Source organism: Podarcis melisellensis, assembly GCF_964234715.1.
Source record: "Podarcis melisellensis genome assembly, chromosome: 14".
Lineage (NCBI taxonomy): Eukaryota > Metazoa > Chordata > Lepidosauria > Squamata > Lacertidae > Podarcis > Podarcis melisellensis.
The window spans coordinates 31,140,429-31,212,517 of record NC_138546.1 but is presented as its reverse complement, the minus strand read 5'-3'; the positions used below and the strand labels follow the sequence as shown (position 1 = coordinate 31,212,517).

Below are 72,089 nucleotides of genomic sequence, written 5' to 3'. Positions count from 1 at the left end.
GGGGGCACTCAAGGTACTGGCACCCCCCCCCCCCGTGTTAAATGTGTGGCACTTAATGTAACAACTTCATGGTGAGTACTGACACCTTTCCTTTTCTTTCTTTCTTTCTTTCTTTCTTTCTTTCTTTCTTTCTTTCTTTCTTTCTTTCTTTCTTTCTTTCTTTCTTTCCTGGGTAAAGTGTTCCTAAAGAAGTATGTATTCTTGAAAATAACCTTAGAAATGCATGCTATTAGGGAGCATTGCTTTGCAAAAACTATTGCATACAAAGATATTTACTTTGGAGAAATTCATACTAAAATGCTGGATTTCCACGAGATTTTTTTTTTTTTTTAAAAAGAAAGGTTGCAATGTGGAGAGCTGAAGTTAAGGATGGAAAAATGAGTCACTAAGAGAAACTGAAATGGACTTGAGCCCCTCCCCCACCTGAAAAACTATTCTGGGGTCTCTAGTGGGCACCATCAAGGCTGTCAAAGGCAGGTTATTTCGTAAAGGCAAGGCTGAAAGAGGACAACCTGAGCTTTGAAATGTACAGCGCGGCAGCTGGTCCCAATCAGAGATAGAGAATACATGGCATGCAGATCAACATGCAAACGCTCAACTCTTTTGGCCTCCCTCTCCCCCAGCGTGGGCTATCTCTCAAAGAGCTGTGGCCTTAGGTGGGAAGCAAGTCAACAGGGCGGATTTTGGTTCCAGGAAGCACCAGGATTCTGCTTCAGGGAGCTCAGGAGATGTTTTCCAGCCATAAGATGATGGGTTGATGACAATTAAAGCCATTAAAAAAAAGAAAGAAAAGAGGGTGGGTGGGGGAAGCTTTGATTTTATGCAACAGCAGATGTCTCTTAAGCAGTAACCACAGTGTCAGAGAGACTAATTGTATTTCAGTCACTTGTGGGGCTCTCCGATTAAAATTCAGTGAGACAATTCCTTGGCTCATAAAATGCAGCAGTCATCAGAAAGGGGGAGAAATAAAGAATGTAATCAATGGAGTTAAGAGGGTCCTTTCCCTCTTCTCCTTACTTCTCTCCTAGTTTGAACTTTAGCTGTAGAGTACGATAGCATATTAAGGCACATTTAACTTGCGTGATTTCAACCTTGCACAGTTGAAGCCCGGACGGTTGCAATAGCGCAAACTAAATGCACATTAGATTCTCCCAGCATGGGAAAAGCTTTTCTCTGGTTTGCATACTGAGCAAGGCCTCCCCAGGACACCAACCCTGGAAGCCAGGGGATGGTCCTGCAAGATCTCATGGGAACTATAGAAAGCACTACATTATATGCCATTGTTGTTGTTGTTGTTGTTGCTTAGTCGTTTTAGTCGTGTCCAACTCTTCGTGACCTCATGGACCAGAGCACGCCAGACACTCCTGTCTTCCACTGTCTCCCGCAGTTTGGTCAAACTCATGCTGGTAGCTTTGAGAACACTGTCCAACCATCTTGTCCTCTGTCGTCCCCTTCTCCTTGTGCCCTTCATCTTTCCCATCATCAGGGGCTTTTCCAGGGAGTCTTCTCTTCTCATGAGGTGGCCAAAGTATTGGAGCCTCAGCTTCACAATCTGTCCTTCCAGTGAGCATTCAGGGCTGATTTCCTTAAGAATGGATAGGTTTGATCTTTTTGCAGTCCATGGGACTCCCAAGAGTCTCCTCCAGCACCATAATTCAAAAGCATCAATTCTTCGACGATCAGTCTTCTTTATGGTCCAGCTCACACACCCATACATCACTACTGGGAAAACCAGTATATGGCATTACTAGTCATTATTGCAAAGGTTATTGTTACTGACTTAGGATTTGGGTAAAAATCACAGCTGCAACAAAACTATGGCAGCCAAACTACCCATCTGTCAAAACTTTCAGCTTCTTTAGAATGTACCTCTTGAACCGGGTTGCCAACCAAACTGGGAAAATATTTCCTGTTGCACTGCCCTTGATTTTGTTCTTTAATGAAAAACCCACATGCCTAAATGTCACTTAGCATTGTACCCTGAGAGTCTTCCAGGAGGCTAGACAACCAAATGTTGAGGATGCTTTAGATCTCTTGATTTCCTAGTTTGAGCAGGGAGCTGGACTAGAAGGGCCTTCAAAGTCCCTCTCCAACCATGATTCAATGACCCCATTGCAACATACAGTTGCAAGGGATTATTGAGTGTTCTGGATGTTCCTTCAGTTCAGATATGCGTGACCAACACTCCATGTGAGCCCAGTGTTTGCCTCACCTCCAGAATCCTAAGCAGATACAGCAGAGGTCAACTTAGAAAGAATTTCTGGAACGGGTTCCTTAGGAAGGGACGTTAAGAAACTGCCTTATGTCAAGACAGACCATATGGTCCAGCCAGCTCAGTATTGTCTACACCAGGCATAGGCAATCTCGGCCCTCCAGATGTTTTGGGACTTCAACACCCATCATCCCTAGGTAACAGGACCAGTGGTCAGAGATGATGGGAACTGTAGTCTCAAAACGTCTGGAGGACCAAGTTTGCCTGTGCCTGGTCTACACTGATTGGCTCCTCTCTTGTTGATGAACCTGGAACAGTTATGCCCATGGCTACAAAGACCCAGACTCAGAGCGATCTCTTTGGGCTATAAAGTTTTCTTTCTCCTCCCCACTTTCTCTCTTAGCTCACCTACGTTCCTCCTCGCTCCCCCCACCATCTCCACTCCACTTTCCTGTCCGGCTTTCGGCTTTCATAACCTAATCAGGCATTTTACTGGGTGAAACATCTCTATTAAGTCTCTCATTTCTCAGCCGTGCGATACAAAAACAGGGCGATAATTGAGGCTGCATAATTGATGTGCACAATGACAGAATATAGAAAAGGGCCCCATTAGCCAGGTCACCTCATTAGCATACATTACATTCAACAAGATTGCTCTCTTCACCTCCTATTTATTAATGGGTTAATCCAGCCCCATCAGCCCCTCGTACATCGTTGCTCAGCTCCTTTCCTGCTAAGACGCAGAGGCTTGGTTTCCTTTTAATGCCAGGGAGACGTCTCTTCTGCCATGGGCGACAACCGCCCTCAGCAATAAGTGAGGCCGTGGCTGTGCTGGTCAGGTTTCAAGGCCTTTTTGAAAGTGGCTGTTGCCACGAGGCGTCAGGTGTGAGGACGACACACACCTGGACTCGGTAGCCTCAGTCAATAGACAGAGGCCCAATCCTGCGTCGGAAGCCTTTGTCCCTTTCTCTCCCACCTGCCAACTGGGACTGGATTGCTCAGTAGGCAGACTAAGCACATGGTTAGGGCACCAAGAAAGCAGGCGCACACACGCACAAACAGATATAATTTTTTTGGAAATAATTTTGAAATACATACCCTCCAACATTTCCCCAATGAAAACAGGGATGTGCTAAGGAAAAGCAGACATTCTGGGATCAAATCAGAAACTGGGGCAGCTTCTGTAAATCCGGTACTGTCCCTGGAAAACAGGGACACTTGGAGGGTTTGTATGTGTATATATATCTCTCTATCATCTATTTATCTATCTAGCTATTTATTTATCATCCATCTAGCCATCCATTGCATAGAAGTAGAGGGAATTCTGCTAATGTAGATCAAAGTAACACAAGGAAATCAGATCCTATGACATGTTGCAATAAATTCATGTTTTAATATTGATATATCCTTCTGAGTTGCGGGTACTTGATTCCTTTCTGTATTTCTTTCATCATAAAAATAGTATACGTTGTGTAGTTTTTTTATTAAAAAATTATATATGAGGCAAGATGAAATGTAACTAATAACATGTTAATTTATGTTTTGTTTTATTTTAGTTTGCATTACAAATGGGAGGGGCACCATAATTTCTCTAGTGCTTAGGGTTTCTAAAGGTCTTGATCCAGCCCTGATGTTGCCAGCAATGCGGCAGGTGGTTCCCGAAAGGGTTGTTCCCATTTGTTTTCTTTTTCAAACCCTCTGGATCCTGTGCCTCTGAGCATGTCTAGAGTTTCTTTGCCTCTCTGCGAAGTACAGTAGTTTTTCAAGACTTATTTGTGTGTGTGTGTGTGTGTGTGTGTGTGTGTGTGTGTGTCCCCTTTAAGGACCTGACGGCAGAATATCTTTTGGAAGCCACTTTATACAGAGTAAAACCATTTAGCTCAGTTTCGACTACATATTGCTTTGCTGAACAGTGGACCAGAGGATGTGGATGTTGAAGATAACCTGGGATAAAAATGTAAATGTTATGTACTGAAGTTCTCACCCTGGGCCAGCAGGGGGATACTGTAGATAGTTCAGGTCCACATATGCAAATAAGGGATAGAAAGTGACGTTCAGTGATTGGATAGTTACAGAAAATGGTTACTGTTGCATTCTAGTGGAGCTCTATATAAGCAGGCAGGCTGAGCCCTTCAGTTCAGTTCTGTTCTGGCTTGTGAATAAACAAGAGCTGTTTGAAGAATCGCTGTGTTGTCTGATATGTTCACCCACAACTTAACAGTAAATGTGTTGTTTTGTACAGTTTTGCATCTGATCCTGCCCACATGCAAATGGCATGTGGCCCCCCAGAAGCTTGCCCAGCAGGGAATGTGGCCCTCTGGATGGAAATCATTCCTCTTCCTTGATTTAGTGCAATTTAGTGCTAAATGTGCAATCTTGCCCTCACGTCACTTTCCATGCAAGGTTGCAAGAGAAGAAAATTTCCCTCTGCAATTAAAACAATTAAAGCAACGTGACCAGATGCCCGTGATTGTAATTGTGGCTGTGATAACATATCCTGCAACATTTCACAGCTGAAAATAATAGGGATTCTCTTGGGTACTTGTCACATAGTTCCTATTCTCACATGAAATATCACTGCCATGAAATATACTCTTCCACTTTCTCATTATACATTGCTGAAGGCCCTTCTCCGGTACATATGCAGAATTCGTACACTCTGCAATCGCCGGTCCAGGACGGATTGAAATAGCAAAGAGGGGTCTTGTTATTGGATTAAACATATGCGAAACAGAAAGCCATTGTGGTCAGAGTGTTGGGATAGAGCAAGGGAATCCAGAGTTCGAATCCCCGCTCAGCCGTGAAGTGCGCTGGGTGACGTTGGGCTGATCACCATCCCTTAGCTTAACCTGCCTCAGAAGGTTGTTGTGAGGATAAACTGGGGATGAAGAGAACCATTTATGCCACCTTGAGATCCTTGAGGGAAAGGGTATAATGCAAAGGTAATAAACAAACTGAAAAATGATCAGCATTTTAAAACAAGCTGCTCCAGAAGAAGCGTGCCAAATGGCCAGCTGTGCATGTTCACAGCCTGCCCCTCTCCTTCCCCCCAGAACTTGCCCCACCCTCTTTTGAAGGAGGGGAGTGGGTTTTTTTTGAAACACCTCCCCCCTTGGTTAAATCTCACTGCTTTGCTGGATTGGACCAAAGATTTCTTCTGTTTGCAACAGTGGGGAGACTAACGCTTCAGGGGAAGAGTGAACTCTTTAAGTGCAGGAGAAAATGGCTGGTGTAGAACCAAGAGTGCAAATACTGTACAGTAGGAAATTACCCATGGGAAGGGTACTAGGATAGTATAAATACAGTGGTACCTCGGGTTAAGTACTTAATTCATTCCGGAGGTCCGTTCTTAACCTGAAACTGTTCTTAACCTGAAGCTCCACTTTAGCTAATGGGGCCTCCTGCTGCCGCCACGCCGCCAGAGGACGATTTCTGTTCTCATCCTGAAGCAAAGTTCTTAACCTGAAGCTCTATTTCTGGGTTAGTGGAGTCTGTAACCTGAAGCGTATGTAACCTGAGGTACCACTATATTCCTAAATGCAAATATAAATAAATATGTTCAGGTTAAGTACAAGGAACTCATATTCATTTACATGGAGGGATGACATGCACTCCAAATATTTGAAACCAGTCTTATTCAGAGCCTAACTGGAAATAAAACGTTTTAAGTGCAATATACAATGTGACACTTGATGGCGATAGTGACCCTTATGGAAAATTAAACGTATTCTTCAAAAAAACACACCACACTTTATATGTGTGTAGATTTGTGTGTGTGTGTGTGTGTTAGAGGGGAAATTACTTGCAAAAATGTGTACGTTAGAAACACATATAAAAATGTGTTTATTAGAAGAGGGGAATGCAAATTGCTGTAGAAATGTAAGAAACTGAATTTAAAAACTGAGAGGAGCAAAGGACTGAGAGGGCCAGAACTGACAGATCCTTCTATCCCTAATTGTGAGTGTGTACGTCTGGGGTTTGTACAAGGGGTAGACACAGCCACTTTTGTTACCGTCACACCCATTGCAGCCTGTTGAGGGACAGGAGATTTTCCCATAAGAAATGCGAAATACAAACATAAGAAGAAATACAAACATAAGAAGAGCCTGCGGGATCAGGCCAATGGCCCTTCTAGTCCAGCATCCTGTTCTCACAGTGTCCTCCCAGATGCCCGCGGAAAACCTGCAAACAGGACCCGGGCATGAGAGCACTCTTCCCCGCTCTGGTTTCCAGCAACTGGCATTCAGAAGCATTACTGCCTCCTACAGGGGAGGAAGAACATAGCTCTCAGAGTTAGTAGCCATAGGAGCCAACTCCTAGGGGCCAAAGGGTCTTCGGGGCCCCCAATAAAATATTTGAGGGGGGTGCCCCTCCTCCCAAGTTAATGGGCATTGCCATTCAAATGATGTGTGTGCACTGCATCATGTGATCAGGTATGTGGGGCAGGGCTTACCTGGGCTCTCCCAATAGAAGAAGAATTTATTATTTCGGTCACAGACCACTTCCAGCCCACATACAATATCAAGGAAGTCATAAAACACAATAGGGATATATTTGAATTTGCAATTAGGTATAACAGGGACAATACAGATATAGCAACAGTTAAATATATATATAAATTAAAACTTAATCACTAACATATAACCTAAAATTATCATTTAAGGCCTTAAACATTAGCTATCCCAATATTTTATTCAAGTTGGCATCCCCTTGCTAGTAGCCAAAAATAGCCTTCTTCTCCATTAATTTGTCCAATCCTCTTTTAAAGCCATCCAGATTGGTGACCATCACAGCTTCCTGCAGAAGCGAGTTCCATAGTTTAATTATGCACTGCATGAAGAAGGACTTTTGCTTCTCTGTCCCAGCTCTTCCAAAATTCAACTTCATCAAATGAGTATGAGGGGAAAAAATCCACACCTCTCCTCAATCAAATAGGCAACGTTTTCAAGCAATTTGTTTTTCTCATGCATTCCTGTGTGCAACAAATACTTTTTCTTATATATCTTATGTTTGCATAGAGCCCGATCTGTTGGATAGGTGGCAGGGAAGGTGGCTAGGAGACCTCTAATTTTGTATTTCATATACTGTAGGACCTTTTTTAAAAGGAAAAGAAAGTCACACTCCCGCTGTGAACAGGTGGTAGGCATAAATACCCAGCTGTGCATTACGGCTGATTTTATTGCCATTTTATAATCTTGTCCATGCTTATTTTATTTGCAGATTTCCCCCTGTATGTGGCACTGCTGTAAAAATCTAAAGGCAGAATAAATTTTAAAATCAAGAATGGGTGTTATTTCCCTCCCCACCCTCTTCATGACTGGTGGGAACTTCAAGGATCAAGGGAGTGTAGGTGGGAGGGAATCATGCCTCAAATGGCTAGCTGAAAGCAAGCTAAAATCAGGAGAAATGGAGATTAGGAGAGTGAATGTGTCGGTTATGTAACAGGGCATCCTGTAGAAGCTGCTCCAGCTGTTCTGGGGAAAGCACTTACATTATCCACTAGGTGGCGCTAGGAAGAAACACTTTATCGGTTCTGATGCTCTGTTTTTGCCCTTATTGAATGGCTCTTACTTACAGTCTGGCCTTTTAAACAATTCCATTAGCTCTTCCAAGCAACAGCTAGCAAGCGTGGGCTGTTGCTGGGATTTCAACTTCTGCCTAATACGTGTGGCTTGATTGCACTAACTTGAAACCATTTAAGAAAGAAGGAAAGAAATCGCTGCATTTGCATTCACAGCCTGAGTTGCCTTTAGATCCCATTTCCTTATGATGCATTTTATCTCTGAGAATTGTGACACACTTTGCCCTCTTCTTCTCTGGGGTGATGCAGGACCGGCCCACCCATGAGGCAAGGTGAGGCGACCGCCTCAGGCGGCAGGATCCAGAGGAGGTCGTTCCTGATGTAGATCTTCACTCCTTCCTTGGCGGTGAGAGAGGTGCCATTTTGTGCTTTGCCTCAGGTGCCAAAATGTCTTGGGCCGGCCCTGTGGTGAGGGAACAGGTTGTAAGGGTGGATTTTTTTTTTTTTTGCAAATCCACCAATGAGGTCGGCATTGTTGGTTGCATCCAACTAAGGCCACATTTACACCATACGTTTAAAGTGCTGTGATAACCCCCTTTAAAGAATTCTGGGAACTGTAGTTTGTGAAGGATGCTGAGAAGTGTTAGGTCTACAGTTCCCAGAGTTCCCTGCTCAGAAGGATTGCTTGTTAAACCATTTTGGGAATGGTAGCTCTGTGAGGGGGGCCTCCTGCCTGTGGCAATATTCCAAAGGGTGTGTTGTGAAGGACATGAAGGCATATTCCTGCATTGTGGGTGGTTGGACTACAGCAGGCCCTCAAGGGTCCCTATTTTCCTGGGAGAGTCCCAGACTTACAGAAGATGTCCCAGGTTCTGATTTGATCCCAGAATGTCCCTATTTTCCTTAGGACCCTCCCTACAGTGGTACCTCAGGTTACAGACGCTTCAGGTTACAGACTCCGCTAACCCAGAAATAGTACCTCGGGTTAAGAACTTTGCTTCAGGATGAGAGCAAAAATTGTGTGGTGGCAGCGGGAGGCCCCATTAGCTAAAGTGGTACCTCAGGTTAAGATCAGTTTCAGGTTAAGAACAGACCTCCAGATTGAATTAAGTTCTTAACCTGAGGTACCACTGTATTTTCATCAGAGAAATGTTGGAGGGTATGGAGTTATGCAACCCTCGAGCCAAGAAGATAAGTAACTACACAACCTTGTTGAGAAGGCAGGCCTGTATAGGGAAGTTTTAAAAATGTTTTATTATGTTGTTATATATGTTGGAAGCCGTCCAGAGTGGCTGGGTCAACCCAGTCAAATGGGCGGAGCACAAATAATAAAATTAATATGATTGTTATTATGGAATAAAAAGGTAAAGGTAAAGGTACCCCTGCCCATACGGGCCAGTCTTGACAGACTCTGGGGTTGTGCGCCCATCTCACTTAAGAGGCCAGGGGCCAGCGCTGTCCGGAGACACTTCCGGGTCACGTGGCCAGCGTGACATCGCTGCTCTGGCGAGCCAGAGCCGCACACGGAAACGCCGTTTACCTTCCCGCTGGTAAGCGGTCCCTATTTATCTACTTGCACCCGGAGGTGCTTTCGAACTGCTAGGTTGGCAGGCGCTGGGACCGAGCAGCGGGAGCGCACCCCGCCGCAGGGATTCGAACCGCCGACCTTTCGATCGGCAAGCCCTAGGCGCTGAGGCTTTAACCCACAGCGCCACCTGCGTCCCATTATGGAATAGGATCTCCCTATTTTCATCGGAGAAATGTTGGAGGGTATGCTAGGTGTCCCTTTTGGCCTGTCCATCTCTACAATTTGGTGATTCTGAGACTGCACAGCCAATCGCAGAGCTCTGCTACAGCAATTAAAGAAAGGTAACAAATCATCACAACAGTCATACCTTGGGTTATAGATGCGTCATGTTGCGTTTTTTTGGGTTATGGACACGCCCAAACCCGGAAGTACCAGAACCGGGTTACTTCTGGGTTTCTGCGGTTGAATTGCAACCCGCACGTGTGCAGATGCGGCGCTGTGGGTTGTGAATGCTGCAGGTTGCGAACGTGCCTTCCGCATGGATCACGTTCGCAACTCAAGCGTCCACTGTACAGTGGTACCTCTGGTTATATACGCTTCAGGTCACATATGATTCAGGTTACCGACCCCACTAATCCAGAAATAATACCTTGGGTTAAGAACTTTGCTTCAGGATGAGAAAAGAAATCATGCGGCGGTGGCACAGCAGCAGCGGGAGGCCCCATTTCAGCTAAAGTGGTGCTTCAGGTTAAGAACAGTTTCAGGTTAAGAACAGACCTCCGGAACAAATTAAGTACGTAACCAGAGGTACCACTGCATGCCTTATAACCCCACCTCTCACAAAGTGCTATAATTTCTCCTGCCACCTGAAAAAACCCCCACTATCTCTAAATAGTGGTGTTTTTTTGTGGGGGGAGGTGGGTATGGGGGGCAGTTCACAAGTCTAAATCTCTTGGCTTCCTCCTCTCGCCACTAGTGTGATATGCAGAGTGCAGCTGAAACAGCTACAAGTGCCAGTACCTTTAAACTTGCCTGCATGAAAAATATTGGTGGCGGTGGGGAACCATGCGCTCAGCTCCCTCCTCCACCCCCACCAGCATCCCGGCCTGTCACAGCAGCACTCAGTCAAGCATAACTTTCTCAATTGTACGTGTTTCTTTTTCAGAAGGTACCAGGGAGCGTTGATTGAAGAGCGCGGGCTGAACAGGCCGGATAGAAAGGGGGAGAAAGTGTGAATTAATTTAGGCAATCGAATGCATAACACCTCCAACCCTTCAGCTACAGGAACAATAGCACGGCAGAGATGTGCGGCCTGCCAGGGAATGAGAAAGGAAAAAGCATGATTGGAGGCCGGTGACTAGGCAAGGAGATTTATGTGCGGAGCTGGAGGGTGGTGGTGGTGGAGGAGGAGAGGGAGAGATATTAGATGAGGCGAGGGGATTGTGGGAACCTGGGGTGCCAACAATTTCATATCTCACCCTTCTTCTCAGCGGCCTGACATTGCTACTTGTATGGGTTGAGGGGGTCAGTCTGGATGATACCCGTGGATCCCTTCCAAACCTGCAATCCTGCGTATGTGGCATTAGAAGTATGTGAGGAAACTTGCTCAACCAGTCAAGCCACTTGCTTTGTTAAGGTAATAGTGTTGGCTGGCCTGTTAAGTACCACCATTTACGTTCCCTAAGAGGTTGCCACAGAGACAAATGGGTGGACCTTTCCTCATAACACCTGGCTAGATGCCACATCGTCCTAGAATGGAGAATAATTGGCCAAGTGGGTGGGGCTGTGTGTGTCTGTGAGAGAGAATGAAATTCGGCTGACGCTGGAAGCTGGAGACATAAAGGCATGTCTTGCTCTGTGTTGGACCCCACGTTATGGCTTTGGGGTCTCCCTGGGAACCTAAAAATAAGGTAAAGGACCCCTGACAGTTAAGTCCAGTCACAGACGACTCTGGGGTTGCGGCGCTCATCTCGCTTTACTGGCCGAGGGAGCTGGCGTTTGTCCACAGACAGTTTTTGCGGGTCATGTGGCCAGCATGACTAAGCCGCTTCTGGCGAAACCAGAGCAGCGCACTGAAATGCCATTTACCTTCCCGCCGGAGCGATACCTATTTATCTACTTGCACTTTTGGGTGTGCTTTCGAACTGCTAGGTTGGCAGGACCTGGGACAGAGCAACAGGAGCTCACCCCGTTGTGGTGATTCGAACCGCCGGCCTTCTAATCGGCAAGCCCAAGAGGCTCAGTGGTGTAGAATGGAGTATTAATGCTGCGAGTCCCTCCATCCTATGCTCAGGTTGTGTTTGTGTGCTTATGTGTAAATTCCCCTCACAGAGCTATAGTTCCCAGAATTCCCTAGGAAGATGAATTGATTGTTAAACCACTCTGGGAACTGTAGCTGTGAGAGGGGAATAGGGGTCTTCTAACAACTCCCAGCACCCTTACAGTGTCCAGGATTGTTTTCTTTTTTAATTTATTGAATTTATAGAACGCCCTATACCTGGAGGATTCTTTGGGGGAAGCCCAGACTATTTTTTTTTATCTTGTGATTTTATGTTGTGAGCCGCCCTGAGATCTATGGATGAAGGGAAGCATACTACTACTACTACTACTACTACTACTACTACTACTAATAATAATGTAGTACCACAGTGCTTTAAATGTATAGTGTGAGTGTGATCTTTGGGGATGTGAAACAGGCACCACCACCAGTAACAGCCAAGCTTTGTTACCCATGAAATGCTGACCCAAAGGAAGCAGGCGAAGGCTTCTGGTGGAGCGGCCTGGAAGTGTGTGGTTCCTTCTGCCGCCATCGCAGGACCGGCTGCCTGTGGCTGCTGCCTAAGTCTGCCCAGTGGCAGAGCCAGCCCTGATCCATCTGCATAGACCAGTGGCGTAGCGTGGGGGGGGTGCAGGGGGGGCCGGCCGCACCGGGCACAACATCTGGGGGTTAGGGTTAGGGGGTGCAAATCCACGGGTTAGGGGACACAAATTACTTGCCTTGCCCCGGGTGCTGACAACCCACGCTACGCCACTGGCATAGACCTAGTACTTCTGTCAGCACTTGAGATAAAAAAGATTAAACCAAAATAAAGGAGGGGCTTCAGTCCAGGCTTGGCATCAGGGGCAGCCTGGGCTCCTAGTATTTGCCCAGTGATGCTCTATGCCAGCACTGGCCCTCTTTACACACAGCAAGCAAGGAGCCAGTTGAGAAGGAAACTCACTCATTGCTTAAGTGAAGCCTAGCTGGTTCTCTGGATTTATGGCCTTTGATTTCTTTACAACAGCGGGCCCATCCCAATGCAACAACTACCCATTTTCTCTCAGCGGCGACCGGAATGGTACATTAGACAACGCCATTTCATCACGCATCCTAGACAAGCTTAACACCGCATTGGGAAGCTTTTTGCTCTCTCCTTGAGTTTAATGCTTATCATTTTGTTACGTTCTGGAAGCCAACATTATGGGCAGAAGGGGACTCGCTAGGCATTATTTGTCAAGCTTAATTGCGCCTCTGAAATCAGCCTTCAGCCTTTGAGATGCAGAGTGCAGGTCTTTAATTCCACCAAAGGGTATCTGTGTACCTTTTCTTTCTCCATCTCTTGCTCTGGAGCAGCCAGCCTCTTCAATATTTAGTATCTTCCTTATGGTTTTCTGAGTCCCTAGATACGGCGAAATGCTGGAAATGGAGGCTTCGTAGCTTCATTTTATTTCTGCGCTCATTTGAAGAGCATGAAGGATTCTTAGTGCTTACTACAGCCAGCTCTTCCAATGGCCAATTATGCTTTATTTTCTATTATGTTGAACTGAGCAACTTTATTACAGTCCATCTTTTTCTGGGTTTTTTGTTTTTTCAAATAACAAAAACAAACTTTTACAGTGAACGCTCGGGTTGCGAACATGATCCGTGCGGGATGCACGTTCGCAACCTGCAGCTGCGTGTCTGCGCAAGTGTGGGTTGCACTTCTGCACGATTTAGCACTTTTGCGCATGCGTGACCGCTGAAACCCGGAAGTAACCCATTCCAGTTCTTCCGGGTTTTGGCGGTCCGTAACCCGAAAAAACGCAACCTGAAGCATCTGTAACCCGAGGTATGACTGTACTCCTACAATGCCTGTCAGACTGCTGCCTATGGAACATGTTGACATCAGGATAGCTCAGTTGGTTAGAGCATGGTGCTGATAATGCCACGGTTGTGAGTTTGATCCCAGTATGGGATAGCTGTGTATTCCCATGTTGCAGTGGGGTTGGACTAGATGATCCTCAGGGTCCCTTCCAACTCTAGAATTCTATGAGAGGCAACATGGGCCCAAGTTGTGGAGGTGTTTCTTCCTGCATTTCCCCTTCTGACTGTGAGTCCTTGACCATGTCACCTGAAGAAGAGGAATCTGACCCCAGCTTCATGACACTCTTTTGCAGAGGACAGAAGTAGGCCAGACAAGTTTCTCTATGCCTGTTTCTTACTGATGCCTTTGGGGCCTTAACAGATCACGCCACATTCAAGGCACTTCTATTCTGGACACAAGTGTCGGGTGTGTTAGTGAACGAGAGCTGATGAGCGGCAGGGTGCTCATTTGTGCCTTCGCTCCAAGCCGCACGCCAACTTCAAAGTAGAGGGAGGCCATTCTCTTTGCGCCTATAAATATAATTTCCAGGGATGAAGATGGGTCATTTTCACATGTAAATCTGGCTGGCGAGTCTGCATTAGTTGAGCTGCCGTGCTTGTTGTTTAAAGGGGCAGAGCTGTTCAACGCTGCTTAAAAGAGATGAAGCTAGGAGACAGGCAAGTGGGTGAGGGCAGGAGAGCAAGCAAGAGATTTCTGCAGCGGCGTCACAAAAGCTATTTGTTCTGGTTCCCTTTGCCGATATTCCCCACTGCTTATATTTCAGAGCCAGTGTGGTGTAATGGTTAGGGTATTGGACTCTCGGAGACCAGGGTTCAAATCCGTACTCAACCGTGAAGCTCTCTGTGTGGTGTGGTGGTTAAGAGCTGTGGACTCGTAATCTGGTGAATCGGGTTTGCTTCCCGCTCCTCCACCTGCAGCTGCTGGGTGACCTTGGGCTAGTCACACTTCTCTGTAGTCTCTCAGCCCCACTCACCTCACAGAGTGTTTGTTGTGGGGGAGGAAGGGAAAGGAGAATGTTAGCCGCTTTGAGACTCCTTCGGTTAGTGATAAAGCAGGATATCAAATCCAAACTCCTCCTCCTCCTCCTCCTCCTCCTCCTCCTCCTCCTCCTCCCCCTCTTCTTCTTCTTCTTCTTCTTCTTCTTCTTCTTCTTGGTGAACTTGGGCCAGTCACTGCCTCTCGGACTAACCTACCTTGCAGGGTTGTTGTGGTGATTAAATGAGGAGGCGGAGAACCATGTGATGCCACCTCGAGCTCTTCAAAGAAAAAGATGAGATATAAATGCAGTAAACAACATGGAATAAATAACTAGGGATTCTTCTATCTGTGACCAGGTGAGAGGGGAATACTTCCTCACACTGATGAACCTTGCAGAGCTAGCCCACAGCTTGGAAGTTGACTGTTTACTGAATGCCTGCTGCTGAGCACTCTTTAGCTTTTTTTTAGGAAGGCCACAAAGCTCTATTAAACCAGGACATCTTGAAAGCTGTTCTTTGGAAACCACCTAAATTGTTGAGCTTTTTTTTTAATGAGAATGCAAAGACAAGCCACCGCATTCCACTTTTGAAATCTCGGGTGTATGGCAGCCCTATCTAAGCACCCTCAGGCAACACAGAGACACTCACCTTTCATCAGCTTGGTGCCCTCTAGATTTTTGAACCACAACTCCCATGTGCCCTAGCCTCAGGTATTCATTCATTCATTCATTCATTCATTCATTCATTCATTCATTCATTCAAACTGATGTGGAGAACTGAATTTAAGACTGGGGGTGGTGAGGAAAAACCTAAATTTGCCCATTCTTACCTGGGGATTCGATCTTGGACTTCTTATGATCTGTCAGTGACCTTCAAGTGCCACTGATCTTTTTTCTGGTGCCATCATTGTTAAGGGGAGAGAGTCCCCCTCACTTTTCCTCTGGTACATTGAGTGCTCGATCCTGTGTCACCTGAAAATATTGGTGTTCCTTTAGTTTGGGGTGTTGGTGAGCCTGTGGCCCTCTGGGTTTTGTTTGATTCAAACTCCCATCAGCCCCAGCTACAAGCAGTCAGGGAGGATGGTTGCTGCAGTTCAACAGCATCTGTAGGTCTACAGCTTCCACATCTCTGGACTAAAGCCTTCTGGTTGCTGGGAGCACGATCCAGAAAGGAGCCCTGCTGTGTCTCTGCTTGAGGAACTTTTCTGGTGTTTATTAAGCCTGATTAAAACAGGGCAGTGGAATCTGTGGTCATTTAGATACTGCTGAACTCCCAGCACTCATCAGCGCCAGCTAGAATGGCCAATGGTCAGGGATGAGTGGAGTTGGAGTCCAACAAGCTCCACAGCCCTGATTTAATTCCTAGGTGGAGCTAGCCTAACAAGTATCCATTTAACAGCGCTGACCCCAAACAGCTGCTTAATCTCCTGATATGGTTAGCCAAGACTTGTTCGTGGTGTAATGTAGGGTCTAAATATACTCTCTCGCCAAAAAGCCCTGTATTTGTATGGAAAGTAGGCACTGACAGCTTCTCAAGATGCATGCTGCAACTTTTTCTTTTTTTTAAAGAACTATTTGGTTGTAGATTGGTTTGGAGTGGCCAGAGTTTTTCTCGTAGAGACCAGAGTTTTAAATTAAACAGCAGACACCTCTTACCATCTGCAACGAAAACCTAATTGACTCCCTGAGGAATCTCCCCCTCCCAAGAATACTACCAATTTGTGATTAATTCAGCAGTGCTATCTAAAAACAAACATCATAATTAAAAAAAAATGACAGCTGATAATTCACATTCCTGAAAAATACAGAAGTTACGATTCAGGTGTGTGTGTGGGGGGTATTTCCCCCTCCAAACAGACCCCAAATGGGAATATGCCAACAACACCCACATCTCTGCGCTGCCTGGAGTTGCTAAGGTGAGTCTGAGTTGCAGATGAATGCGATTACTGTAAAATTAATTCAGTCCTCCTGCAGGATTGAGAGGCAGGACACAAGTCAATTTAAACAAGATGTTGTCAATAACAGGTGCCTGAAATCCAGGTGGACTCTTATCATGAAAGGCATCTCTTTCAGACCATGTGGAGGTTTGCATTTGAGCAAAGGGTCTTCCCTACATCCCATGTTCATAGATTTTTCTTCCCCCATCTCAAATGATGACTGATGGGTCAGATTCAAATATGCAGTGGGCTATACATGTCAACCACCAGACGGTGGAAGATGTCAAGAACATATTGGGGGGGTCAAATCAAATTGCCCACTGCAAGCTTTCCAGTTTGTGAGTATTCAGATGAATCTTTGGGGATTTCTTTCTGGAGATTTTTTTAAAGGCTCCGTAAATATTCAGCAGGAAGGAATCCCCAAGGGTGGGTGCCACATTACTAATATCATGCAGAGCAGACCTCCTGATAAAATGCTATTTGCAGGAGCCTCTCACCTGCAGAATCCAGTGAATGATTGTGTATATAAGGGATGAGATGATTTTTTAGGTAGAATTAAATGTACCTGGTTCTGCCTGTCATTGGCTCTGGCTACAACTACTGCCTGGGCCTTCTGCCTTCCACCCCACTGATCTGAATGGGCACCAGCCACTACTGTGAACAGCTGGAAACAATTCAGGTGCAGGGGATTATTGATGGAGCTGGTCTTTCTGCAGACCTGAAATAAGACCTGTTTCTCATCTCTCTCCCACTGAGACAGACTGCTTGAATGGCTGCAGCTAGGTGACAGCTGAACCTTAGCAGGTAGCGAAATGCAGTCGTCCAGGCACCTTTGTCTGGTCTCCAGGATGCTCCCAGGACCATGAGTCTTACCAGCCTTGCTCCACACACTCAAGAGCTTTCCCCTGGTTGGAATGTTTCCTTGAACTGTGATGCTGCTTCTTCCTTGACGGAATTCAGTTCCCACCTCCCCAATTCCTAGTCCCAAGTCAGGGCCAAAACCAGGCTTCAAGGGCCTTTGACATGGTACCTCCAATGCCATTTCTTGTGCCCAGCAGCACTGTCCCATTGGTTGTCTGGGGCCCCAGCAGGGAGGGCCGTGAGCAGTGGCCAGTGGCAGCATGGTCAAGCCAGGCCACAAGGGTGTGAGTTGCTGGGTCCCCCTGACAGTGCCCAACTTGGCCACCTGCTGGCGCTACATCCATAGTAAGCAATTCAGTGCATCTCTTTGGGTAGAGAGAGAGAGAGAGTCATGCCCTTTCCTCGCGAACCAGAGGAATAGCCAAGCTCCTTTGTGTTGATAGGGATGGAAGCATTTCAATTAACATTGCAGTTTGGGCACCCAGCCATGAGACGTCGGCATTTAGTGACCGCGCAGGCTCATCCATAAGCCAATTTCCTACCAAAGTGAAATGCTGCAGCTTGATGCACTGACCTCATATCCATCACAGGGGGAAAAGGGCTTTGCTCTCTGAGCAATAGGCTGGATATTCATTGAAAGGAGGACTGATATTTCTTAGCCCAGGGATGGGGAAGACCTGACCTTCCAGATGTTGCTGAATGCCAGCACCCATTATCCTTGCCCATTGGCATAAATGCTTTGCATAAACTATATATATATATTTTTTGCAAACTTAGCATAAAAGCTTAGCATAAACATAAATTATTTTTGCAAAATTTACAATAACCCTAGAAGATACGCCAACATGAGCCCCACATTACAGATTTGGAGAGGAGTCTGAAAAGAAGTGCTAACCTTTCCCAACCTGATGCCCTCCAGATATTGTTTGACTACAAATCCCATCAGCCCCATCCATCTATCCAGTATAACTTCTGACAACCCCAGCCAGCCATGGGGACCAGACTATCTGGTGGATTGCCTACATCAGAGGTGGGAAACCTGTGGCATCTCCAGGTGGACTCCAGCTCCCATCAGCCCCAGCCAGCACAGCCAATGGTCAGGGATGATGGGATTTGTAGTTCCAAATTCACCAAATTATCCGAACTTCAACTCTCCCCTCGCAAGCATTGCTGACCATTCCTCCTTCAAGCTTGCAGTCTGTTACACCCCAAAAATGTTTCCTTGGGGCTTTCCAAATGACTTTTGTAGTCTCATAGGACAAACTAATGTGTCAAGCTTTTTTCTAGGCAAGTTCCCTGTTTGTGCATGCTGATCATGCATGCTAATGAGAATTCCAAGCACAAACCAGTGGTGCGTCATGAGATCATTTCCATCACTAGTCAGCGTCTCATGGCTATCTTAAAGAGACAAGGCTATCTTAAAGCTGTGGTTTTCTGGAAGCTTCTAGGCAGTGATAGGGCACATCCTTGACTGGAACCATTGTGTGGGAGGAACTAACAAAGGGAAATCACAAGACAAATGAGATAAATCTCAGGCAGATATGAAAGCATTATCTGCTTTTGCGAATGAGTATCAACAGGAACCCAACACATTTAAGTAAGATCTCTGCCAGGAGTCTGAGAAAATGGCACCACCAGTGTTGAGATGTGAGATGGCAAAATTTGACATGGGGTGTATTCAATGGACTTTTACTCAGAGTTAGACCCATTGAAATTCATGGTCCAAATCTTAGGTCTATTCATTCCAATGGGTCTACTCTGAATAAAGGTTAATTGAAAACAACCACATGCCTAGACCCCTCCAGAAACCCTTTTTAAATTGTGCATTTATAATCATTTGTGCTCTTGATTGTATCAGGGTGGTTATGTGCAACCCTCTTTTTATGTTGTTGTTTCCTGCAGAAGTTTCGGAGTGGGCTTATTGCTTCATTTCCTGTTGGTGAATATCCTGTACCCTCCCGTTGAACTCCTGTAACTTCTTAGGCTACTAATGTTACTTGCACTATGGCTCCCTAAGCCCTTGCACTAGTGGACAGAGATTGCCAACATATGTATTGTTAACACAGAACCCCATTCTCCGAGCAATGAGAGACTCCAGACGGTACAGGCACTTCCCCTAGGGTTTGGGTTCCTTGGACCGAAGGTTAATGGAGTCTGTGGGGTCTTTAGGATATACCGTTTTATTACACATATATGCTCCCCTCACAGAGCTACGAAGCCTGAGTGTTCCCTCTGGGAATTGTGGGGGGAAGAGGGCCCTCCTAACAACTCGCAGCAACCTTGACAAACTACACCTCCCAGAATTCTCTGGGGGAAAGTCATATCGTTTTAAAGTGATATCGTGGTGTTTTTAATGTATGGTGTGAATGTGGCTTGCTGTTTCAGCTTTAGCTCTGACCCCCTCCTGAAGTCCATTGCCCACAACTGCTTGTTAATAATTTACACAGAAATCCCTGGTGCCCATTCCTATGCCGATGCCTCTTCTTTATGCAAAAGGTGGGCACAGATGTGGTTATGGGGCTGGAGCTGCATGCCTCTAGGGAAAAACAGTCAAGCAGGCCTAAGACATTTCAGCCAACGCTTCCTTCCTTTGCTACCCCTTCTCTTCCACCACCCACTAAGTATAGTTATCACTTAAATAGTTTGAACCATTTTATAGCTGGGACGGAACAAGAAAGCTGACCTGCCTCTAATCTTGTTCCTGTTCTCCAGTAGCCTCCTCTGACTGGCATTAATTTTCTATTTCCATCTTATCCACCAAGCCTCAGCCAAGAAGGGGCAGCCAGGGGTGTTTTGCTGTGGGGTTTTGTGGCTTCCGAACTGAGCCAGACAAGGTCAAAGGGCAGAAGGATGAAGGGAAGATTAATTGATTGCCCCACAATGGCCTGGCCTGTCTGAAGCAGCCAGAGGCTGTTGGGAGCAAGTTAGCCTGTTGAGGACAGAGGACATGTGCCCTGGTTGTGGGGGCTGCGCTGCCCCTTGCCCCCTCATGGCAACTGCTTCGGGGGTGAGTGGGTGGGTGAGGAAAAAGGAATCTCCGTTGCATTCATCATGAACAAAACCTGCCATGCCACTACAAACCGTTTTTTCAGTGGAGCTTGAACCGAGTTCTGTAAGATGGGGGCCAGCAAATGAATTTAGATGACCATTTGCCGGAGGCGGGGAGAAGCCACCATGGGCACAACGAAATAGTCTTCCCACAACCGAACTGTTGCATGCAGTGCCTCAAAACAAGGACAGTCTTTCTCTGTTGAGCTCAACACCCTGTTTTGCACAGCAGAGGTACGCTCAAACAAACCGCTTGATTGTGGCAAATCCAAGCGCTTTACAAGAAATATCAAAATTATTAATAAAAAACAGTTTATGTCATGTAAAAAAGAATGAAAACTAAGAGCAAAAGGATGAAAATGCACCAGCATCTACGTGTCTGGAGATGCCTAAACAAAAATGTTTTAAGCGGGCACTGAAAGCAGCACAGCAAAGGTGCCTGTCTGATGTCAACAGGCATGGAGTTCCAAAGTGTAGTTGGTGCTGCACTAAACAATTGATTTCTTACAACTGCGTAACAAGCCAGTTACATGCCAGTTCCTCAGATCGAAGCAGTTGAGTGGGCACATTTATTTTTATTTTTTAATGGCATGATTGTTAAATATCAGGCCCCAGGGGAGGAGGGTTCTTATCAAGATTGAATGGCAGGGCCGGAGCAGGGGAAGTTTGATTTCCCTAAGCGCTAGGGGAAGAAACTTCCCATAGCTGCCAAAATGGAAATCCCATTTGTTTCGTTTTCCCCAGCCATCTTCAATTGCTTTGCAGTGAAGACAGTCCTGCTCTCCTTCCGTAGCATGAGATGGGTAGCCTTGAGCAAAGTACACAGGTCACAGGAAGGTCACAGGGACAGAGAAGTAAACGACATTGGAAAGCTCTGCTTAGAACAGCCTTTAGCACTGAGACTTTTTTCAGCCAGAGGCCGCATTCTCTCCTGGACAACTTTTGGAGGGTCATATGCCAGTGGAGATTGGGAGCCAGAGGAGACAGTGAGTGGAGCAATGAATTTCAGAATGGCACGGGGAAGCTATTCTACCTTCCCTGCACAGGTAAGGCAGATTTATTTATTTCTATCCCACACTGCTAACTACCCACTATAGTGCAAAAACAGGGTCACAGGGCCCACAAACACTCATAGTAGCAATTGTATTGACTTACAAAACTGTGGTTTTAATACCTTTACACAATTGCAGTCCGGGTTTTCTCTTCCCCGCAGTCTCATTTACAAGAGTTTCGTATCTGGCTGCTGAAATCCTGTCAGTATATCACATACCCTTATCAAGAATATAAAAGGGCTTTCCTTGCCTTTTGTGTACAAAGAATTATACAATAGGGTTTTCCCAACTGAGCGTTTTGATTGCTGTGCTCTTAGGGCCACCTTTCATTTTTTTATGAGGCCATTCTAGGACAACTTGGTGATATTACTGTGCTTTGCCAAATGTACAATTAAGCAAAAGTTTACACAGCCAGGGTAAATAAATGGCTGCTTTATATCACCTCTGTAGGCATCGTGCCAAACTTGGAAGTGACCCGAAAACATCACAAAAGGGGGCAGAACGGGGAGGGGGCAGGGCAGGGTTTTTGCAGGCTTTTTCAATGGCGTTTCAAATATACGTGATTTCACTTAAACATATGGTGCCTTGAAATGTAACCCTCGCATAAATTGGTGGTTGCCTGTATATATAATTGCATTTGGCCAACAATGCACAACTGCTGTTGTCTAGGTATGTCATGTTATTACGTTTCCAGCCGCCCTGCCACAAAGATTCTGTTATGCACAAGAACTGGTTACATGCTCCAGTCTGCTATACTAAGTCAAGAACAGAATATTCTGCTAGCTGGTTCTGTTGCACATGTGTAACGTGCTTCGAAAAGAATCCACTGTTCCTGTGATCTTAATACCAAAGGAGCATTTAGTGTGCCTACCCATATGAGGTTATTCTGTCGGAAAGCAGCTGACATCCTTGAGCTGTGAATATGAAATTTCTCCTAATAACTCTCCCCATTTCAGGAACCTGCTTTGCTGAGATGTTTTATTTTTTGCCATGTAACTTGGCACAGCCTCTGAGCTAAGTGCTCTTCAAATATGGAAAATCTGCTGAAAAACAAAAAATCTTTGATTACCCACAGAACATCCCCGAAGCAATCAGGAAGGGCAAAACTATAGTTTCAATCACTGCTGGCATAGGACTCAGAACTAAGTTCAATTAAGGCTAAATTCAATAGGATTTACTTCTGGATAGATGTGGATAGCACTGTAGTGTCATTTGGGAGTTGAAATGATTGGATCCAGTTGAAGGCACATTATGAGTATCAATGACAGGCAAGGTAAAGTTGACAAAGGCTTTAAATGAAGAAATGCAGCAGGTTCTGTGGGAAAGACACTCCTTTCCTTACAAGCCAACAATTTTAATGCATTTTGATTACAGTCCAAGTCCTTAAAAGTACTCACTGTGGTGCAATGCAGATTGTTGAGCATAATCTAGTCAGGGCTCTCATGTAAGCCACACTGAAATACATGGAGTTTAGCTCCACCGTGGTGCCATTTCTGTAATGTGTGATGAAACAGAGGCCTACATTCTTTAGAACACTATCCTGTGTTTCGTTATTAAGAGCTATTATATCTGTGCTCTTCAATCAAGTTATAAAAGGGCAGTTATTTTTTAAAACCATAGTAAAATAGACAAGCTGAAAACAAGCAAATTCATAAAAGCCACAGCAAAGTAATAGACAAGTGAAAATAAAACCAAACAAAAAGTTTAGAAGTCTGGGGAAATTAAGGTCTAAATCTGGTGAAAGAAAGAAGCAAAGTGAATGTCAAATGAGCCTTTCTAAGATTTCCAGAGGGATAGCGTGTTTATTTCTGTGGCCCTAAAACACAAGTAATGTCATCTGGACCTAACCCTGCATTTCCTTTGCATTTCACTGTTTGCACACAACCCATTCCCACTGGTGTGTGTGTACACCTGCCAACTAGGATAGCCTTTTAGGGAAAACATCCTTACAAGGCAGCTTCTATAAAAATAAAACCCACATTTCACGTTGTGCTTAAGTCATATTTCAGCCATCATTAAAAACGATAAAAATGTGTTAAGCATAAAAATGACCTTAGCTGTAAAAAAGAGACTATTAACAACTGGAATGCCATTAAAACAATTATAACATTTAATGCATCTGCTGAAGTAGACTGAAGTCCTCAAATGCTTATGCCACAATAAATTTGTTAAGTCTTTAGGGTGCTGCAGGTCTTTTAGTATCTTCTTTGGGGAAAACATTCCAAAGCCACCCCTAAAAAGGCACCTGCCCATTGTAATGCACATGGAATAACCTAGAGAACAGACTCTAATGATGATCTTCAGATTGGCACATGTGGAGAAAGACTTTATGTACCCTTGTGCTGAAAGGCTTTACAAGTGGGTGGTGCTGTGGTCTAAACCGGTGCTGTGGTCTAAACCACTGTGCCTTTCGGGTTTGCCGACTGGAAGGTCGGCAGTTTGAATCTGCACAATGGGGTGATCTCCCGGTGCTCTGTCCCAGCTTCTGCCAACCTAGCAGTTCAAAAACATACCAGTTCTAGTAAATAAATAGGTACCACTGCGGTGGGAAGGTAAACAGCATTTCCATGTGCTCTGGTTTCCGTCACGGTGTTCCGTTGTGGCAGAAGCGGTTTATTCATGCTGCCCACATGACCCGGAAAGCTGTCTGCAGACAAATGCTGGCTCCCTTGGCCTGAAGCAAGATGAGCGCCGCACCCCAGTCACCTTTGACTGGACTTAACTGTCCAGGAGTCATTTACCTTTTACCTTACCTTAAAGGTCAAGAACAGCTTACCACTGCACTATGATCTACATATATAGCAACACCCTAGAGGTCCTGGGCTCTAAGGAAGTTATATTCGCCTCAACCAGAGCCAGGGCTTTTTCAACACTGGCTCCAGCCTGGTGGAACGCTCATGAGATCAGGGCCCTGCAGGATCTGATTTCTTTCCACAGGGCCTGTAAGACAGAGTTGTTCCGCCTGGCCTTTGACTTGGAGTCAATTTGATTCCCTCCCCCTCTTTCTTTTTTCCTTTCTCCTCCTGTGATGAGGCTGCATTTTAATGTTTTAATGTTGTATTTTAATCTTGTTTTTAAGTTGTATTCATTCAACTTGTTTTTATTATTAGTTGTAGCCGCCCTGAGCCCGGCCTTGGCTGGGGAGGGCAGGGTATAAATAAAATTTATTATTATTATTATTTACAATTCCCCCCCCCAACACAATCAAGACAAACAGGTGCTTTTTGTGCTTTTATTAAGAAACAGAACCCATAGGGTTCAAACTTTAATATAAAGTACAATCATTTTTCAGGGTGATTTTTTTTTTTTGCTTGGCTTTTAACCTGGTTTTACAGTAGCTGAGAAAACACAAAAAACACAAACCCCTGCATTATTGAATTCATCATTATGCAACATACATTATTAAGGAGCAAATTCTGCCTTAAGTACAGGAGGCAGAGCTTTGCTTTTTCAGTTTCAAACCAGAGCCTTATACAGCATGCTTCTAAAGACTCCCCCCGCCCCCGCTCACATACTACTTAAGGCCACAGTTACAGTTTATTTGCAAGTAACCCAGGAGTGATCCCAAGATTGAAAACAAAAGAGCAGCATTGTCATTCTTTGTACTGATGCATGCTCTTCTGCTGTATGACAAGAATGATACCAACAGCCAGCTCATATTGGTATTTCAGTCAAGTCGTTGCAAGCACCTAATAACCATTGTTTTAGTCCTCCCAAGACATGCATGCTATACAGCCATGGTATTGCTATTCAAGTAATAAATAGGAGTTAAGAGACTTAATTTAGTTCTCATCAGATGAAATCCTGCATTTTTTAAAAAAACAGGCATCCCATAAAAAAGGCATCTGGGATACCACTCAGGATTGGATTTTAAGACAAATGTATTTTTTTTTTAAGAATAAGTTGCAATGCAATTTTGGTTCAAGCTTCTTTTTCTTTCTGATACATAAACACAGCAAATGGGCAAAGTGTCACATTCTCATCTCATCTGAACAAGCATAAAACATTAGACATTTCTAGCTCCTCACTTCAGATAATTAATGAATAAATATGTCTAGAAGTCAGTTTTGCCAAACTGTTACTCTAATGTGCCCAAGCAATAGAACCCAGCAGGTTTGATACCAAGTGGTTGGGAACAGCATGGCCCAAGCTAAGCCACCCTAAAGTCCATTCCCCTTACTTCCTCTCACAACGCAAACTACTTGTTGATATTTTTGGGTTGGGTAGGATGCCAGCTGCTGTGCCTGGAAACTGTGTTGCAACGATCTCTATCTCCAGCACTGGACAACCCAACTCTCACAAGAAGGATGTAAGCGCCTGGGGACACACCAGACCCCTACAAATGATTTTTCTTTTCATTTGCAAAGTTGCCTTTCCAGAAACACTCCGTCCACTGCAAACACTGGCATTTTGCTAGTATCAGATAAGCTTGAAAAGAGGAAGAAATTCACCTGGCCGGGGGGAGGGAAAGATAGACTCTAAAGAACTAACTGGCTGCTCCATGTGAAATATAGTTTGGCTTTAGAAGTCCCGCCTCACTTTTTTGACTAGTTAGTCATTTGCTGACTTGTAGCAAATAGTCCCTATATTGCACCATGGACTCTTCCTCCCTTCATGTTGTTTAAATTTCACCTTGTTTGGCAACTTGTAAGCAACAGTGCAACAGGCAGTAATAAGCACACACATATAAACTCTCAAGAGGCATTGAAAACAAGTCAGGAGAAATCTCTGCCACCTTTGGCTGCAATCCAGCCTCCACTCTGCTTACTAATGGCTGGTGAAGCTCTTTGGAAGTAAGACTTTTATCCACTCCACAATAATGGGAGGGATCCACTCCCTTTTCTTCTTGGTGTGCTCAAATTAAGAATATAGGGTTTCACTGCCATTTCTCTCCATAATCAATCATTTTTGCTCCTTTCTCCTAATTCTCCTCTCCCCAATAGCTATGCCTGACAAGCCTCCATCAAAATGAATTCTATCAGCCTCCATGAATACAATTCTAACAAAAAATGTACTTCTGGCCTCCCCACAAACTGCTAACAGACCCCATCACTAGTAGAAATACCCACTCAGCAAGAAAACACAAATATTAGAGGAAGTCAGTAATGCAGACTTCAGGGCCCTTAACACACGTACGTGTGTGTGTGTGTTTTAAAGCTTCAATGCTAATTATTCTGTTACTGTAAATTGTTTAGAAGTGGTGACCCCAATTAAATCAGGCCGCAGCTTAATTTTCTTACACCTGTTAAAAACTATTTTTAAAGATGCAGAAGTCATCTTAGAGGCACTGCTTTTTTCCTTAAGATGGTGACTGCTTCAAAGTTATTTGTTGTTCATACAGGGTCATTAAGGTATGGTGCTTTGCAGTGTACAAGAGGTCAAGTCCCTGCCCAAGCAGCTTGCAATCCATAATTTGATAAAGGAGACAGGAAGAGAAGAAGAGAAGTGTATGTAGCGGGAAACAGGGAAATGTATATGCACTGTTGGGCATAGGCCCAAGGGGGCTATACCAAAGGCTTGATAGAAAAGGTGATCTGAAGGGAAAAAGCAGGGCGGCATCATGCAGGTGCATGCACTATCATATAAAAGCTAAGAAATTCCCCCTTTAGAACTTCCTTTTTACTCATTGCAAACATAATAAATCCAGAATTTAATGGACAATTTAGGTTTCTTGCCAGCTGCAGTATATCTGCTTAAAAAAATAATGTACATACTATACAGGATTTCCTTCAATCTATGAGGCACCCCTAATATAAGACTTTATGCTTAGCAGCAATATTCACTATTCTAAATGACCTGAGGAACAACTCAAGTTATATTGCACCATAGTAAAGACACAGCCCAATTCTGAAGAAAGCAAAGAACAATTCCCTGATAAGTGAGCCAGATTGCTGTACATAAACACGTGCACTGATAAAGGTTCTCATGTTGCTTTTAAGGAGAACTGCCATACTAAATAATGATTCTCCAAGAACCTCTCTCCCAACCCCCAAAATTCATAGAGAAATGACTATCAAACTGGAAATTTAACAGGGGCAGATCCAACTGCAGAATTACATTTTTTGGTCTTGGCCGGCTCTCATATCCAAAACAGAGGTAGATTTTTTTTTAAAAGGCTTTTAAACGCAGTAATTCATTATTGGAAATCATAGCTACTCCTTTCTTCATTCTTTATAGACACTCCTGCAGAGTGCTAAAGAATCCTACCTATAATTGCTCTAGTGGCAGTGGCTCAAGTTGCTGAATTTAAGGACTGGTGTAGTATTTGGCTGCCCTTGCCAGATTTTGTCCCATTGGTAAAGATGCAGGGGGAAAAAACAGTTCTGGAGAGTTGTAGAAAAAGTAACTGTATTTCCCTTAACAAAACAAAACAAAAACTTGAAGTGCAGCAACAAAACTCCAGCTTCATCACTGAAATAAATGTCTGCCATTCGTAATTAAAAAGAGCTGGCACCTTCATAACTCTTGCTATATATTAATATTCCCTATAAAGCAATATGCATTTTAAGACAACTACTTGATAGGTGTCCACCTGATATTTCTTTCTTTCTTTAAATTAATACATTCTTATTTTTGATGCTGAGTACAGTCAGGACCTCAGATTTTCTTGCTTGGGTACTGAAATTGTCAAGCAGAAGCCCTTGTAAACTAAAGGAGTGCTTTTTAGAAGCTTACTCTTGTTTTTATGTCCCTTCTCAGGATAATTTAGTCATGCAGATAAAACAACTATATCTCCTCAGTGCAGCCTTTTTGTTATGTGGTTTGGCTGCTCTTGAAAATATCCTCAGCATGATTTTTGCACTATATGCACCAGTTTCTAAATTTTCTCTCTTCTTAGTTATTTTTCAGTTGCTCCAGGTAAGATAGGGTCCACTTTCCTGGTAATCTGACCTCATGGTTTCTTCTTTGCCAGCTAAACAACAAGACTTTCTTCCATCTCTTGCCTCTCCTCAAAGAGGCAAGGTGTAGTCCATCTTAATGTTTCAGTTGCCTTGATACCTTAAAGCAATAATTTGCTTTAAAAAAACTTTTAGGCTGTAGAAAACAAAATCAAGATATTCCATCTGATCAAGATGCAGCTTTCTCAATCATCCTTAAGCCATTATTGAAACTGGCTGTCTGTCTTCTACCTCAGTAGGATGTGGGTCAATCTGCAGAGAAAATAAATACACTTTACTGCTTGGGATTCTGAAGTTAATATAAACTTTTTTTGGTAGATTTAGACAGAAGTTGCACTCAGGGATCTTGATTTACCTCTGAATAGAGAGGTGGGGGCTGAAACCGGAACTCCTGAATGTAGGCCAACATAGGGCAGCATAGTTCTTCATTGCAGTCAATGAGTTGTGGATAAGCAGTAACATGTCTTGAGAACTCTTCCTCTGACACGATATCAGCATAATTGGGCGGTGCTAGCAAAAGAAAATATTTTTTAAAACATACATTAGCTACTACTTCCATGGTTCTCTTCTGCAGATGAATCTTTTCCTAAGCCCCACTCTATGATGGCTGATGACCAACAACACAAATGAGATTTTAGTGTAAATAATGAATCACTTAAGAAGCACTGGAATTTGAACACATGTATTACTTTCTGTTTCACCAATGTACTTGTGACAAACCAGAGGGATTTCATGATTTATTATTACTTAATGTACTTGTATTTCTTCCTTTCCCAGCATGGCATTTTCTTCTCCTAGTCACCTGACAAAACATCAGCTAGCCCAAGGCAGGAATGGGGAACCTATGTCCTTCCAGTTGCTACTGGACTGAAACTCCCATCACCCCTGATAATTGGCCTTGCTGGCTGGGGCTGATGGGAGTTGGGAGTCCAGCAACATCTGGAGGGCCACATGTTTTACCATCACTGGTTATGTTGACAAAAACCTCCCCAGTTCAAGCCCAACAGACAATTTAATACAGTGGAGGCACCGGGGGGGGGGGGGATGGAGGCCCCCCCAAAGGGTAAAGTATGTTTCTAGGTGGGTTAAAAGAATAAATAAGCACTTGCATGTCCCCCTGCCCTGCCTCTGGAACTATCTGTGACTTTTTACATTGGCTCTATTCACTTCATGAGAGATTCACAATTTATTTTTGCAATGTATATAGCAGCTCCTGCTACTGCAAGAAAAACAACAACAACCCAGCAAGAATAATACAAACACCAATCTCATAACCCAAAATTGTACCTTCTGGATGTTCTGGCATTGATAGTGCCAACCAGCTCATATCCATGTTGAATTGGCTGACAAGGCTAGAGTTTCTGCTGGAAAATGCAGTACATGGAATTGTGCCAATCACTAGAGGCAGCTCAAGCATCAACTTTTTAGCACCAGGAATATGAATGTACACCTGTGATGAGAGAGACACAATTTCACAGAATCTGTCAGAGAGGAGCCAAACCTAGCACTACAAATGTATCCAAAGGCAAGATCAGAAATTTTCCATAAACCCAACAATTTTGGATTAGGGTTGCACCAATCCTGCAAATGACAAAACTACAATCTGCCCCATCCTAGTCCCACGTAGTTTTAGAAGAAATTCACAGATATATTTTTTTAAAAAGGGAGGGGTTAATGTTGTTTACAAGTTAAAAAAACACCACAAGGTCGTTATAGATCTTCATACGTATGAGGTGGCCTGAGGATTGCCTGTCTTCACTCCAGTTGTTTTAAAAAGCTTCTTTCAAGCACCTAGACTAGCAGCTAGGCAGCGCACAGGGCTTCTTGAAGGGGTCACACACCGTCTGAAGGAGCGGCTTTGCAACTTGGGGTACTTCTGCATCCTTTGCTGACACTTGAGGCTCAGGTGGCTGGTGGCTCAGCTGTGTCTCTATCTGGAATAGCCTAACTACTATTGTCTATGCTGGTAACCTCTAGGTAAGATATTTGCACTGCATTATACATAGGGCTGCCTCTGAAGATGGTTTGGAATCTTCAGCTAGTGCAGAATACAGTGGCCAGGTTGCTGACAGGGGCAAGACAGTTTGAGCATATTACACTGATCCTGGCCAGACTGCACTGGCTGCCAGTTAGTTTCTGGATCCAATTCAAAGTGCTGGTTTTGACCTACAAAGCCTTAAATGACTCAGGACATCAACTCCTCAAGGACCACCACTCTCCATATGGACCTACTTGGACCCTGAGATCATCATGTGAGGCCCTTCTTTGGGTGCCTCTTCCATGAGAGGTCTGGAGGGTGACAACACGAGATTAGGCCTTTTCTGCAGTGGCTCCCCATTTGCAGAAAACTCTTCCCAGGGAAGTTCACCTGGCACCTTCATCATACGCCTTTAGATGCCAGATGAAAACATTCCTCTTAAACCAGGTCTTTGGCTGATTTACAACTGATGCCTTTTTAAATGTATTGTTGGGGGGCTGGGGTTGTTTTTGTTCTTATTTTTATTATGTGTTTTGTGTTTTTCATACAGGCAATCAGTTTTGCACTCATTCAAAGCACGCCCTACTGTGCATACATGCATCTCCCCAACCCGGAAGTTGCCAGAATAGGAGTGGGGGTGAAACAGGCTTACATGTGCTCTGCTGATACCTACAGGGTCAGGAACGCAATCCCCAAGCAAAACAGCTGTTGCCTGTAGTACTTTTTATTGTGAACCACCCTGAGATCTATGCATGTAGGGCGGTATGCAAATTTAACAAATCATGATGACAATAATAAAATATCTAGAAAAGAGGGAGGCAGCCCTCAGGCCACCTCATACCTATGGAGAGCTACAATAGCTCTACAAATCCAGCCATGTGCAGCTTCTGAAACGGACTCCTGATCTGATCTGCACATTGGTTTGGGTGGATGAGATCAGATGTGTTCACTCTGGAAACTACGCTTGCAGGATTCTTCCTTTATCCCTATTTGGGGGTAAAGCACATATAACTGTGCTGTCATTCATATACATCTACCCTCAGGAATTTGGCTTTGTTTCATACTTTCAACATTACCTTCCAGCCATTTTAACACCATCTCAACCACTTCAGTTGTGGACTCCTAACCCCTTAAAATTCTAGCAGCTAAATGTTACCCTACTGCTTTTGGACATACAGAAAAAATCAAACTCTCTGAAGGAGCAAGCAATGCTTAGGAAGATTTAGTAAAACATAAGTATGCCTGAATTTAAGTCTGTTTAGTTACATTAACACAGTCTTCAAACCTTAAATTAAACGGTGAAAAGCCACACTTACAGCTAAGGAATATTCAACTCTGATAATACAGCAGTCAAGGATAGAAGGGGTGACAGGTGGAATTTTCAAAGTTTTCCCATTCCAGGTATCTGTGCTCCCAGAAGCAACATGGTTTCCTCGCACATTGGCGACCATCTGCCGAAAAGTTTTTGTTTTCCCGCTAGCCAGATAAGTCTGTGTTTGGAAAATAGCAGCCTTTGGAACAATTAAGCGAGAGGAACAATTCTCAATTTCTGCATAAATTGGTATTGCTTCACCTAAAAAGAAAGAAAGAATTTCACAAAGAATGAATTAATTACCAAACATTACGATGTACTTGAGTGACAAAGAACTTCATTCATCACATGATGCAAATTATTTTTCTTCCTTCTGTTGCGAGTTTATAATGTTTAGAAAAAAACCGTTTAGTGGATACTTCCTATGTTTATTGTGGCAACAAGCACCATGAATAGTCCTACATTTGTATACACATCTGCAATGATTTTAATAATCATTTATTTGGCTTTCTGCTTAACCTTTTCCCTCTTAAAGTGACAAAACCTGAGCCTTTTTAGATATGGCATTGATGTTATGGGGAAAACATGGCATTCCAACACTAGTATAGAAGCAGAAGGACACCTGCAGAGGAGAACAAGAGGGTTGGGGAGGGGAGGTCCTTAGCTGTTCCTCTGCCCACCAATTCTACTCTGCGAGTGCCCTTATCCCAGACCATCTAAATCACTTTTTCCTAACTCTGGCTCTGAAAACAGCAGAACAGGGTGAGAGCTGCAGAGTGGAGATATTTTTTTGAAGAAAACCAGTTGATGTGGAAATGCTTGAGCCCTTCTATCCCACTTGTCAACCCTCCCAAGAAAATTCCACCCCCAATAGAAATTTGGGATAATAGGATCTTGACAGAGGGGTGGGGCTTGGTATTTATCAACCTAATATCCAGTTTCAGTCTTATTGAAGAAGATACACTTGCCATTACAATAGCCTTTCCTCTCTATTTTGGCACTGAGGGAAACTGGACCAGAAGTGAAAAACCAGCATCCAATCATCTTCTCCTGGCTTCGTCTTACAGGGCTCTATAAAAAAGAATAAAAAATCATTAAAAGAATAGTGGTTTCAAACCCACAGGTATCAGCAATTCACCTCTGCTTGACTCACCAATTAAGAGTTTGTTTATTTACAGGCACTTATAGCTTGTCCTTTACCCATGTGGTCTCTGAGCAAGCTACATACAGCTCAATATAATTAAACCAATATAACATATTCAACCCACAAAAGTCTGTGCAGAAATGTGCACCTTGAGATAAGTGAGGTAAGTTAAGGCAAGACCCACAGTGGCATTAGCTTTGGTAGTAGCCATCACATGGCAAGGGAGGCAAAGCAGGTAGCTCTACCCATGTGGCACACCACAATCCACTTTAACAGGTTACTGCTCCATATGAGGCAAACAGGATTTGCATTCTCTCAGACAGCTCCAAAGTGAGTGTAATTCTTTTTGGAGAAGACATGTCCCCTTCCCATTTTTATTCCACATGGCATCTCTGCATACACACACTTTTGGCAATCACTGCAGTCTCATTGCTCTCTGCTGCAGTAACTAGGCATCCCAGGTTAGCAATTCAAATTTACTATCCAGATGTTCATATCAATTACTATTATTTAAATGACATTAGTGGCCACATGTGCAAAGTACTAAGTCACTGTGTAATACTACTCTCTTGTTGTTATAATTGATCCTAAATATTTATTTGTTTGGGGCAACACAATGTACGAGTGATCCACTGAGACCATGCATATGTAAGATTTCTTTACTCAGCAGGAACAGACAGAGGTGTGAAGCAGAGGCAGCAATTACACGGGCAGAATATGCATCTCCCTCCATTCTCTATGGTGGGAAGGGATCAAGCTTCTGCCAACCCTCAACAGCATATTATTTTATTTTAATGGGATGACATGCTTTCCTCCATCTAAATGGACCCAAATGAGAAAATGCATAAAGAAGTCTCTGTAGACAGTGGTTAATTTTGAAATGGAAGGTTACTGAATCCCTCAGTAATTGATTTAGAACTCAAGCCTACTAAGAATCATATGGCACACAACCAGTCCCGTTTACACAATTTTATGAACTACTACCTTATGCTGCAAAATGCAAGTTCATTTTTGTTCGCATTCTTACAAATATTAGAATGGGGTGGTCAAAAGGGACAGCAGTCAATTAATACTTTATAGACAGAAAAATGACCCCACTTGAAAGTTAACCAAAGTCATGCGACTTTTTATTGTTTCAGTGTTACCAGATTTATCAAGCAGGAACAAATATGGGAAGCAGTCATAAATATGGTAAACACACAACAAAGAGATGACTGCATTAATTTCAAATACTCTAGCATCCTTATATGTGAGTGGATTTTGTGTTTTGTGTTACCATAAGTGGGTTTGTGTGTGTGATTTCCTAAGGTACACCTAATGGGAAGCTTTTCTGGAAAAAAACCCTGCCTGCAAAACTCTTTTCTCAATGCCCAGAGGCTGTTGCCAACAAGAGGAGGCACACTGGTGCTTTGGCCAAAGAGGATATTGTTTTAGTGAGCAGTCTCAACTGGTTTATATTACCATTTCATAATAATGCATGGAAGTTCAAATGTTAGTTTAGACTTGAGAAACAAAACCAAACAAACTGCACAACCTATTCAGCTGGGTAAAGCAGTTACAGTATTTGGCAAGTTATGTTACAAGGCTGAATTAATTACGCATCAGAAAATAAGTGTGACTAACATTTTTAATTAACATTGAAGTAATGAAAATATGCAGCCAACAAGGTTAGGAGAGTTACTGGAGGTAATATTAACATCACCTACTAGGCTAACTTAAGAAAACTAACATGAAAGTTCAAGCAAACTGAAGGCATCCTACACAAAAGAGAGAATGACCAGAGACACAATGCAGTGAACTGCATTTGCTACAGTGAACTGTACTTGCTATAGACTTAACAGCAACAGCAGGAGGTTGAGCTACAGCTCCAGTGGCTTTCATCTACCTCTCTCTGGGCCATTTCGAACTACTGTACCAGAACAGCAGAACATATTTTACAGACAAAACGAGTGCATAATTATTATGTAACAGGAGTGAATTTTAAGAAGCACAAAGCCAAGTAAATGTCACAGATTCAGAAAGAACCTCATGGGTATTTTAGTTCAAGCCACTCGCCACTCCCCCACCACTCAAACTTGTGAGTGACCTTCCATAAAAAAAGATTCCCTAAGCAATCTGTTCCTTTGCATGGCTTCTGTTATCAGATCTTCCTTAATGCTAACCCAAGTCTGCCTTTCCTGCTGGTCTGACATTTCATAAGCTGTAAAAACTCATTTCACTAAAATAAGTTATTACACCGAATAAAGTTAAAGGTACAGAACTGGCTCATACTCCATTAAGTCATTCGGGCGGGGGGGGGGGGACGGGGGACGGACAGGTAGAATTTCCAGTCAATATTATGCAGGATCCAAATAATATGACAGTTAGTTCTACATGTCCAAGGAGGTTTTTGGATCTGTGTTTCTCAAACAGCAGCTCTCTGCTGGAAGGCAAGCTAATTTTGAAAGAGAAAAGCATTACAGGAGTAGTTTGTGGTATGACACATTGATTAGGAACATCAGACTCTTAGCCAAACTCACTAGAACAACCAAGTCTTGAGGACGTTGAAAATTGACCTTTGGGTCCCTTGGACCAGACATTCATGTAAAAATATACACACTTCTGGAAACAAGGTTATACTTAACCTACTTTATGCATAAAAATAACCCACTGGATTTTGGTTCAGCCATCCACTGAAGTGTGAAGAACAAAATTCAAAATTGGATCCATATATCATTTAAGCGATACTAAATGCCATGAACAATTGTAGGCTTTTCATTTTTATATTACCTGGTAACTACTGACAACTAGGAAATTTCTTCCAGAATGACTCAGAGTAATTTACAAGTGTGATTGCAACCCTTTAAAAACTCTCCCCCTCTCTCTCTGTGAGTGTGCGTATGTGTGGGTGTGCGTGCACAGAGAGTGGATCTCTTAGTTCAGTGCTGATCAAATGCATGCCAACCATCAAGTCAATACCTTTTCTTCAGAAGCTTGCTGCTTTGTATTGCAAAGAGCCCTGTAAATGTTATTTATTTTGTGCCAATTGAAGGCTACTGGACTGAGAATCAGTGGATCCTCTGTGCTTTGTTTTTCAAATTTTCAGGTGCTTTTATATATAAATAGATAGATAGTGGTACCTCGGGTTAAGAACTTAATATGTTCTGGAGGTCCGTTCTTAACCTGAGGTACCGCTTTAGCTAATGGGGTCTCCCGCTGCTGCCACACAATTTCTGTTCTCATCCTGAAGCAAAATTCTTAACCCAAGGTACTATTTCTGGTCTGTAACCTGAAGCGTCTCTAAGCCGAGGTACCACTGTAAAATATATATATATATATATATATGCAGGTTTTGGTGTCCTCGGGTGTCTTCCCGAGGACACCAAAACCTGCATTCCTGTACCCGTGAAAATCTACGAAAGCAAATATATATATATATATATATATATATATATATATATATATATATATATATATATATTGTAAACAAACAAACAAACATTTTCCTCGCTCTCATATCGAATCATAGGTAAGGGTGAAAGGTGAACTCTTTGCTGCAGAAGCTGAAGTTGTTATAAGGGAAAACAGACTGAAAACTGCTTTTGTATGGAGTTTGAAAGCTATGCCAAATGAAATGGTTATTTGGTGAGTAAGGCACTTTAGTAACACTTGAATGCTTCCCATATTCTGGCTGAGCAAGTTCTCATGTAAGCATTAGCAAAGGCTTGTTCAAATAAAAGGTGCAGGGGGAAAAGAGAAGAGAGCTGGGCAGGCAGGTATATATACACTGATGGTACAGTGGCAGATATGGTGTATCAAAAAATACAGAGAGGAGGAGACAAGGCTATTCACCTTTAAATCTTGCATAGTTTCTAATCATTGAACCTGATTTGTATTCAGCAAGAATGTTATACTGTATTATAAGGGGTGGGGAACATGTGACCCTCCAAGTACAACTCCCATCATTCCTGGTTATTGGTCCATTCTGGCTGAGGGTGATGGTAGTTGGAATCTAACAATGCCTTGAGAGTCACAAGTTCTCCACCTCTCCTTTACACAATGGGCAAATAATACATCCAGTCCTAACCATCAATCTAACAAGAAGCAAAAGCTGCAGGGGGAAAACAATGCTGAATACCAAGAGCACAGAATACTTGCTACATTAGCATTATGATGAGAAGATAAAATGGTTCCAGCATTTCCTGAGCAGCAGAAATCACAGAATCAGATTTAAGCAAGCAGTTATTAGATCTTAGGTCCCATAATAAGAAGGGAAGATCTCATTTTATGTTTAGATGGAATGGGAATTCAGCCCACTTCCATTCTGTTACTTTAGACTGATCTTATATTCTGCAATAATTCCACTGATCATGAGAAGCCCAATGCTTTAAATGTGAGTAAATCCATAATATTAATAACAGAAGATCTGAGACAGCTGCATCTATACACGTAATGCTGAAAAAAGAAATGCAAAATGGAAGGATGTGTAGGATGAAAACCAGAGCTTAAATCACAGGGTAGAAATGATAAATAGTTCACTATAATGCTTGTTCTATCATTCCCTCTATCTCTGATATTCAGGCTGCAAATACTATTGCTTGCATAGCCACAACAGCACCACCACCCAACAAGCAGCTGGAAAATTTGCAGAAGTACGAAACAACTTTAGGGGGAAAAAACCCCAGGAGGGAATGGGAAAAACCCAAAACAGCCCAATGAGGAGTGAGTGTGCTCAGTGGAATGTTGACCAGCTGGGGACCACCTGTGCCAAAATATACTTTTACACGTTATTTTTCTGATGACCAATGGTTTCTAACAAATACATATGAGTGACTGGCTGGCTGTTGAGGAAACAGAAAACCAGGGGGTGGGGTGGCGGGATGGAACAGAGTGGCTGGAATCCGGGACAGCCGTACTGTACTTCACACTACAATATTTTTTATTCTGGTTCCACTTATAGCCTAGTATTACTGAGAGAGTGTCAGTCTTTGCAGCCATATAAATGTAGCTACTCTGATATAAAGTACTTTAGGCTTTGTGTTATTGTTATTAATGCATGTCAATCCTGCCCCAACTTTTGGCAGAAACAGCTGTGCCAGCAGGGATGTAATCAATGGTATTAAACAGCAACAAAAAACTGTTGGCAATCCATGCAGCCTAAAGGCTATCTATTTATAGAGGAAGCTTAGAAGGGAGCTTACATGCATTTGAAAAGTCAGCAAAGTTACAGACCAAAATATCACAGACCTGGTTATAGCTGAGGGTTAATAGCACGTATAGCACAGCTAGATCTGCTCTTACCAGTAGAATGGGTGAATTGACATCTATGTGGCTGATAACCTGGAACTCTCTCTTCACAGTTTGATCAGGGACCATTGGCCTTTCCAGGGTTGCTTTCACACAGTACTGGATGTTGCCATATTTGCCCGTGAAAGAGGTTGCTAAAGGTCTGGACACAAAACAAAACAAAATACCCATTTACAAGTTTGGCACCTTTCTCAGAGGTAGACTTAACAAATGCATGGTCAACCACCTTCTTGCTAGAATGCCATGGCATAAGCAACATAAACCAAGCAGGCATGTTTAAGAGAAGCTAGGGCATGACAAAACAGTTTTAAGATTGACTGTATGCATTATATGGGCCTGTGAATGAGCAAAACTATGCCAAGCAGCATTTGAGCTTCCTGCACATCTTAGGCATCATCAAAATACTTTGTAACAGGATTGGCATGCCAGTGTATTTACCACCTATTTGACCAACAGGTGGATAAAAAAAATCAATGAGCTATTGTTTCTGTGGCAGTTTACTTGTATCATTTCCCTATAGGTTCATTTGTTTGCAAACACAGGAGAGGACTGTTTGCCTCCTAGCTGTGCAGTAGTCAGGGGGCAGAGACAAGAATTGCAGAAAACTTCCTCTGACAACCTGCTGCAACTGAAGGTTTCTTTAAGCAGTAACACAAACAGCCATTGATGGAAACATCATTGTTTTAATTGCATTATTTTGGGTAATTTTGTACGTCAAGTCTGGTGTACAGGACAAAAGCCAACAAAATAAATCCTGTTTAGTCCAGCTGTTGCATCCCATCCCCATTTCCTATGTGCTAGATTCATCCATGTGCTAGAGGAAAAAGCAGGGAAACTGCTCTATAAGTATAGTCTCCCAATGTTATTTAAATAACCTTTCATTCAGCATTCTGAATTGCATAAGGTGTCTACATGCCTAGATTCTCAATATACAGCCAAGGACATAATGGATGGTTCAGGGCCAGCAAGTGTGTCCCTGTTCTCATCATGTGAACAAGTAAATATCTGAATATGGCTTAACTGCTCAGAGAATCATTCACATTTCTACAGAACTAATCTAACATTGCCAGAAGTCAATTTATTAAAAGTTGTAAATACTGGTAAAAGTTAATTTCATTGTACCACTATAATAATTTTGTAATTAGAATATACATCAAACCATTTGACAATGGGCAGATCAATTCTAAGTGGGATGGTGGGTGGAAAGCAAAGGGATGGATCACCCAACTCCAAAGTCTTGCATGCTTGTGCCAGTCAGTGTAGTACATGTCTGTCTGTCCATACCATAGCTGTCAACCTTCCCCTTTTTTGGTGAGAAATTCCCTTATTCCAGCACCGTTTCCCGCTGCTTCCCCGGATTGTTAGATATCCCGTAGACTGTCCCCGGGACAGGTGAGGCTGCTGATCCCTTATTTTCAAATGTGAAAGTTGACAGCTGTGGTCTATATATGCATGCATACACGTGCACACTCACGCGCAGGCACGCGCGCACACACACACACTTTTCTTCTGTTTTGCCCATTTTATGAAACATTCCTTCTAAACCAAGGAGGGTAGGAATTCTAAACCAAGGAGGGTGAGTACAATTCTTTTGGAGAATTAAAAGGGTGGTTGATCCAGCCTCTGCCCCACCCCAGAATGTCCTGTTTCAGGGCCTCACCTGGTAACACACTACAGTGATAATTTACACTTGTGGTGTTTTTCCACTGGCCTCTGAGGCAGACATGCACTGCCACCTTCCCAGGATGCCAGAGAGGGGTCTTTGACACATCTTAATTCTCCCAGCCAGCAGATTTAGGTGTTAGCTTTACACTGTAGAGTTGTTACCTTTCTTCTAATAAGTTATCTCTTTAAAACACACTTGACCATTATTTGATTGGTCTGTTGATCAACTGTTTTTTGACTGGTCAACTGTTCAACCATACTTTTTTGGCTTCATGATTGTGATGAAAGGCACAGGTGTTGCCTGCTGAAGGCATGGGATAAAGAAGCTTCTGCTATCAGGGAGAAAAATATCTACAGGAATAACCTTCTCTCTCCCTAGGTCATCCACCATCTTACTATCCACATTTTTCTGTCCCCTCTCCTTATAAAGAGAACACATTTCTCTTTATGCCCTAGCCCAGGGATGGAGACTTGAGCCCTGCAGATGTTGTTGGACTCCTATCAGCCCCAGCCAGCATGGCTTAAGATCAGGGGTGACTGAAACTGGAATCCAACAGCATCTGGAGGGCCAAAGGTTACCCAATTCCCATACAAACAGTATTTACAGTTTCACAAAACTCTATATCAATGCTATTCAACTGCTTCAGCTTTACCAACTGCAAAAATTAAGCTGCTTACATTGACCTGCTGCCTTCTCATATCCTCCTCCATCACAATTTGTTTCAGCCCGTGAGCGCAAGATAAAACAGTACTGCAAGAGGCACATTTGTATCTTATGTTGCATTTTACCTCTGCCCCATCTCAACTGCTTGCATCAGGTCATCCTGCTTGATTCATTTAATAGGAAAAAGGGCAGGAGAGTACTAAAGCCTAAATTCTCACTCCCAAGGCTCTACAGTTCTCAACTACTGGTGAATAAAGCACTTTCTTTAAACTCTAAAAAGATACAAACCAAACAAAATCAATATATGGACAGAATTTGGATCACCAAGTATAATCTATATATATATTTCTGTTATTTCTGAAGAGTCCCTAGATAGTTTTCAAGAAAACAATAAAAACCAATATGTCAAATTATGCTACATCACTTACTGCTGGGGGAGTTGAAAGCTGAAAGGGTATTCATGTTTTCCGGCTTCTAACAGGATTAAGCCCTCATCACCTACAGGGAAAAGAAGACACGTGGTTGGCTTTTTTTCTCCCACTTTTTGAAAAATTATAGATCATAATGATTTTGAACACACAAACTGCAGAATTAAGGCAATCTATTACTTAGGGGATGTGGGTGGTGCTGTGGTCTAAACCACAGAGCCTAGGGCTTGCTGATCGGAAGGTCAGCGGTTCAAATCCCTGTGACGCGGTGAGCTCCCGTTGCTCAGCTCCTGCCAACCTAGCTCCTGCTAACCTAGCAGTTCAAAAGCACATCAAAGTGCAAGTAGATAAATAGGTACCGCTCCGGCGGGAAGGTAAACGGTGTTTCCGTGCGCTGCTCTGGTTTCGCCAGAATGTTGTCATGCTGGTCCCATTACCTGGAAGCTGTACGCCAGCTCCCTCGGCCAGTAAAGCGAGATGAGTGCCGCAACCCCAGAGTCATCCGCAATTGGACCTAATGGTCAGGGGTCCCTTTACCTTTACCTATTACTTAGGTGCCACTTTGAAGAGGACTCCTATTGTGCTTCATCTATGACCAAGAGCTACTGCAGAACTTGCTAAAGGATGCAAAATGGCTTGGGTTAGAATTCACTTTCTTGCATCCCACTGTCTCCCCTTATACAAGCAATACAAACACTTGATTATCAGAAGCAAATGTGATATGTGGGTGTATGCTACAAGCAGTGCTCTCTCTTGTGAATCGCATTTGAAACTATTGCCTGTTTCCAAGGTAAGAAATATATGGGAATAATGCTTTTGTTAATGAGTGAACAGCTAAACAACTTTGTAATAGAAGAAAGTAAGAAGAAAGGACAGAGAAGATAGTTTACTACTGTCATGAAAAATAAAAATTTTGTGTTTATGAAGTACGCATATTTACAAAGTGTAAGTAAGAGCTATTGTAATGTAGCATTTAAACTTAAGAATCATGTTCAATATTAAGTGTTGTCACACTCACACCACTAACTGCACAAAACTGAACAGTGAACGAATTCCTACCACACCACACTGTCCAGCCTATTGTATTGCACCAATACAACAACATCATGGTTTGTGATGCTGTCTGGGTGCAATGCTCCCACATTACAATCCTATGCATTTCATTCTTTAGGAACAAAGGAAGCCGCCTTTACTGAGTCAGACCATTAGTCTATCTAACTCAGTATTACTAGACAGGATCTGAAACCATGTTCACTGGCTAGGCCTGTTGCTACAGCAGAAACTTGCACGTGTTGTGTAACAGCCTGTGGAAGAGCCAGGGTTACAGAATAGTGTAACCGTTTGCTACAGTTTGGTCTCAAATTCTTGTCAGATTCCCACTTCCTCACTGGTGGGGAAGGCCAGTCTTTTAAAACTTGTGAAAGAAATCCAGTGGATTTCACAAAAGTAATTTTAGCATGATGCACTTCTTCGATTGCCTTCCCAACTGCAGTGCCATCACAGGAAGTACCTAAACAAGAAAGGCCCTTTGTAGTCTTTTTGAACTAAAGCAATCAGTATAAGCCCAAGGTAGGCTGTGCACAGCACAGCAGCATACCTGTCTGTTGAAGAATCTTAATGACCACACTAAAAAACCAACAAGACATGTAATTAACTGTTCCACACAGAGGAAATTGATTACAAATTGCTTCAAGAAACCGGAAGATTCGTCTGAATGTTCCTCTGAATCAATGGTGAACAACGTAACTAAAGGATGTACATCACATGTGCCCAGCCAAGCACTTCCTCTTCCCACATACTTTAAGAATCTGTCCTTTGACTGGTATGATAAGGCGTTGCCCAAAGTAGCTTTGTGCTGAAAGCAAGTTGATCCACTCTTGTGACTGATCTAGACATTTAGGCACAATTACTTCTGCCCTTTGATTACAGCTAGTAGAATCAACACTATTCTACTTAAACAGAGATGGATTTGCTTGGAAGCAGTGTTGTAGAGTAAACTGGCAAGAAATTCAAACGACTGAGCAGGATGATACTTCAAGGAACATCATAACCACCACCAGAATGTTCTCTAAAGGCTCAAACAGGTCTTGGGCATGCCCAAGTACTTAAGTGGGGCTAGCCCTCAGTACTCATGCCCCCAAAACTCCAGCACAGGCCAGTAAACACAGAACTGGATTTGTAAGACTGAGGTTCAAGTCTCAGCTCTATCTCAGCTTCATTGTGTGAAGAATCTAACCAATCTACTCAATCTCAATGTCATATCATGTTCAGAGGAACCAGTACAATAAAATCTCAATTCATGTAGGGTTTCCATTCCATAGCTCAAAGCTGACTGCTGGAAGGGGAGGAGCCCCCCCCCCCCCGCCAGAATACTACCCTGCACATCCACTGCCAGAGGAAAAAGAAACTGAGCTAGTGTGCGAAAGTCCAGCCACTAGGCTACCATAGCATGCAGTGAGATCAGCTGCTGCGAAGTTTATTCAATTGTGGACTGATCTGGGACTCTCCCCAAGTCTTGCTAATTCACTTGGGTGGAAAGGACATAGGCCTCCCGTTCATCAGGCAGCATTGGCCTGTGGTTAGGCTTGACTGGTTTGATATTCTGCCAAGGTTGGTGTGGTACTGTCAGGGGAACCCCAGGGGCATTAATAGGACCTGGAAGGTTAACCTGGAAATCAGTCTGAAATACATGATCTTGGGGTGTGGGGTCATTTACAGTGGCGGAGTGTGTTCTCATGGTGCCTAGGGAGTGCACACACGGTGGGGGCACAAGAGGGCAAATGGAGCCCATCATGTGCCAGCCCAGACCTTGCTGCCAAAGCGACACCAGTCCTGAGCTGCACAGGGCCCTGCGTCACTTTGCTAGGCTGGGATCTGATCGCCCATTTGCCTAGGCAGGGTGGTTTGTCTTCTTAGCTGCAGGTTCAGTTTATTCCTGCATCCGAGGTTCAGTTTACTCCTGCACCTATAGGGGTTTCCCTCTGCAGATAATCATCTTGTTTGTTGCATTTAAGCTTAATAAAGTGGTCTTTACTTCAGCCAAACCAACTTTGTCTGACTCCTTATTCAGTCAATGGGTCACAAATGAATCTGGGTGGTTTTCAAAAGTAATCAAGGTTAGGAATATGGGCAGCTGCCTCATACCAAGTCAAACCAATGGTCTGTCTAGCTTAGTATTGTCTACACTGACTGGCAGTAGCTCTCTAGGGTTTGGGGTTCTTTCCCAGGTCTGCTTGGAGAGTGAACCTGTGATCTTCTACATGTAAAACAAATGCTCTACCACTTAGTGGCCGCCCTTCCTCCCACTGAGTTCAAGCAGTTTGTTTCAAGGTCAAGCAGTCTGGTTTCAGGAATCCCCCTCTCAGATTGTATTAGCAGTTATCACCACACACAGCAAAAACTTTAAAGCACTTTGCATAATTAAAAGTGCTGTTAATATAATGGGGAAAGTTACTGTCATCTGTGGTGGTTTCCACTACCAATGAATGATATTAAAGAGATAAATTTTTAATCTATGGATAATTTTTCTTCTTGATTTAATTTTGACTCTTACATCACCAGCATGATTGTGAATGTTGCCTACCAGCCAAGTATGGCAACCCACCAAGACTTAATAAATCTCCTCTCCCTTTGTTTTTTGCTGACTACACACCTGGGGCGGGGGGTAAAAAAAAGGTGCACTATGTGCATCTGGGTGGATCACAAACTGTACAGGCCTATTTTTCATATTGCTTTGAAATGAGAAAGGAAATACGCTGAGATACTGTACTGAACTGTTTTTATCTAGAAGCAGAATACCAATGACCACAACATTTTTTCTTAAGTGTCCGAGGTGGATGGAAGAAAATTCTTTCTTCGATCTTCTGCAGTAATTTAACACCAAGCTGCTGTAAACTTCACAGCTGCAGGGAGATGTGTCCAACCCTAGTTCTAACAGAAAGAATTGCCACTAGGAACACAGCCTAAAAGTAGAAGTCATCCATAACCAAACCCTTGTTAGTAGTCCCTTGCTAACTTCCTTCACACCTGTGCCAGCGAGTCATACTCTTGCTCTTGGCCTGTCTACCTCCCTATTCCAAACAACTATGTAGTTTTTCAGTGTGGAGGAGGAAAGCAATTATTAGAAACATCTTCTCAAGTGTTAATTCACATGATGGCCCAGAACTAAAATTACCAACTTCTTTCTGGCATGGTTCAGGTGCTTTTAAGAGCTGAGTAACAGGCTGAGATTCAACAGGCGAAATTTCTCATACACAAATATTCATATTGAGGCATTTTGTCTAATGGATCCTGTTTGTTATTGGCTAATATATGTAGATATAAAAAGAATGACACTGAGCAATATCTCTCCATGAGCAGAACAGATTTCCTACACATTGAAGGGCACCCTCAAATGGAGAATTGTATAGTAAGCGCTAGGGCTGGGTTTACTTTTTGGTTTTATAGCAACACTCAGTATTTCGAACACTACTTTAACATTAGGATCAGATGAAAGATGTCTAGCCATTGTGTTTTAGATCATGGCATATGAAATTTTGTGCGCGCTTGTTTGTTTCTGTTCCAAATGGCTCAGTCACTGTCACCTTCTGGAGGGAAGTGAAAACTTTACTTCAAAAGGAACTTTGAAGTAAATACTGGCCAATTGGTTTTCTTGCCACTGCTACATGATTATGTTTTATAATGTTGTCATTATTTTAAATCTTGTTTTATCATTGTTAGTGATGTTAGGGGACCTTTTGACAGAAAGCAAAGGCATGTAAATTACCTAAATAAACATACAACTCTCTCAGCCTACCCCATAATCTGCACCTAAGTCCCCTTCCCTCTTAACTCCAGACCTTCCTCCCAACTGCAGCCTTAATACAGGGTGCCGCTATAATTCATCCCCAACTACACAAACCTCAGCCACTGGTCTTTACTCATTCAGTTTATTTTGGCAGGCCTTTTACATCTGTTTCAGCTCTAGATTTCTTTTTAACTTTGCCACTTTTAGTTTTTGCTGCTCTCATATGTATGCTTCACTGTTGATCTGCTTTATCGTTTTTTTTAAAAAAATGTTTTCGTTCCGGTTGTAAGTCATTCTGAGAATTTGAGTGGCATTGTTTTACTGGATATTTCTGCTTCATGTCACTATTAAATTGATTTTATGCTGCTGTATTTATCCTGGCTTGTGTGTGCATGAGATGATAATTGTTGTTTAAAATTGGTTATGATTTTTTGCTTATATTATTTAATTTTTTAAAAAATTGATAAACCACTCAAGTTTAGAAACTTATAAACTATCACACAAGCCTCCTTCCTGGCCTAATGGTCTGACTTTGCATAGTGCCGCTTCCTGTGTTCTTATAGAGGAGCTATACCTCAACAATACTGCATCTGCTTTGCATGCAGAACATTCCAAATTAAACCCCTGTCATCTTTATTTAGGGTTGGCAAACACCTTTGCCAGTAAGCTTGGAATAATAACACAAGAGCCCTCTTGCATCTGATCAAAGGTCCATCTAGTCCAGCATATTGCTTTCCGCAATGGCCAATCAGATGCTTCTATGTAACCCACAAGGAGGGTGTGAGCACAACAGCTGTATAATTAAGGTGCATGGCACACTTCCTTGGCGAGTGATCTCCCACAACTTAGGGGCTGCCACAGATAATGTTCCCTCTCCAAGTTTCTGACGGCAGAGGAACAACCCTCTGCTGATCTAGGCACCCAAGAGAGTTGGGAAAAATACTTAAGTTTTACATAAGTGCATGCAGTGAAATAAATTAATGGGTAATGTTTCACTCAGTACTCATGGTTTTTTAAAAAGCTACCATTTGCAGCCCCCAACCTCATCCCAGCCCCTCCTACACTGTGTGACCCCTGGTTTCATTTACATATATTTATACCCCACCTTTCCTCCAAGCAGCTGAAGGCTTGCACCCCATCTTTTCCTCCCAACACTGTGAGGTGGATTAGTTAGGCTGCAAGAGCAACTTGCCCAAGTTCACTCACTGAGCTTCATGACCAAGAGGGGATTTGAACCTGAACCTTTCCTCAAACCACACTTGGTCCCTTATGTAAACTTCACGCAAACTGCTCAGGAATGCGAGAAATTAAGCAGGGCACAAATGCCTTAAAACAAAAACAGTAACAAACAAACACCAACTTGCAGTGAGCGCGCTATTAACAATGCCAACATTATTAATATTCTGAACAAAATCAGACAATAGATCTGTTCCATAGGAGGCAACCCCCTAGGGGCCGACGTCACCCCCCAATAATCTATTTCAGGGGGCTGCCCCCCAGGTTTATGGGCATTACCATTCAAATGCTGCTCTGATCGATTATGTGGGGCGGGGCTTACCTGCCCACCCCAACATATTGGCACCCCTGATACGTTGTTCTCTCCCTTCTGGACCCCTCCAAGCGACCCCTCGCAGCCCAAGACCCCGACCAAGCCAAGCCTCCCCTCCCCACGCCATGGGCCGCTTCCTGCCTCCTTCTCACCTGCCGGGCGCGGGTCCTGCCCGAGCAGGTGCTGCCGGACGTCCAAGTAGGGCACCTCCGCCTCCAGCCGGGCCCCTGGGCCCCCTCCTGCTGCCCCTGAGGGAGAAGCGGCGGCGGCGGCCACAGCGGCGGCTCCCTCGCCCCAAGCGGCTCTGGCGCGCCCGGTGGCCTCGAGGCGGAGGGCGCGGAGGGGCAGCGGCGCCGCCGCCTCCAGCACCACCCGCCCGGACACGGTCTCGCCGCCGCTGTAGCCGCCCGCCGCCGCTTCCGACAGAGACAAGGCCAGCTGCGCCTTCACCACAGACGACGACGACGACGACTCCTCGGCCGCCATGACGCGCCTCAGGCGCCACTGCCCGGACGACGACGACGGACACCGCCGGCGCCGGCGCCTCAACCCTCTGAGGGGGAAGGCAGACGAGGAAGGAACGGGGAGTTTCGCCTCAGCCTCCCTCCACAGGCCCTCTCGCCTGATTGGCTGCGCCCGTGACAGCCCCTGGCGTCAAGCGGCGTGATCGGGGCGCCGCGGCCAACCGCTAGCCGGGCCTCGGCGCGTGGACAGCGCCGCCATTGGAGACGCCGCGGCAGACCCGGGAGCCCCGGCCAATCAGAGAAGGGAAGCAGCCATGTGCACGGGCTGCGTGGGTAAACACAGGCAGGCAGGCAGGCAGGGAAAAGGGGAAGGGCCTGAGAGTGACGTGGTTCTTTCTCTGGTGGAAACTCCCTAGGATTTCCTCTCAGGGTTCCGGTGTAGACAGCGGGATTCCCAGAAACACTTGGGTGGCCGCGGGGAGCGCAGGGTTTTCATTTCGTTTTCACTTTTAGTTTGTATACCGCCTTTCTGCGTTGCTGTACGCGAGGGGGTTGGCATGCATGAGAAACAGGGGAATATGCCGCAGAAATCAATCATCTAACAATCGCATCCAATGAAAACAACTCATAATAACAACAACAAAGACTTTTAAATGAACAAATTATATCAAATAATGTTCAATAATTCATTAGCATATGATAGTACACAATAAAATAAACTCTCAACATACCAGCCGAGAAACAGGAATTTATTCTCAACGGCTTACAATGTAATCATTACTAGACTACAATAATTAAAAATAACAGCAAGTCACAATACACAAAATACAGCAGTACATAAAAGTAAAAAGATTTAGTTGAGCAACAGAGTCACATAACTTCTAAATTTATTATTATTATTATTATTTCTTGTGGACTCCTCCTATCCCAGCTGCTTCTGCTGCTCTTAAAGCCATGGCCTGGGAGAGGCCATTGCTCTGCTGGACTTGACTGATGGTGGGGCGCCCTTTCTCACGTTTCCTTGCTGAGGAAGCTGGGAGGACGCTGAGGCAGCTTTAGCTGTTAAAGTGAGACGCAGGGGTGTACTAAGGGTTGGTGCAGGCCCAGGGGCATGGGTGTAGCCAAGGGGGGCAGGGAGGGGCAGCTGCCCCCCAATAAATAAAAATCAATACAAATACATAGCAAACTGAAGTTCTGCCCCCTCTAACAAAAGACCTGCCCCCCCAAAAATCCTGGCTATGCCCATGCCCAGGGGGGTACAAAAACTGCTGCTCTCCACTTGGGTTTGGTGTGATTAGGAGCTTGCCTGGTCCGCCTCCTCCTGTACTCCCTGGGCTGCTTCTCTGCTGCTCTGGGCACCGGCTCCTCTGGGTGCCTTGGCGGAGCTACTTGCCAAGGGTTCAAGGGATGGGAGGAGAGCTCTGATACAGCTCCTTGGCAAGAGCAAAAGGTAGCCTAGGTAGGCTTCTGGTGAGATATAGTAGTAAGAGTTACAACTAATCACATCTCCATGCCTCTTCTCTGACGCTGGACTAAATGGACCGCAGGTCTGATCCAGCAGGCTGTTATTATGCACTACAGCTCCTTCCACAGTGAAAAGCCATTTGGGACCCAACAAATTGCCTTATGCTAAATCAGACCATAGGTCCACCTGGTTCAGCATTGGCTCTGTGGAGCAGTTGATGAGAATTGGAAGTGGTGAGAGCGCTGTGGCATTCAAGCACTTTCTAAGGGCTGCCCATGATTCTAAAACAATTAATAATGATAATAATAGCAATAATGTGCTTGACTGCTAACCTCTGACAACAGCCCTGGCCTGAGGCAGACCATTCTGTGACATACTTCTGGCTCTTGAAATGATTTCTTTTTGGAAAGCTTATTGTGGATTATTGAAGAAGGATAAAGCAGAGGGAACTCAGGAGAATTTGGGACCTGAGGCAATAATGATGATGATGATGAAATGATGCCCACCCCCATGGGAAAAACAGAACAAAATGTCTGTTCCTCAATTTTCGGACTACAACTCCCATCACCATGCTAGCTGGGGCTGATTGGACTTGTAGTTCAAAGTATCTGGAAAGCACCAAGTTGGGGAAGTTGGACCTAAATAATTGACTCTGAATGAGAATCTGCTGCCTGCAGCAGACTCTCCTGCCATGTGTAATGATAGGGTTGGCCCCGGAATGTATGATTTGTCATAGAAGAAGGTGGGAATCTTGTCTGAGCAGCTTTTACATTTCATTTCAAAATAGGTTGTTGTTCTTCTTGGTGGGATATGGAAAAATGAACTAGAGAAGGGGATAGTGCTTACTGAGTGGATAAAACCATGTAGTTGCACAGTGTTGGAAAGGTGAGATCTTTTACAGGGCTGGTAAAATATATTACCGTGCACTGCTATAGGTTTATTATTAACTTGTACTTATCTGTGCTTATATGCTTTTCTGCACGTACAGTTCCAAGAGCTCTCAAATCTCTCTCTCTCTTTTTAAAGAAAGCAATTTAACACCCCTTCTGCAGTTGTACTGGCTGGCTGGCCGCCTCCAAGGAAAAGTGTATATATTTCCTTTTGGTCCAAGTGCACTCAAGGAGGTTCATAACATAAGCTGAAACAATATCTAATATGAATTATTATTGCTGCTATTGTTATTAATCAGACAATATAGAGTAAAATGGGAACAGAAGAAAAACCACACAACATATAGCAGACTCATAAACAGAGGCAATTTGTTGAGCTCAGATTCTGACCTAGATGGACTATAAGGCAGCTTTTAATGTCCCTTAGCAGTTTTGTTCATCAAGGCTTTTTTATGGCAAGTTCCTGATTTAAAGCTTCTTGGGAAGGTATATGTCCTTAAAGGTGCACTAGACATCCATTAAATCACATAGACCTAAATCAATTAGTGCATGGACTATGGAAACAATGTGAGGCTCAATTCTCACCCCCATTTCATAAGAAGAAAGAAAAAGGCTAAATAATAAAGTTTAATGCAACAGAATTCTTCCTGAAATTTCTCTAGATTCAAAAAGATGTTTGATCTGGAAACTCTGAATAAGGGAAACAATTTCCTCCTGAGTCCTGATTATGGAATCATAGAGTTGGAAGGGACACCAAGGGTCATCTACTCCAACCCCCTGCAATGCAGGAATCAAGGGCTTGGTAGAAGTAACATGTGATTCTACAGCTAAAGTTGCTGCACCTGTGAGCTGAAGGTTTGACCCCAGGGCCAACACTAGCTGGAGTGATGGATGGTAAGCCAATTAACTGAGGGAGATAAAATGAAGATATTGGGTCTCTGTTTCCTCCTGCAACTTCCTCTTGCTTGAAGTTTGTCTCTTCATGAAGTCCTTGTCCAGACCACCAAAGTTCTGCAGACATATAACACTGGGGGAAAGGGGGGGGGACTGAACTACTACAGTGGAGTCAACTGCATTATGCAAAGCACATTTAAGCAAAAGTTACTCAGAATGAACAAAAGTAGGACTGCGGTTAAGGGGGAAGGGTTGTTCAGCATGAGCAAACTAAAAAACCATTCTAGGTCGATGGTGGTCTTTCATATTTTGCTACCACCAACTGACTTCGATGTTCTGCAACCAGAAGTCAGCAAAAATGTAGCTTATGCAGGTAAGCTCCTGCAGGCTGCCACAAGACCCTTTACTAAGGGACAGGCTTGTTCACAATGCAATGCTGTTCAGCAGTGCAGTGCCAGAAAATAGAATGCTTTGGGAGAATAACATATTTTAATGTTCTCTCTCTCTCTCTCTCTCTCTCTCTCTCTCTCTCTCTCTCTCTCTCTCTCACACACACACACACACACACACACACTGCATGTGGAAATTGAGCACATCACAGAGAAATGTTGCATATGGGCCTTACTCCAAGTCTTCTGAACAGCTCAGTTGGCTAGAGCATGGGGCTGATAATGCCATGGGCACATTTTCGGTCCCTGTATGGGACAGCAGCATATTCCTGCATTGGATTAGATGATCTTCAGCGCCCTTTCCAACGCTACCATTCTGTGATTCTACATACAGAGGGGGTTATTTAGTTGTAAAATTGATCTGTCTTAAGAGACATCCAGTCCAGTTAAGGCTGTGTGCTATGCTTTATCTGATCATGTAGTTCGGCTTCAAATCAGTCCACAGGAGAAGGAAGAGGGACAAGACACAAGGGGTAGCACAAGCAACTCATTTCAGATCACTGTGCTTTAAATTCTACTTTTCAGCACCAAATTGGTTTCCAAACCTCCAAGTACTTCATGTTCTTCCCTTTAATTGCCGGAGAAGCTCTTTCCCAGCACAGAACTGTAGGTCTCGTTCACCCTGACAGTGTGCAAGGGCTCACGCTTTTGTGAGGTGGGTGTGTTCTCTCCCCCCGCACTTTAAGACACAAACAACACCTTCCCTTCCACATCAGGCAGCTCTGCTTCATGTTCTGTTTCCAGTTTTATGGCAGCGCTTCTCTGGGTTTCAGGCACTGGATATTCCCGGCCCTACCTGAAGATGCCAAGGAAAACTGAACCTGCGACCTTCCGCATGAAGAGTAGATGTTGTGCCACAGAAAATTAACTGGAAGTCTTCTGCAAAGGAAGCCTTCCTCCTCTGACATTGTGACACAATTCTTGCTAATAAATTTCATCAACAGGCACTTATGTAAAAGTGGGGTGGGATGTTGGTAAACTCTGAAAACTGATTCCTCCAAACTGGGTAAACAGGCAAGAAAATGGGAAATGTTGATCAATACATAAGAAAGTGTAAAGTGATAGATTTTGGGGCAAACAACCCTAATTTCATGTACACACGGGTGGGGTCTGTACTGATGCTGACTCACCAGGAAAGAGAGCTCAGAGCCACAGTGGGCAGCTCAGTAGAAATATCAGCTCACAGTGTGGCAGCTGTGAAACACACAAATTCCATGCTAGGGATTATCAGGACTGTACAGTAGTACCTTGGGTTACAGACACTTCAGGTTACAGACGCTTCAGGTTACAGACTCCACTAACCCAGAAATAGTACTTCGGGTTAAGAACTTTGCTTCAGGATGAGAACAAAAATCGTGCAGCGGCGGCGTGGCGGCAGTGGGAGGCCCCATTAGCTAAAGTGGCGCTTCAGGTTAAGAACAGTTTCAGGTTAGGAACGGACCTCTGGAACGAATTAAGTACTTAACCCAAGGTACCGCTGTATACAGTATTTAATATGTGGCTGTACTATGGATTCATAGAAAGGCATTATGGGAAAAAGGAAGCTGTCTTATACGGGACCAGACCCTTTGTCCTTCTAGATCAGGCATAGGCAAACTCGGCCCTCCAAATGTTTTGGGACTACAACTCCCATCATCCCTGACCGCTGGTCCTGTTAGCTAGGGATGATGGGAGTTGTAGTCCCAGAACATCTGGAGGGGCAAGTTTGCCTATGCCTATTCTAGATCAATATTGCCTACACTGACTAGCAGCATCTCCTCAGGGGGCTTCTCCAGCCCTAAATAGAGATGCTGGGGATTGAACCTGGGACCTTGGCATGCAAAGCAGATGCTCTGCCACTGAGCTGTGGCTGTTCTTGCCTCAGCATTGAAAGACACAAGCAATACCTTCCCTGCCGCATCAGGCAGCTCCATTTCGCTTTATTATTTCCTGCTTTGTTTTTTTCTCTGCAGATGGTTAATTGTGAGTCCTCTGCAAAGGAAAGTCCTCTCCTCCAACAGAGAGTCAACAAACTGGAAATCTCAAAAGAGGCTCCTTTGCAGATTCTCTGTGGGTGACAATAGCACTACCATTTCCCAAAATAATTTAATACTGTGAGTGTGCTATCATTGCCCCCGCCCCCAACAAAAATGCTTCAAGAGATCTTGAGATGCAGGATGAAATCGGGGAGGCATTCAAAGGAGAAAGTGTTATAGTAATGGGTGACTTCAATTACCCTCGCACAGATGAGGAAATTGATTTCCAAGGTGGAATCTTCTAAAAAAATTAGGAGACTGGCAAAAAGGAAGTTGAAAGAGAAATTGAAGAGGGTTAAATTTCTCCGGAACATTGTGAGATTATTCAAAACCACAATAATTGAAGCTCAACTAGAATGTATGCCACAGATCATGAAAGATGATACCAAGTCAAAGAGGATGCCAATGTGGTTAATGAGTAGAGTCAAGGAAGCTATTTCAGGCAAGCCATCAGAAAAGGAAGTCTTGCCCAAATGCGATTAAAAAGGATATATATATATCCTTTTAAATCGCATTTGGGCACACACACACACACATCAGAAGCGAGAAACTATTTAGCAAGGTGACAAGTGTCCTGCCAACCTAGCAGTTCGAAAGCATGCCCCAAAGTGCAAGTAGATAAATAGGTACCACCCCGGCGGGAAGGTAAACAGCGTTTCCGTACACTGCTCTGGGTTAGGTGTTCTGTTGCTGGCCACATGACCCGGGAAAACTGTCTGTGTACAAACGCTGGCTCCCTTGGCCTGTAAAGCGAGATGAGCGCCGCAACCCCAGTCATCTGCAACTGGACTTAACTGTCAGGCATCCTTTACCTTTTAAAGGCGAAAAAGGAGGCTACAGAAATAAAGTGAATGAACAATTTGTGTCTATCTTCATTGTGGAAGATGCATGGAAAATCTCTTTGCCTGAACTGACTTTTCAGGATGGTACTCTGAGGAACTTAGTGGTGATAGAACTTTTTTTTTTTTAAAGGGATTCAATTAAAGTCCAGGGAAATTGGTGGAAAGCCTAATTAAATATAGCATTATTGAGTGTATGGAAGGACAATATGGAAGGAGTGTATGGAAGAATGCTTCTGCAAAGAGAAGACTGGTCTCATTGACTTTTTAGAATTCATGAAGAGTGTTGTGAATTGTGTAGATCCCATCTTCCACCCCCAGATCAGATCCAGGAGGAGAGCTGGTGGCAACATCTAGGGCAGGAGAAGGTGCTCTTGCTGCAACGTCCATCCCACAGACATTTGTCCCCATGACACTTAGAATGCTGCTCCTTATGTTCCCTTGTTGTTGTTGTTGTTTAGTCGCTTAGTTGTGTCCAACTCTTCGTGACTCCATGGACCAGAGCACACCAGGTATTCCTGTCTTCCACTGCCTCCCGCAGTTTGGCCAAACTCATGTTAGTAACTATGAAAACATTGTCCAACCATCTCGTCCTCTGTCGTCCCCTTCTCCTTGGGCCCTCCATCTTTCCCAACATCAGGGTCTTTTCCAGGGAGTCTTCTCTTCTCATGAGGTGGCCAAAGCATTGGAGCCTCAGCTTCATGATTTGTCCTTCCAGTGAGCACTCAGGGCTGATTTCCTTCAGAATGGAGAGGTTTGATCTTCTTGCAGTCCATGGGACTCTCAAGAGTCTCCTCCAGCACCTTGAGTGATCTCTAAAAGGCTGGCCATGCTTTTCTCAGAGAAGTAAGGTGACCTCTGATTGCAGCAGGCAAGAGGTACCATTTTCAAAAGTCAGGGCAAACACAGCATGCCCAGAGCACCGGGTATCTGCTCATCAGCATTGTGCTAATATCAAAAGATTATGCTGTTGTTGAGTGGCATGCAGTACCCGGTGTTTTGATTTGTTTCTTGAAAGACAAATATTGAGTGAGTGTCTGGGGAACTTAACTGTGCCCGTTTTAATCGTGCCAGGTGTTTGTTCTTTGAGCTCCTGGGACAAAAGCTGAGCCAAATATAGAACATAGAGAACAAGAGCTCCCACCCGGTGCCCCTTCGGTACCTTCACCCCAATGTCAATGCAAGGTTATGGGAACGGACGACAGCACACAACAAAAGCTCACAACATTGTATATGGGGGAAGAGGGCCTATGCTGAGAAGTGGTTCTAAGTTTGCCATCTTTTCAGGGGTGCAGAGCTTGCCTGTGTTTGTTTCCCTTTGGAAGGAGGTCACTGGAGGTTGGTTTAGTAGGAGCCAGTGTGGTATAGTGGTTAAGAGCAGTAGACTCGTAATCTGGTGAACCGGGTTCAATTTCCCGCTCCTTCACATGCAGCTGATGGGTGACCTTGGGCCAGTCACACTTCTCTGAAGTCTCTCAGCCTCACTCACCTCACAGAGTTTTTGTTGTGGGGGAGGAAGGGAAAGGAGAATGTTAGCAGCTTTGAGACTCCTTAGGGTAGTGATAAAGTGGGATATCAAATCCAAACTCCTCCTCCTCCTCTTCTCCTTCTTCTTTATTTGTGTGTTGTCATATTTGGGTTATTCACAATATTCCTTCCTGGGCAACCTGCTGGGGACCACATGTCCATGGTGAGCAGGGTGGGAGGCAAAAGAAGTTGGAGCAATAGAAGTACAGTGGTACCTCGGGTTACATACACTTCAGGTTACATACGCTTAAGGTTACAGACTCCGCTAACTCAGAAATAGTACCTCAGGTTAAGAACTTTGCCTCAGGATGAGGACAGAAATTGTGCTCTGGCGGCGCGGCAGCAGCAGGAGGCCCCTTTAGCTAAAGCAGTCCTTCAGGTTAAGAACGGACCTCTGGAATGAATTAAGTACTTAACCCGAAGTACCACTGTAGATTTTACAGTAGTCTTGTTTCTACAGACCCACTTACACATCTCTTTGTGTCCTCAAACCAGGCAAGCAAATTACATGATCAGAGTTCCAGCCAGGCAGAAAACACTCAAGGAGGCTGCAGAGCAAAGCTTGGGAGAGCGCTTTGGCATTGGGAGAATGTGAGTCCCACAAGCCCCACCTCATCCTTGAAGCACCAAAGCAGCAATCATTTCTCAGGAGTTCTGCCCCAGGGCATTTAAAATAACATCCTGTCCAATGGGTTCGACCACTTTAGCAGACCCTTTCCTAAGAACCCAGTCTTAGAATCCTGAAGTCACTGAGTTGGAAGGGGACTTTGCCGGTCATCCAGTCTAACCCTCAGAGCTTCTGATACAAATGCCTTCACTCTCTGTTTGCCACTCTCCTACAACTCCAATATCCATTTAAACTCTAAAATCATGTGTGTGGGGGGAAGAGAGGGAATGGGGCAATGCAAATATTTTATTTTAATTTTATTATTAATATACTGCCTTTCAACAAAAGATCTCAGGGCGGTTCACGAGATAAAAATGCAAATATGTAGTTAAAGCAAAAATAACGAAACAACAGCCCCCGCCTCTCACAATAGAGGGGTGGGCGAGATTTCAGCAGCACAAAAATAAGCTCCAGAGAGAGAACAAAACTTGCTTCTCATGCCAGACACTGGGATCACCAGAAGCAGGTTTAAGCCCCACTTTAATGGTGCCTGTGACCTCAAGCTTTTTCCTATCTTTCCCCATTTGTGAATAGCTGCCATTCATTCCTATGGGAGAAATAAAGTTTGGCATTTGGAGGGGAAGCAATGCAGTCAATGACATTCTCCCCTCTCCCAGCACATCACTTCCAGCCTTCCGTAATGATGGACATTTTACAAATTTCTAATAACGACGGGCAAATTAGATGGATGAATTAGATTTCCTTGTAAACATCCATCATGTGAACTTGCCATTTATTCACTGTGATATCCAATCTTTTAAATTTCCTGAACAAGAAGAGCTTTTTCCAATTCATTTCACCTATTCACTTGGAGGAGACTATATTTCAACTGTGGTCATCTTTTCTTTTTAAATACATTTTTGTTCTAATCTCTCTGTATGGCTTGGGTTACGGGAATCTGCAAATTCCCTTAGGCTTAACTGATAAAACACTCCATTTATTCTTTCCTGGGATGGTGTTTGGCAAACTTTACGGCAGAAAGAAACAGCTGGGAAAATGGGTTCACCGAAAGGTGAAGGTAATACAGACGGGAAAAACAAGAGGATAACAATTTTAAAAGGGATAATAGTTGTAATAACACCATTAACCTCTTGCTTCAAATTATGGAGTGTGTAGTCTTTTAAGAAAACTAATCAAAGCTTTTCAGGGAACGCCAATGGAGAAGTATGAGCCAATATTCCAATGCTCCCCACCCCCTTGTAAGGTTTCTTTTTTTCTTTTCAGAGAAGAAGAAATATTGTCACTGCTGACCACTTATTAATAGACGACCCCTTGCTATCATGTCAGAACTCTTTCCTTTTTCTCTTCTTTTGAGAGACAGAACCACCTCTCTTTTGATAGTTGATCAAGAAGGCTGTTGAGTGGGTTCTGACACATTTAGGGTTTTGCGAAGGAGGTAAGCCTTTTGACTGCTGATCAGAAGGTTGGCGGTTCGAATCCGCACGACGGGATGAGCTCCCGTTGCTCGGTCCCTGCTCCTGCCAACCTAGCAGTTCGAAAACACACCAGTGCAAGTAGATAAATAGGTACCACTCCGGCGGGAAGGTAAATGGCGTTTCCGTGCGCTGCTCTGGTTCGCCAGAAGCAGCTTAGTCATGCTGGCCACATGACCCGGATGCTGTATGCCGGCTCCCTCGGCCAATAAAGCGAGATGAGCGCCGCAACCCCAGAGTCAGTCACGACTGGACCTAATGGTCAGGGGTCCCTTTACCTTTTTAAACCTTTTGTCACTGAAACCATGTGGAAGAGAGGCTTCTCTAAAAGAGGAGTGGGGAATTTCAGGCCTGGGGGCCAAATATGGCCCTCAAGGGGTCTCTTGCTGGCCTTTAGAATTCTCACCATGTCATGCTCCACACTGGTCCTGCTTTGCATAGAGATGCCATTATGCAAATCCATGATGGAATTCTGTGTACCGTTCTGGTTGCCTCACCTCAAAAAGGATACTGCAGAGCTGAGAAATGTTCAGGAAAGGGCAACTCAGATGATCCAGCAGATAGAGTAACTCCCCCATGAGGAAAGCTTGCAGGGTCTGGGAATCTTTAGTTTAGAGAAAAGGCAAGCGAGAAGTGAGGTGAGTGACTTTTATACAATTATGCATGGCAGGAAGAAAGAGGACGGAGAAAAGTTCTTCTCCCTCTCTAATGACACTAGGCCCCACAGGCACCCAATGAAGCTGAATATTGGAAGATTCTGCACAGACAAAAGAAAGCACTTCTTCACATAGCGCAGTTGACCTATGGAACTCAGTCTCACAGGAGACAACAATTGCCACCAACCTAGATGGCTTTAAAAGAGGATTGGATAAATTAATGGAGAAGATGATCAGTGGCTACAAGCCATGATGGTTATGCTCAGAGGCAATAACTGTTCTGAATACAGTGGTACCTCGGGTTCAGAACTTAATTCGTTCTGGAGGTCTGTTATTAACCTGAAACTGTTCTTAACCTGAAGCACCACTTTAGCTAATGGGGCCTCCCGCTGCTACTGCGCTGCTGCTGCCGCACGATTTCTGTTCTCATCCTGAAGCAAAGTTCTTAACCTGAGGTACTATATCTGGGTTAGCGGAGTCTGTAACCTGAAGCGTATGTAACCTGAAGCATATGTAACCCGAGGCACCACTGTACCAGTTCCTGGTAGAACTCAGAAGGGAAGAGTGCTCTTGTGCTGAGGTCCTGCTTTTAGGTTTCCCCACAGGGATCTGGGTGGTCGCTGTGAGAAAAAGTTGCTGGACAAGATGGGCCATTGGCCTGATTCAGCAGGCTCTTCTTCTTCTTCTTCTTTTTTTTGCATGTAGAGTGTTTTTGCCTGGCTCAAAGAGGTCCTTGAACTCCAATAATGTCTCTTGGCTGGCTGGCGGACAGTGTGTGTGTGTGTGTGTGTGTGTGTGTGTGTGTGTGTGTGTTTAGAAACTAGCTTACTGTGTGAAGGTAACATTTACATCAATGGTTCCATCCACTTTCACCTCTGGTCCTGCACACCATTAGTACGTGAGCGTCAGGAAGTTGCCCAGAAAGGAGTGTGGGTCTTGGGATGAAAAAGCTTCCCCACCTCTTTCTTAAAAATAAAATTTAGCCCCCCCCCCCCTTCCACCACATATAACGCAAGAATCGCCAGTTTATTCATTTTTTTTAAAAAGGAGACCATGAATAGAACAAGATGCAAGACACGCCACACAGCCTTCTCCATCCAAACTGCATCTCAGCTTCCACCAGGTGGATTGTGTATGTTAACACCTCATGTGCATAATTTGTTTCTGGCTTAAACTCCCCCCCCCAAAAAAAACCACATAAGTTAATGAATATAGATGGACTAATTCATAGCATGAATGCAGAGGGTCATCCTAGGTTCAAATGCATTTTCCGGTGTAATCAAAATCCTATTCCCATCTGCAGTCCGGTCCTCATAACCAAGGAGAAGCCAGCATGGAAAGCTGAGCGCATGTGGAAGTAATGCTTTTCAGACCAAAATGGAAATACTGATTGTAAGGATAGGCTGTGACTAGGGCCATTTGGGCGTTTCTCAGCTCTTCACATTTCCACATCAGTTTGCACTTTTATTTAAATGCCTTAGAAAATTCATCAACCTTTTTATTAGAAATTTATCCCAACAAACATCTTTTTGTATGAGGTTTACCCTAACGTCTCCACTTTTTTCAGAGCAATTTCCCTTAATATAATGCATTTATATATGCTTTTTTTTTACCAATACGTGCATTTTTATGGACACTTCACCTTGTTGTATGCATTTATGTACACCTTCTAAAGAACTGCACTGCAATATCTGAAGAAGTGCAAATTCTGTAAGATGGTTTCTTATACAGCATTCATCCTGATTTACATGCACAAAGCTTACATGGTGGTTAGATGATGGGAATCTGATCGCTCCATGGTAGGCTGACAGGAATAGATAGACAGGGAAAGCTCTTACTGAAGTCTGTTATTCAATATTCACAGAGAGAGGCCTTTTGGAGTAATGGCGTTGCTACGAGGAATCTCCACCCCCCTTCTCTCCTCAATTGTCAACAGCACCACCCACCTCACGGTGGCCACTTAGGGCCATTTGCCTCCGAGCCCTTTGCTCTCCTACTTTCAATGCTCACCGGTTTCTGGGAGAAGGGAGGTCTGGAATGCTTTCTAATGATAATGTGTCAGCCAGCTGTTACAGCTCTGCTTCCCCCTCCTCGTCTTCCATTATTTCCCAACTTTGCCCCTCATCTACCTCTGAACCGTGACCTTCCTCAAACCTATATTGTAAATCTATATTGTCTTCCTCTTCTCTGGAAGGTTCAGGAGGGGGACGAGGTCTCCACCATTCCTCCTCTGTCCAGTCCCTGACACATGCCCCCCTTTGTCGTTTCTGATATTTTTGTATGTGGTTACAGTGGTACTTCGGGTTACATACGCTTCAGGTTACAGACTCCGCTAACCCAGAAATAGTACCTCAGGTTAAAAACTTTGCTTCAGGATGAGAACAGAAATTGTGCTCCGGCAGCCCGGTGGCAGCTGGAGGCCCCATTAGTTAAAGTGGTGCTTCAGGTTAAGAACAGTTTCAGGTTAAGAACGGACCTCCGGAATGAATTAAGTACTTAACCCGAGGTACTACTGTATATCCAATTATAATGGAATAAATAACATATATGTCTTGGGTCAACTCTGTGAGGGTAACATACATCCAGAAGAAGACCTTTTACAAATTTCATGGCATTGGGGAGAGATAGTGAACCTGTGACCCTCCAACTCCTGTTGTACTGCAATGCCTGTCATCGCTGACCATTTGCTGTTCTGGCTGAGGCTGACGTGAGTTACTGTTTTTGTTCCTTATTTGATTAGGAGAGCATGGTGCTGATAATGTCAAGGATGTAGGTTTGATCCCTGTATGTGACAGCTGCATATTCCTTCATTACAGGGGGTTGGACTATCGGGGTCAGCAAACTTCTTCAGCAGGGGGCTGGCCCACTGTCCCTCAGACCTTGTGCCAGACTATATTTTGAAAATAATAATAATGAAGGAATTCCTATGCCCCACAAATAACCCAGAGATACATTTTAAATAAAAGGGCACATTCTATTCATGTAAAAACACGCTGATTCCCAGACCACCTGCGGGCTGGATTTAGAAGGCGATTGGGCTGGATCCAGCCCCTGGGCCTTAGTTTGCCTACCCATGCACTAGATGATTCTCAGGTTCCCCTCCAACTTTGTGATTCTATGTTGTGAAACTCTTGCACCTCTCTCAATTCTCCTTCAGATCTTGTCTTCCCCACTATCAAAATTGATACTGTAGGCTCCCTGGGGCAAGACGCTGCCCTTTGGCCTGATGTTACCGTGGGTGATATCCAGCAAAGTGCTTCAGCTAGCGTAATGACATTTGGCAGTACTATACAATCTTCCCTCCCTCTCCTCTCCTCATGCCCCTCAATCTATTCTGGGTGTACCTCCAACCCTCCAGAGCAGATTTTAGGAGGGTGTGGGGGGGGAGCAGAGGAGGCAAAATTGGAGGAGAAGTTTTGTTGCACAAGCAGAAATCTTTGTGCTAGCTGAAGCACTTTGTTGGATATCACTAAGTGGCAGACATTGGGGTCTCAAATTTCAGGGGCGCCCCATGTGATACAAAAATTTGGTGCTCCCCTGCCTCTCATGTTCCACTCTACAGCATTGTTGTGGCGCCCCCTGCAGTGCAGCATATAGTATGGCAGCACTGGTCACAAGACCCTAAAATAGGCATAGGCAAACTCAGCCCTCCAGATGTTTTGGGACTACAACTCCCATCATCCCTAGCTAACAGGACCAGTGGTCAGGGATGATGGGAACTGTAGTCCCAAAACATCTGGAGGGCCGAGTTTGCCTATGCCTGCCCTAAAACCTCCTCTGCCCCCTGCATAGCATCATGTTCCTTCATCATGTAGATTACATTTTAATTGCCATCACCAGAATATTCCCAAGTACATTTTTTCTTTTTAAAGTATGGTTTGACATCTTCACTGCAAAGCTGAAACCTGGTTAAATATTTGTGTTTTAGAATCTTTTGGGGGGAATAGTTACTCTGCTTATGACCAGCTATAACATATAAATGTTGCTAGTGGGGTGGAGAAGAGGAATAACATCCCAGAAATCCACACACATTACAAGTTTTGTTTGTGCGTTTCTTCTCTAAGAACGATCCTTTTCCCTTCCTTCTCTCTCCCCCCTCCCCCGCTGAATGCCACTTAAATACTTACATCTTTTTTCATGCTCAGTAGTTTGCGTAAACTGCTGTGGTTCTTGCTTGGCAATCAACCCATTAAATCATCTTAAATACCATGTTTTAATGACAATTTGATGCCACCAGCTGCGTTATGGCAGATTTAAAAACAAAAATAAAATCGTTTCGTTCCACCCCGCACCCCCTCTCCCTGAAGATATAGCTGTGTGAATTTTAAACTTACTAACTCGGCACACGCAGCTGTTGGAATCTGAGCACACACTTCTGCCTCTGTGCCTAGCATCCATCAAGCACCAAGTTATGGCTACACAGGCAACGATAGGAGAAAGACATTCTGTTTCATGTAAGGAGTGTTCCTGCGGCTTCAGGCAAAGCCAAAGCTGACCTAGCCCAGATTCTGAAACAATATTGTCTGGTTATCATACACTTGCCATTACATTCCCGCTCCATCTGTTTATATGGTTGCATTCAAAGAACATTTAAGAGTAGAGGCTATTGGCTGACTTGGGTTCATTCATTTCAATGGGTTAAAAAACAATCAATTCGTTTTTGTGAGAGTCAATGTGGCTTAGTGGTTAGAGTACAGTGGTACCTCGGGTTAAGTACTTAATTCATTCCGGAGGTCCGTTCTTAACCTGAAACTGTTCTTAACCTGAAGCACCACTTTAGCTAATGGGGCCTCCTGCTGCCGCCGCGCCGCCGCCGTGCTGTTCTTATCCTGAAACAAAGTTCTTAACCTGAAGCACTATTTCTGGGTTAGCGGAGTCTGTAACCTGAAGCATATGTAAGCTGAAGTGTATGTAACCCGAGGTACCACTGTATAGGACTAGGACCTGGGAATCTAGGACTCAAATCCCCCCTCAGCCACAATGTACACTGAGTAATGTTTGGCCAGTCATTGCCTCTCAGCCTAACTTACCTCACAGCGTTGTTGTGGGTGTTGAATGAAAAGGAGAACTCTGTTTGCCGCCTTGAGCTCCTTTGGAGTTGGGGGAAGACAGGATATAAATGAAAAATGGTTGAATACAGCCCACAAGCTGTCAGAAGCTTCCCAAAGGTACCGTATTTTTCGTCCCATAGGACGCACCTAGTTTTTTTGGGGGGAAATAAAGGAAATTTCCCCCCCTGTATTCTCCCCCAAAAAAACCAGGTCGGGGAACAGCGGGGTGGTGGCGCTGCGCTCCCCCGCTGTCCTCCGAGCTTGTGGGGCTGGCCGATGTCTGCCCGAAGCGCGGGGCGCTCTGCTTCAGGGCGCCCCGCACTCTGTGCAGCAGGCTGCTATCCGCAGCCTTGGGAGTCCTGCGGAAACTCCCGCAGGGCTCCCCACGCTGTGGATGTCTGTCCGGCGCGCGGGGCGCTCTGCTTCAGGGCGCCCTGCACGCCGGGCGGCAGGCTGTTATCCGCATCGTGGGGAGCGCTGCGGGAACTCCCACAGGGCTCCCCAGGCTGCGGATGTCTGCCCGGCGCACGGGGCGCTTTGCTTCAGGGCGCCCTGCGCGCCGGGTGGCAGGCTGCTATCCGCAGCGTGGGGAGCCCTGTGGGAACTCCACGGGCTCCCCAGGTTTGCTGATAGTTTCCTGAAGCCTGGAGAGTGAGAGGGGTCGGTGCGCACCGACCCCTCTCGCTCTCCAAGCTTCAGCAAAAGCCTGTATTCGCCCCATAGGACGCACACAGATTTCCCCTTCATTTTTGGAGGGGGAAAAGTGCGTCCTATAGGGCGGAAAATACGGTCGTTTCTGATCAAGTATAAAACATAGTAACCAAAGCATCACCACCCCATTTTAAAAGAGTCATGGCTTCTGCCTAAGAATCCTGGAAACAGTAGTTTGTTAAGGCCAATGAGAGTGGTTAGGAGTTGCCTGATCCCCTCACAGAGCTTCGATTCTCAGAGTGCTTTAACACTCAGTCCCTCTTCCCAGGGAACTCAGGGCAAAACATGCTCCCATTAGGAGAGGAGTGGGGGACCTGAGACCCAGCGGCTGAATGTCACCCTCCAGTTCTGTCCATCTGGCTTTTGGGTCACTGCCCACACCTCTTTCCAGCCACGCCCCTTCCCTGCAGGCCACACCCCTCACCTGCCCTGCTCCACCCCCTCCTTGTGTGCATTTGCCAAGCAGGTAGGTGTCCTTGACCTCATGCTCACCTGGACAGAGGACAGAGAGGCCTGGGCAAGTGCATGTAGAAACTAGCCTGGTGTTCAAAGGTAACATTTGCATTCAATGGTCTGTCCACCTTTGCTTCAGGCCCCACCCAGGTATCCCAGAAGTGTGGCCCTTGGCATTAGGGGACAGTTTTAGTTTGTGATCCTCCCCTCTCAATACGCACCTCTGCTGTTATCCTATGTACAATCTATGAATAGAAGGTGCAGGGAAATGGCAGAAATGGCGCCATTTTATGAATTATAGTGGAGGCGGAGGGGGGGAGTGTGCCATCTGTGACTCCGTGCAAATCCCAGTTTTCCATCTGCAGTCTAAGAGCAGCTTCTCAGAGAAGCCTCAATCCTGGAGTCATTTCGTATGATAAAGATGCTCCTCCAGGAGGAATTGAGTGAGGGGGTGCACTTCTTCTGTCTTTGGGAATTTACATCTTCTAGATGAGGTGGAACGCCCCCAGGGCTCAGTTCTGCTCCCACTTAAATGAGATGTTCCGGAAGGTGGATCAGGCAAGAGTACCCAGCCACATTTCACAGAATCATAGAGTTGGGAGGGACCCCGAGTGTCATAGTCCAACTCCCTGCAATACGGGAATCGGCAGCCGTCTCACACAGGGATCGAACCTGCAACCTTGGTGTTTGCAGCACCGTCTTCTAACCAACACGGCTCCTCTTATGTTCTCATACCTGTCACTATCAAATACTGGTTACTCACTGTTCTCTCTCTCTCTCTCTCTCTCTCTCTCTCTCTCTCTCTCTCTCTGTGTGTGTGTGTGTGCATGTGTGTGTGTGTGAAACCAGAAATTGCACAACACTTTTTGTTCTTGCCCTTGCAAAGGAATAAAATTCGACAATTTGTCACCAAAGGGATTAATGAAAATTGGAGGCTTTTTGCTCTTCCTCCATTTTAATGGCCCAATTGTTCCACTCTCTTTCCTCTCCCGCATTTTAATCAACTCCCCCAGCCCGTTAGGAAGACGAGGCGAGCGTTGCCATTCCATTAAATAAAATAATAACTTCTCTGCTTTTATTTTTAATAGGGTATGACCCTGCATTTCCATTGCATGTGGCGGCCCCGCTGACACACACACAATCTTCCTGAAAGCAATTTCGGCATGCCGGCATTCTTAGCGTCTGATGGCACATTACACATCATCCGTCTTTTCTATGTGCTCTGCGACGATGGTTCCTCTTCACTCCTAAATGACACTAGATCAGTAGGGTACTCTAAAAAGATTGAACTCAGGAGGGGAGCAAAAGGGGAACAAATCATCCCTCTTCCCCAGCCGGGATCGGCAACTCTCCAAAGCTCAGTGTGCCTCATGACCACATATTAGATGTGCTGAAGAGAGGTTGCCACCTTTCCTTCCCAGCTCTGCTCTAGTGCTCTTAACAGCAGTCTAGTGCGCAGCGACAAAGAAGGCAGACCTTTCCTCCCCCATCAATTCAGCTCCATGCCAGGAAATTCTTTGTTTGCCAGTTTTCTTTGTACAAGTCTGTGGTTAAAAAGCAGGGGAGCAGGGGCAGTAAAGTTGGCAGTTTCTGCAATCCAGTATTTAGGATGTCACAGCAGATAGGGACGTGGGTGGCGCTGTGGGTTAAACCACAGAGCCTAGGACTTGCCAATCAGAAGGTCGGCGGTTTGAATCCCTGTGACGGGGTGAGCTCCATTTGCTCGGTCCCTGCTCCTGCCCACCTAGCAGTTCGAAAGCACGTCAAAGTGCAAGTAAATAAATAGGTATCGCTCCGACAGGAAGGTAAATGGCGTTTCCGTGCGCTGCTCTGGTTCGCCAGAAGTGACTTAGTCTTGCTGGCCACATGACCCGGAAGCTGTACGCCGGCTCCCTCAGCCAATAAAGTGAGATGAGCGCCGCAACCCCAGAGTCGGTCATGACTGGACCTAATGGTCAGGAGTCCCTTTACCTTAGTCATAGCAGGCAAACTGATGGAGTGTAAGTCTGTCAATGACTACTAGCTGCAATGGCTACATTTTACACCCACTGTTGGAGGCAGAATGCCATTTGCCAGGAATTACAGGTGAGCAGAGTGCTGTTGTGCTTGGGTCCTGTTTGTGGACTTCAGAGAGGAAGACAGTGACCTTCCTATGTATGAGTGGGTCGGACTAGTCTGGCAGGTCTGCGGTTGATGGTGGCAATAGGATCTGCAGGCATGTGCACTGCTGAGGTGTGGCGACAGACCCAGCAAGGGGAGGTCAGAAATTCCTGGCAGGGTGGACAGCAAGGCAAGGCAAGAGTCAGAGTTGTGAGTTCAGCACCATGGACAGCACACTTGCAGCTGAGGCCAGGCATCCAAGTTGTCTCAGCAAGTTCCTGGAGCGACTGGCTGTTTTATAGGAATGCTAGGTAGTTGTTTAGTGGAGGTCCAACAGCCCCACTGCCTGAGTTCTGCATCCTGGCCAGCACCTGACCTGGTGCTGTTGCCTTCTTTGCAATAATGGGGCTTCTAGCTGTAGCAATCTCACCTCTGAGTTCTGCCTGAGGAGTCTGTGGAGTAGCCAACAGAGTCTGGTGGTATAGGTCTCTCCTTGAAGCTCTTGTGTCCATAGACCCACATAGGATGGACAAGGGAATGGAACCATCTCCGGGAAGCTGCAGGTGATGGAGGGCTCTGTCTCCAAGGAGTTATGGTCTGGGTCTATGCCATGTGGGCTATTGCAATTCAGGCGAAAATGTGTCACAGTAGGAAAAATGAAAGGGGAAGGTGATCTGAAGGCATCTAAAAAGACATATAATTTATATCCTCTGGGCTGGGGAGGTGGGGGTGTTGTTGGTTGTGTTTGTTACTATCTTATGTACTATGTTTGTATTTTTATATTGTAAACCACCCTGTGGTCTTTGGGTAAGGCTGGTATAGAATATATATACATTAAAGAGTTGTAGCCAGCGAAGTTATACTCAGAGTAGACTAAACCCATTAAAATTAATGGACCTAAGTTCTCCATGTCCATTATTTTCAATAGGTGTACACCGAGTAGGACTACCACTGGACTCAATTCCTAAGAACATCCCTGGTTACAGATGTCTAAAGCAGTGAGGGAAGTCATACACAAAATGACAAGCCAATTGTATATCACATGTATCTTCACCATATTGCATTTATTCCATTTGGAGGACATTGACTCCATTTTACAGCTACAGAAAACAACGAGTTGGGGGTCTGAAAACGGTGGCTGTCCCAGCTGAATCAAGACAGTTGGAAGGTACATACAGTGGAGGCAACTCAATCAGGGAGAATAGGGTGCTGCCCCACGAACCTCTGTTTGCCCTTAGCTAGCCCCTATCAGCTATATCAGTTTAGGGATGGGCACTTCTTGTCAGCTTCCCACTTTTTAGTCTCAGTATTGCCCTTGATTATTCAGCAGGGAGGAGGATGGGGACAGAATCAGAACTAGCTTCATCTGTCATTGGCTCTGGCGCCACCTACTGTTAGTCTCCCTGCTCTTCACCCTACTGGTCACATTGGGCACCAGCCACCATGAGGCATGTGATTTTTTATGCGGTGTTCCTATGCTCCACAACATACAGTATGGTGTGTGTGTGTGTGTGTACACTTTAATTCATCGGAGGGCCTTAATCTCATTTTCTCAGTTTGTCTCATTCATTTTCTGTGAGCAAGAGGTTGACACAGCTCCACACATTTCTAAGGGCTGTAGAGAGTCATTGTTATTATTATTACTTTTAAATATCCACATATATTTAAAAAACATACGCAGCAGGATAAAAAAACCCGACTCCAGATTCCCTGGCTTTAATGCCTTTCACTTCTTAAACTGCTGAGGCACTCAGAACAGTAGCTTGGCTTTGATCTGTACGTACAGTTCCCACAGACATTGCTGAGGAAAATCTGTGCACGGATTGAGGGCACCAGATGGCATTTTGAAATTATCCAAGTTACACAGGCCTGTTTGAGAGGCAGGAGGGGAGAGGGAAATATATATATATATAAAAGCTTGAAGCGCAATCTCTTTCTTCTGATGCAGCAATTCAGAAAAAGGGAAGGCGATAGAGCTGCCTTTGGGAAGTCATTTTTTTTCTTTTCAGAAAAAGCTTTTTTTGAACAGTCAGCCTTAAAGCAATAATTCAGGTATTCTATTGGAATGTACTGGAAATCAGTGTGGAATACCCAAGTATGGTTATTTTGTGGCTGTTTGTGGCATAACCGTAAGTGGCATATGTGTTTGTCACACACATACACACACACACACACACACACACACACACAGAGCTTGCATGTGCTCAGCGCAACAAAATCCACACTTGTCTTCTGAACAATCCTGGAAAAGTGATGGCTGAATCATCTTATGTAAGCTGGACCAACCTTCCTGGCAAGGAAGCGCCACCTAGCGTTCTTATGGAGCCATCGCCCTATTCCGAGGAGATCCAGCCAATTTTGCATCGTGAAAACAAAACCCCCAAAGACATGCCAGATCCTGCCGGCATCTTCTACCCCCTCCTCCCCTTCCCTCCCTGCCTAAGCTTTTGCACCTTTTCCTGAAGAAATCTTGCTGGTTTGATCATGCCATGAGTCTTGGAGAACAGAAAATGCCAAATGGATTCGGTGGGACATATTTGCAGAGGCTTCACCAACCGCTTATATGCACCTGCTCTGTAAGTCGGGGGTGAGGACCCTCTGACCCAGAGGGTTCTGGGTGGGGCTGTTGTCAGGACTTTGCTGCTGAGGTTGGAGTCATTTGTCTACAAATACAGGGGCTGAACTCACATGCTTCTCATGCATTTTTTTAAAGCACTTGTCTAAAACAGAATATACATATTTCCTTCATTGCATGGATATCCCACCTTTTTTCTCCAAGGAGCTCAAAGTGGAATACATGGTTCTCCATGTCCCCATTTAATACCCACCACAACCCTGTGAGGTAGGTTAGGCTGAGAGGCAGTGACCAGCTCAAGGTCACCAGTGAGCTCTATGGCAGAGTGGGGATTTGAACCCTGGTCTCCCAGGTCCTAAGGGATGTGGGTGGCGCTGTGGGTTAAACCACTGAGCCTAGGGCTTGCCGATCAGAAGGTCAGCAGTTCGAATCCCCGTGAATCCACACTGCTCGGTCCTGCTCCTGCCCACCTAGCAGTTCGAAAGCACATCAAAGTGCAAGTAGATAAATAGGTACCGCTCCGGCAGGAAGGTAAACGGCCTTTCCGTGCACTGCTCTGGTTTGCCAGAAGCAGCTTAGTCATGCTGGCCACATGACCTGGAAGCTGTACGTCGGCTCCCTTGGCCAATAAAGCAAGATGAGCACCGCAACCCCAGAGTCGGCCATGACTGGACCTAATGGTCAGGGGTCCCTTTACCTTTACCTTCTACTCCCAGGTCCTAGTCTAACACTCTAACCTCTACAACATACTGATACTCTCTGCCTATTGGAAATGGGCAGACACATTAGCAAGGGTGACTGCCCAATGACAATAGGCAGGGATTTTCAAAGTGTTGCCTCACTGAAAGGCTGAATTCTAATAGATGTGGAACGAATGTTATCTGGCACTTCTAAAGCTGCAAGTTCTACAGACTGAAGAGGATATAATGCCGGGGTGGGAGGAAGCAAATAGCTGATTGTTAGGCACTAACAGTGCCTAACAATCACAGTGTAAGGGGCATTGCCAGCCTGATCCTTGGTGGAGCACCACACATAGGACTGGCAAAGCTGCTTTCTGCAGCCATCAGCTGTACAGTTGAGTCCACCTGATCCACATCTCTACCTGCCCCTCACTTCACATCAAACATGAAAACAGTCTTCTGGGCCAAAATGGGACATGTGCTGGGCCAGATTTGGCTCACAGGCTGGAGGTCCCCAATATTCGTATGCAATTTTGCCTAATACGCACATTTTTGCATAGCAATTTCCCCATACATAACACATTTTTGTGTGCTAAATTCATCAATATATGCATTTTAATGCAAACCACCCTGCAGTATATGCAATATTGTATACACGACATGCCCGGAGAACTGCTTTGCAAAATTCAGAGACGTGCGAATTTCGGAAAAGGGCTGTGTTTTGGTCCACATATTGTTTTCAGAGAGGCAGATTAGGCAGCTTTGCCTATGAACATGAACTGGATCGAATTCCCCTCCCCCTTTTCTAGCCTGCACCCCTGTCCCTGTAAGGCAGGCCTCATCTGTTCATATCACACTTCTTGCTGCTCTCACTCTCCATGGCCTGCCAAGAGGAGCTTCAGAAAGAAGCAGCATATGCCCAGCTGGTACGGCATGTCCTAGGAGAGCTTGACGCAGGCTCTGTTTACTGCCACGTTCTCCGTGCTGCAACAGTTGGGCAACTCTCGGCATGCAACCAGGGTGTGAGCGCCGCCTGCTTAGATGCGTGGCTGCAACCTGCTTTCTTCACGAGGCTGCTAAATGGGTGGGCAAATAGGTTTGATGTGCCAGGATCCCACCTGACCAGGCGGCATGATCATGACATGAGTTTTTGGGGGGTGGGGATGGGGAAGCAAAAGGATGGGTTTTTCCCAATTTGATTGCTCTTCACCAAGCCTATTAAAAACAGCCCCCGTCATGTAAAAAAGCTGGAAGGGAAGAAGTGAGCAGAGGCCAGAGGAAGAACTCTGAGTGGAAGGGTGTCCTATTTGCCATCTTTTGGACCCCCCCAGGAGACTCATCAAGCACAATCTCTGGTAGCCTGGAGAGTAGATGAAGAGAGCCAAGCTGTGGGCAGCCTCCAATAGGCTCCTTGCCTGCTGCCTCCATCCACCTACCCACTAGACCAAGCTTCCTGCCACCACACCTTAGATCCCAGGGCTCCGTGTCGTGGGGGCAAAATGTACACCCCCCCATCTCTGCTATGCCTCTGGTATGAGGGTATTTAGCATGCTGCCTAATATTGCTTTTATGAAGATTTTAATGGACTTGCTTTGTGTTTGCATGTTTTCTTCCCTGCTTGCAAACTTTTATGAACAAGCAGCTTATAAATTTCCATATAAACAAACAAGCTCCATCTGTGCTGTAAGACTGATATTTTTTAGGTGCACGTTGAAATGAGAGTAGCAAGTTTGCAGTTGCCCATGTGCCGATGAAAGGATCTTGGTGCTTTCCTGCAGTGACATATGGAATGGAAAGGAAGTCTGGAGGGAGGAAGTCTGGTGAAGTCGTCCTAGATGATCTTGTGGATTCCTCTGCAAGGAGAATGAAGGGCTGAGGAAGAACAAAGAGATTTGCATTCTAAATGATTGTGGGGCAGGAGGAGAAAACAAAAATGCAGCCAATGTTGTTTTTCTTGTTCTGTTTGGTCTGTGAATTCTTCACCAGGCACTCAAAGACATCATCTCTATAGGTCCCGGTGAGCCTCTCAGGATTCTGTTTCCATGGCATTCTCTAAGGCTGCACCATGAGCAGACAGGACTGAAATGACTCCCAGTAACCTATTTCAAACAATACCTCTGATGCAGGAGCCCCTGAGTGGGCATCAAGCGAGTTAACAAGTGGCAAAGAATAATAACAACAACAACAACAACAACAGCAATGGTAACAATACTTTTGCTTTCCCAGTGGTGTCAGAACTACAAAGGGCTA

General features: G+C 44.7%; 1 protein-coding gene across 1 annotated transcript; it reads right to left on the bottom strand.

Annotated features, from left to right (window-relative positions):
- Window positions 1–24,477: 24,477 nt before the first annotated feature.
- Window positions 24,478–47,579, bottom strand: ARRDC4 (arrestin domain containing 4). The gene is made up of 8 exons (XM_081888687.1): window positions 47,123–47,579; window positions 40,636–40,705; window positions 37,873–38,020; window positions 32,417–32,519; window positions 31,453–31,709; window positions 29,446–29,608; window positions 28,514–28,668; window positions 24,478–28,410 (listed from the first exon to the last, which is right to left on the bottom strand). Exons 1-8 carry the CDS (start codon window positions 47,454–47,456, stop codon window positions 28,354–28,356), a joined length of 1,287 nt encoding a protein of 428 aa, XP_081744813.1. The 5' UTR covers window positions 47,457–47,579; the 3' UTR covers window positions 24,478–28,353.
- Between the last annotated feature and the right edge of the window lie 24,510 nt (window positions 47,580–72,089).

Bases quoted from the DNA above. Each gene is read 5' to 3' on its own strand.
- ARRDC4 (XM_081888687.1), bottom strand. From the start codon at position 47,456: ATGGCGGCCGAGGAGTCGTCGTCGTCGTCGTCTGTGGTGAAGGCGCAG. The intron at 38,021-40,635 runs GTAAGTGATGTA...TTTTGTGTCCAG, and splicing joins AGCTTTCAACTCCCCCAGCA to ACCTTTAGCAACCTCTTTCA. The intron at 32,520-37,872 runs GTAAGAGCAGAT...TCTTTTTTATAG, and splicing joins TCAATTCACCCATTCTACTG to AGCCCTGTAAGACGAAGCCA.